A 72,089-nucleotide genomic window follows, 5' to 3' on the forward strand; every position below is an offset into this window, starting at 1 on the left:
TAAGATAATTTCCAGACAACACTTAAACTTTTTTTTTTAGAAAAATTAGCTTTGCTTGTTTCACTGGAGAGGAGCTCCGTGCAGCAACTCATGCTTTCAGCCTGGAAAGTGGAACCAAACTGTTTTTAAACATATAAAGAGTTCCTATGAAATTATTAGGAAAAAAATGAACATTCCCCACACACAAAAAAATGTGCGAAGAGCTATAGGAAATTTACTTTAGAAAAAAATACAAATGACCAATCAACAGAAAAATATTGAGCCTCCCTAGTAGTCAAAGATATTCAACTAAAAAAAAAAATACATTATACAGTGTGTACCTCTGGATGGGAACATGGGTGACTTTAATTTCTTAATTTTTGTGTTTCTGTGAGTATGTATGTTAAAATGTATCCCCAATGGACATGTATTATTTGTATCATAAAGAAAACACCCAAGTTGGGTTTATACTGATGGCAGAGGGAGGAGTCAAGGGCCATGGGTAGGCAGAGACCAGCAGGTCAGGAGAGTGTCAAGGTGGTGTGGGCTCTGCAGGGTCTGTAGGAGCTCTACTGCCTCGCTCTTCCAAACCATCCATTTAACAAGTGACAAAGTTGGGTGTATGAGACACTGCAGAGGGACAATCCACCTGACCCGCCAGCAGTTGGACAGGCCTGAATCATGGCATCTGTGATCACAGCTATCAGAAAGTAAATTGGTCAATGGAAAAGCTTCAGCGTGGGGTGCAGCATTTTCAGCCTTTGGAGTGTGAGGTCCAGGCTAGCTGGTAGCCAGGGAGGAGGTAATACCATAAAGAAAGTGGACATACTGGCCTGGGGCTCTGGAGGCTTGATAGGGAGGAGACCTGGGAATGGAATAAAAAGAGGTTGCATCAAAGCAGGTGGTTCGACCAAGGGAGTGGATGATCTCACAGGAAGAGATCACAGTGAGAAAGGGAGAGAGGATGGCGGGCAGAATCGTGGGAGGACGAAGGGGAGCCGGAGACGTGGTCAGAGACAGCACGAAGAGGGGAAGTGCCCGCAACTGACGGGGCATTCTAGCCAGCAGGCCTGAACACCTCAGAGCAATAGGTTCCACCCGTGGCCCAGCGCTGAGAGCTGTACGCACACCTCATCGACACTAGGCGGCGCTGTGGCCCACTCTAATGGCCACTCTTTTCTGGGTTGGCAGTTTTCTTTTCATTAAAGAGAAATTAATGTGCTGGGGCCCCGCTGATGTCCTGTTTAACAGATGAGAAGCCCAGAGAGGGACTGTGACTTGCCCCAAGGTATATATGGGTGTCTTAACAGAGGTAGGTTTACCTCCCTGCCTCCTGGTTCCTGTCTCAGGCTCTCTCCAGTCACACCCCAGAGAAGGATCTAGAAAAGTGGCTGGCAGAATCCTGGGTCAGAAGACAACCCCGAGGGTCATGGGGTCTCCCAAGAGGCCCAGACCTCCAGCACCCCCCCACTTTTCAGTCTTGCCAACAGTGAAGTCACCTCCCTTGGTTTTCCCAACCTTTCTGTTTCCAGTCCTCTGTCCCCCACAGCCCCCCCCCCCTTTCCACCTGCAGCCACAATGACGTTTTTCAGTATGAGTTGGATCAGGTCACCCCCGTTAACGCATCTGGTGGCTCCAAAATGCTCTTTACCCAGACGTTCATCTTAGCCTGGCCTCTACAAGCTGCACCCTGAGCCTATACTTGCCTTTTGGGTTTGTTCTGATCAAGTTTCGTGCTAGGCACCTCCACACCTTGACCAATCTGTTCCTCACTTCCCTGACATCCTCTCATCTGCTCCGTGGTGCACTTGCCCTTTGCTTTAATACGTGCCTCTGTCATATTTACTTCTTTCACATCTTTTCTTCTCTAGACTGAACTCCCGAGCTGTAGGACAGGGTCCATTTTGTTTGCAGCCTGTCCCATCAGGGTCCAGCTGTGGTTCTTAGAAGGCTACTGACACTAAGGGGGCCATGCTGGCAGAGTAGGCGAGGAGCTGGTGCCAGGTGCCACGGGGCAGTATCTTTAGGACCCCCTGCTGGGTACTCAGCCCAGAGTGTCTGTCTGGCATCGTGGGCAGAGCGGCAACTGTTTCGGTGTTTGAACAAATGGTGTTCAGAACACAATGTTTTGCCAGAATGGTTAACCGGAGCTGCTGAATTTAAGCATCCTGCACAAAGGCCATTCGGAGGTAGTTTCACTTCCATGTTCCAAGACCTGGTATATTTCAGTATGTGTGAAAGAAAGTAAAGCAATCATTGGATTCTATTTCAGTTGCGAGTTTTGGAAAATGTGGGGGTGTATCTGGAGCAGGTAGGTCTCAGCATGGCCTTTGTCCTGACCTGGTCAGAGCTCTCCCAGAGCTGGGGCCCATAGACCCTTGAGCCAGACAGTGACAGCAACATGGCAGGCCCCACAAAGCTGCCATGTACCCCACCATGCCTCACCTGTGGATACACCAACTTTGGCTGCCTGTTCATAGGATGAACAAGTCAAAATATTTCCCTCTCCCTTCTCTCTTGTAACAAATTTGCATCAGTGGGTGTTAACACAAGTTTTGTATTTCTCCAATGCATAGGCAGGACGGCTGCAGGGCTACTTAAATACAACTTTGTTACATAAAGGAGGTCAAGCATCTATTACAAAAAGACTTCAAAAAGGCTAAAGAATGAAAAATGATCTAAATAAGCTTGTCTTCTAATGCACATTTCAATTTTAAATAATACTTAAAATCTTATTCTGGGAGTATTCGAAATTAGACAATAAAAACTGGACGGTCCTTTGTTTCTGCAGAGTTATGGCATCTGACAAATAGAAACCAGGCGGTCGTCTTTGCCCCCTGGCCCTGGTCAGAATCTCTTTGACGATCAGCTCAATTTTCACTGTCTTCCTGAAAAGGGAAGATTCTTTCTAGTTGGAGGAAATTTAAATCATTTTTCAATTCAGGACATAAGTAGCGGGGAGGGATGGGCAGAGAGAAGGGAGAGAGGAAGAAAATCAGGGCTAGCTCTTTATGGAGAGCAGTGTGGGGAAGATTCTGGAGAGACTTTGATGTAGCTGCAGGCTGAGATGGAAGTGGTCAGAAGCCACCCTTTCTAAAAGTGACTCCAAACATCTTGGGATAAATACTTGAAGAAACACAAAACAGGTCTCTAGGAATAAGTATATAAAACAGTAAATGTGGTGATTATATTGTCCAAAGTAAAAATCAGGGCATGTGACCTGCTAACTAGATGGGAGAGTTGGAACTGAGACTTCCTACCAGACGAGGGGTGCCTGGTCAGTATGCATGAACCCTAAAGGAAATGCTTGTCTGTGAAGCCAGAGGTTGGGCTAGATGTTTCTTCTTCCCCTGTCAGTCTTCTGCGTGACTAGTGGTGGCCATGTGGGGAGAGTAGGTGAGGTTAGCAATTAGATGGGGATCTGTCCCTTATGACCTCTCCTCCACTTACCACCCCCCCACCCTGTACCAGGGTTTGCAGTGCACTCATGTTCTTCAAGTTAGGTCAAGTTTTCAGAGAAAAGTGACATAGGTGAACCACAGGCAAAAGATGGGGAGGGAAAGGCCACTGCTGTGATCAATTCCACTCAAACAAGACTCTTAGTTTAGGCTAGCATCTAATTTTGCTTGTTTGGGGTGTGTGTGTGTGTGTGTATGTGTGTGTGTGTGTGTGTGTGTGTGTGTTTTGAATCTCATTCTTCATACTGAACATCACACTGGAAGACAAGCCACTCCAGAACAAAGCCTCAGTCAGAAGGCCTTTGGTCCACCATTATTTTAAAGATAGGGCTGAATAACTCAAAATGATCAGATCTTTAGTAATTATGTCTTTTAAAAGTCATCTTCATAGAGTAAATGATGTATAGCAAAAAAAAAAAAAAAAAGGGGGGGGCAGACAAATATGTACCTGCACACATACATAGAGGTACATTATTTTGTTTTCCAAATTCCATATAATAAACTCACTATGACTCCCTTGATTACAAAACATAGAACCTTTGACCCAGGAACTTCCCTGTTATAGTCTGAAACAGCAACCTGTACAAACACACTTTGATACACTTCGGTAGGTCTTTTGTGTTCTGAGCACCCAATTTCAGTGTGTGTGTGTGTGTGTGTGTGTGTGTGTGTGTGTGTGGCAGGGCATTCCCCACACCTCTAACAAGCAATGCCTGGACACGGGCAGGGTGTGTGAGAATTTAACTCAATTCTGACACTATCCACCCGACGCTAAAGATAGCATCCGATTCCACAGGTTGAAGGTTCTGTCCTATCAGCACCCTCCCCACTTCTGACGCCAATCCCAAGCTCAGATTGTTACCTGGCCTTCTGACTCACTGGCTACAACTTGGAGGTTCCAGTGAACCTCTCCAACTCCGGATGCAAGTCACCAGACCCTGGTTGTTATCCGTACTTCTGATGGACCAGCCAATAAATCAGAGGTTCCCAAGGGCCTCTCCTGAGGTTGACTGATTTGCTTAGAGTGCCTCAGAGAACTCAGAGAAACATTTTACTTACTAGCAGACCAGTTTATTATAAAAGGATATAACTCAGGAAGAGCCAGACGGAAAAGATGCATAGGGCAGGGGATGGGGACGGGGCTTGGAGCTTCCATGCCCTCCCTCTCTGGGTGCACCACTCTCCCCAATCTCCATGTGTTTTCCAGCTCAGAAGCTCTCTGAACCCCATCCTTTTGGGGTTTTGTGGAGGCTTCATTACACAGGCATGATTAATTAAACCATTGGCCATTGGTGAATGACTCAATCTTCAGCCCCTCTACCCTCCCCAGAGGTCAGCGGGTGGGACTGAAATCACTTGGTTGGTTCCTCTGGTGACCCCATCCTCAGGTGCTTTCCAAAAGTCAAGTCATTAACATAACACAAAATATCTTCATTATTCTCAACACTTAGGAAATTCCAAGGGTCTGGGGAACTCTGTGCCAGAAACAGAGGTGAAAATCAAATATATACTTCTTATCGTAAGTCACAATAACATAGTAGGTCTTTGAAACTTGGCTTTCCACAATGTATGGATATGGATATAGCTACTAACAAGTCCTATTCAGCTTCTGGCACATTCTTTTCAGATTCGTTTAAATCGCTAAGACAATTACATATAGAAAAAGTGATTATGTCCATTTACTGCTTTAGTCCATTTAATAGCCACTAACCAGGCCTATTCAGCTTCTGGCACATTCTTTTCAGATTCGTTTAAATCACTAAGACAGTTACATATAGAAAAAGTGATTGTGTCCATTTACTGTATTCTGTAACAGGCAAGGCCTTGTTATAGGTGCTATAGATGGAATAAAGTACAAAATTCTGTCACTAGAGAGTTTATCACTTAATTACAGATGTCTTCTCGAATTCTCATTGCTTTAGGGCTGATAGTTCGTTTCTTTCCACCCCAAATGAGCCAGCCTGATAGGATATCTTGATATGTTATAGAGAAGAGTCCATTCAAAACCACTTTTCCATCTGACTACTGTCCTTAATCACCCTCAGCGGGCCCTCACTGTGCCCGCTCTGTCCCCAGTCATCTGTACATTCATGTTACTGCCTGGTAATTTAGCGTGGTCTTTCATATCAAGGACCCAACCAACATTTTAAATGAACTCATTTCAAATATCAGTTTTTTTTGGAGCCGATTTTCTTCGATTAAGTCAAAAAACATTAAGTCAGGTAACAGGAGAGTGAAAATATATCGCTTTTAGAAGTTACAAATTTCTGGTGATAATCTGTCATTAGCATTGCTGCTATGAGCTGAATAGTAAATATTCGGTTTCTTTAATGTTTGCATTTTTTAAATAATTTTTTACATTTTTATTTATTTATTTTTAGAGAGCCAGAGCGTGAGGGGCAGAGAGAGAGAGAGAGAGAGAGAGAGAGAGAGAGAGAGAGAGAATATCCCAACCAGGCTCTATAGGGTCAGCACAGAGCCTGACGTGGGGGCTCATACTCACGAACCGTGAGATCATGAGCTGAGCTGAAATCAAGAGTCAGATGCTTAACCGACTGAGCCACCCAGGTGCCCCAACGTTCGCATTTTCTGAAAATTCACTTCAATACGTCTCCAGCTACACAAAGGCAGTAGCGGCTACACCTGCCACATCTTGGGTGGCAGCTGGACACCAGCTCAGAACCTGACACATCACTTCTTCCCGAAGAAGGCAATTTATAAACTTGTCTCCCCTCCCACATGTTTTATTGACACAGTTCGCTGGAGGAATCTGCTTTTAAAAAGTTCGAGCTAAATTTCATAGCATGTTATTTACTTGTGTTCTACCATAGCCCAAAGATGGATGTTTTCTTTCCCTGATAAATGGGTTGAAATTTAATACTGAGAATTAGTCAAATCTAATCATTTCAATAGTGAAAGAAACTACCAAGACTGAAGTTTCCTTTTGTTGGGGGTGGGGAGGAGCATTAATTTCTACTCGATAAAATGTGAGTGTGTATATTTAATGAATAGTTCCCCTTCCCAATTTACTTCAGTCTTATATTGAGTGTTGGATGTAGGTAAATACAGACAAATGCCATGTTTTGAGAATACAAGTCCATGTTGTCTAAAGTGACTTGGGAAGTGGACAAAGACAGAATGAAGGCTGAGGTTGGGCCAGGGTGTCTTGACCCTCAGGGAAAAGGGCAGAGACAGATGGGTGTTCGGGTGTGCTCTGTGTCCTGAGATCTGCTTCCCTTTGTTCTTTGTGCTACAGTCTGAGAGCTGAGTGTGTGGTCATCTGGGCACGCCCTCGTGGAGGGTAAAGGTCTGGGGAGAGGGCACTGGTCCCATGGCAGCAAACACAGGGTCCTTTGTTCAAGAGAAGCATTTTGTTACCATGTGTGTGAATGGAAGGAAGGCCAGGTGTCACACAGTTCTTGCTGGCTATCCAAGCTTACTTAAAGCTCACTGCATTCTGTTTTTTTTTTTTAATTTTTTAATGTTTATTTATATTTGACAGAGAGACAGAGACAGAGAGAGCTTGAGTGGGGTGGAGGGGGTGGGCAGAGAGAGAGGGAGACACAGAATCCAAAGCAGGCTCCAAGCTCTGAGCTGTCAACACAGAGCCCGACCCAGGGCTTGAACCCACGAGCAGTGAGATCCTGTCCTGAGCCGAAGTCGGATGCCCAATGGACTGAGCCACCCAGGCGCCCGCCCTCACTGCATTCCAAAGGGACTTGTGCTAATTCACAGGAACTAGTCCTTTCCTTCCTTCTCAATGAACTTGACTGAAGTGTCCCCAAGAAAAGGTACCCCACACTTGGATACTGTAAACCTGCCAAGGAGGAGAATAAGTCACCATTTCTTAATCTTCCTACAACGCTGGACTGTAGCAAGGCCAAGTCAACAATTCCTTTGTTATCAAGTCCCAAAGCGCTGGGGTTGGAATACACCTAAAACAAAGTGGTCCTTGGTTTTAGAAATCTTTAATAACCTGAGGATATTAGGGTGTGGCCACTTTTTTTTTTTTTTTACAACTAAGCCTCTGTCTGCCACACAAACCAGACTGACCATTGATGACCAAGAAGTCATCACCGTTCAACGCAGTCAAGTAAAAAAAGCTGGTTTAACAACTTAACTAATGGGCCCAACAAAAAGTGACACACCCCAAATTTGTGAAAACAGACATTGCCAATGCCTTATTAATACATTCTTGGGAAATGAGAAAACCAGCGTGACACAAAAGGAGCAATGAGGGAAAGGGACACCTAGAATACATGAAGTTGTCTAAAAGATCCCAATTGAGCTTTGCCTAAAAACATGAGACACGTCATTGGGAGATACTCATCCAGTCCCCAAGCATTTTCCTAAGGCCAGCTTAGGTTTCTGGAGACAATCTGCTCTTTGTAGGAGATGAAACACACACACACACACCCCATACAACTCACTGAAATTTTCTGTGGCCCAAAGTTCCAGTAAGATGTATGTTAACATACAGAACATGTAGAAGTCATTATCAGTTGCCTCAAAAGCCAGGACTACAGCCATGTAAGAGGGATGTGGGTGCACATACATGGTGAAGCCCGTTATTGGAGATCCACCTTCCAACATCTTGAAGTGCCCAGAAGTGTAAAGAGCAAGTGTGCGTGGGGTTGCGTAAGGGAGGAGTAACTCCAAAGCCAAGAAGCAACTTCTAGCGAATAACGAAATGCCAAAGTGCTAAAAGTTCTTGAAGATGGCCTCTGATCAACTCCAATTGGCTGATGGACTCCATAAAAGGTCTTTGAAAAAATTATGCCTTTTTATTCACTCAGGGCACTTACTCCCTGCCAGTAATTAAAATGCAGGAGGCACAGGTAAAGCAATGTAAGGATACAAAAAAGGACATCCAGGGGAGGGGTGGGGAGGGGGCCAGGCCTGACAGTGGTCGAACGCTGGCCAAGTGCTGGGCGTGGAACTACACACCTCCCAGCAGCCTTGCAGGGCCGTGGGACACGAATCCACAGGGGCCCGTGCGCAAGTGCTCACAACACTGGGAAAGGTGTCTAAGGAGGTTCCAAACTCTGGCTTTTGCTAAATTGTTAAAAAAAAAAAAAAAATTCAGGCTTCAAGTAGCCCTTGGAGGATGAGGGGCTGGAGATGGGTGGTATAGGCCTGGCCTTATCTGGGTCACACAGGACAGCCGTGGGCCATCTTCCCGAGTCTCAATTCTCAAAGCTAAGCCATTTAGCTGGTGAAAATTTCAAAGCAGTTACTCTTAAACAGTATTTGATAAAATAGAAAGCAAAACCCATAGAAAATTTCCAGTCTCCCACCCAGAGAGTTACTATTTTGCTATGTTGGCGGCTCCAAGCTTGACCCCAGGGCCCTGGAAATCCAAGGGTGCCTGTCTGTTAGGACTGGCCCCTCCCCCTGCGCGCGGTCGGGACGTGGCAGATGCAAAGATACAGAGGGGCTGGGCGTCACAACTGCGGCCCGGGCTGCGGGAGCACAAGGAGAAATGAGAACCCATATGTGGCAGGGAGGGAGCACACTAGATGCAGATCTTCTGATGACAAGGACAGGACCAATTAACAGACAGAAGCTGGAATGAGCCTGTTCTCTGGGAGGAAGCCACCGCCCCTCGCCACTCAACATCTCTCCAGCAGTCTCTGTGCTGTCTGGAATGCAGTCCCTCTGTCACTCACTGCCGGCATCCCACACTGAGGTCCCCACCTGGCAGCCACCAAGGACATTTCAGGCAGATTACAGACATTTTTTTTTTTTTTGAGACTCAAATTAAGTAGACTGTGGGAGCTCCCCAAAAGCTTCTTTTTAAATTCTTTTTTAAAATTTTTAGCACACTACCTGGAACACACTGCCAGGTAGGCATGACAAAAATTTTTTTTAAGTCGATTTTTTCTTTGAGACAGAGAGTGGGAGTGTGAGCAGGGGAGGGCCGGCGGGGGGTGGGGGGTGGGGAGAGAGAGAATCCCAAGTGGGGCTTGATCTCACGAACCTGTGGGCATCAAGAGTCGGACACTTAACTGAGCCGTGCAGGCGCCCCCCCCCAAATTTTTTTTAAATAGGCAATTTATTTTAGTGTTTCAGAAGACATGATTATTCTTGGAAAGGGTTTATTCTTCTATAACTCTGGATAACAAAGATTATACCCTAATTTTGATAAGCCACCTCAGGCAGACAGTGGAACACCTCAGGTTAACGCTGAAGTGCTTGGGAAGGGCAGTAAAAAAAAAAAACTCAAGAAATTCAAGAGTTGTCATCATTTCAGGGAAGACGGTGGCTTCTGTAGCCTAAGGTGGCTTCAGAGAATGCAGGAGACCTGGAAAATGTCTTCTGTGTCCCTCCCCGACCACGGACGTTGTTTTCCCTGGTTGTTTCCTGCAAGTCTTCTGACAGAAGGCAGACCCGACAACAGAAAGGGACCGTGAACTTCTCCAACTGGCCCAGGCCTCACACAGCAGCATGGCCAAACCAGGACTAGTGGTTTAGCTACTGAGCACATCATCCTGGAAGTGCCCCCGACATCTGTCCTACCAAACGGTAACAAGGAACCAGAATCAGGCATTCAGGACTCTCATCAAAGGAGTGACCTCTATTGTCCTTTCACTTAATTACCTGGTATTCTGTGTGCAGTAGACATGGACAGAGTTTTTACAAATTAAATAACGTTCTTAAAATTCAATAAAACATCATTACATACAAGTCTCTTTGAAAAGTCTTTCCCATTCAATTCTCAAAATTAACTTACAAAAGTTTGTGCAAAAACACTGACCTCAAATAAATAGGTGGGGGGGGGGGGCAAAGTGGGAAGAGCTAAACTTTTTTTTTTTTTAAATTAAAAGTTAAAAACACCAGCTGCACTTCAAAGTATTTGCAGGATGAAATGGATCAAGAAGGCTAGGAAAAACAGCCTTCAGAGTCAGAGCTGCATTTTCAAGTGAGGTTTCTCTGTGTTCAGAATTCACAATGGATGCCTCCACTGAGGTCCTTCACCACGCCCTCTTTGACCAGCTTTAGGAGGAACCTGGTCTCTGTTGTCACATTATGCATGGTCTGAAAGTTCATGGCAGCCATGCAGAGATTGTCAAAGTAGTGCAAAGGTGTTTTGGGTTGATTGAGGTCATATCCGAAGCCTGCCAAACTGACTTCATCACACAGATGTGTGGCTAAGACAACAGCAATTACACCAATGGTGGGGACGTTCTGAAAAAAAAGGAAAAGACAAAACAAGGCTTAGGAGCACAATTCATTGATTTCCAAGGGGTATCCATGCTCTGCAGAGTAACACAGGCTGCTCTGGGGGCCACAAGTTTAGACATGACATGGTTTTACAGATCCCAGAATCCTGAAGTCGGACTTCCTGCCCAAGTCAGGGATTTACACTCTAAAACATGGTCTGTGATGTGGACACTTTTCACACACCACCAAGAGGTGGCTTGGCAGTTACTGTACCAAGCTAAACAGTGTTCCTTCTAAGCCTTCTTCCTACTGGTCCTACATGTACTGACCGGAACTGCAAAAACAAGTTCATTTCTTTTCTTACACGACACGCATCTAGAAGGTCTAGGTATCTAGAAGGTCTGTCCGTTCTGGAATCAGTGGTCACAGGACCTTCCACAGTCTTTCTTGGGACCTGTTTCTGGAGTTGGGCCCTTCCCTGCGGGCTCCTGTGGACAGTCTCTGCCAGAGAACACAGCAGCCTCAGTTCTTGCCAGTGAAGACTGAGTTCATGGCTTATCTGAAGCTACCTCCCACCCAAGGCCAACACTCCTGGCAAATAAAACATTTCCAGGTCATTTTTCACATGTATAGCTGCTAAGCCAGGTTCTGCCCACCCTCGATTTGGGCAATTTTTAGGCCCCAGTTAAGGGTCTCCACATTTGTTCCTCCCAAAACATTATCCTATGGACTTTGGCCTAGTGCGCCAAATGTCTGAACCATTCTGGATTCTGACTGAATCGCCACTCTGCCACCCTCCTGTCCACCATCTTTCCACTTGCAAATCAGGAATCGTGCTTTCTGTATCTCTGTCCCAGTTTTGGGTGAAGACAGTACACAGGGCAGAGAGAAATACAGAAAGCCTTAAGCTGTCTAAGCACCAGCCAAAGGCCACTGCTGACCTGCAAATGACATTCTGTTGTATGGTTTTTCATGTAAATAAATATACCTACTTTGTTCATCCTACTTGGGTCTGTGGCTTCCAGAAACAACTCTCCTTTTCCGTAAACTGGAACAACAGCGAACCCTTCAAAGTTCATAGTTTAATCAGGATTAAGGAGCTTCTACTAAGCTCATCATTTGTCAAAAGCCACCTCTTGCTCCTTGGTGTGTTGCATCTACGTCACTCATTAAAAAGAAACTCAACAGTCACTGAATTCAAGAGAAATTAACCCAAAGGAAGACTTTCTGCTGTTTAGCCATAAGACCCTACGGCAGTGTCCTGTCTTACCCTGTGGCCAGCGTGGCACCTAGCAGGTCGGGAAAACTCAATCAGGGTTTACAGAAGGAGTGTATGAAGTCAACTGCTCATAGGGGCAAGTATATGGAGAGAAACTCAGAAACTATCAAAAACCACTCAGAGGGGTAGAGCGTTTGACTGCAAAAACCACTCAGAGCATGTTACCTACAGAACATATCCCCTAAGATCATACCTCTTAATCCAGCAGACTTCCCTGTCTGCTGGAAGGGCCTATGCGTGAGGAAGTTCCTGACAATGCAGTTTGTTGTCCATTTTCAAGCTTTTCCCTATGTATCTCTGTACACACATTGTTATTTTTATTTTTTAAAGTTTTTATTTATTTATTTTGAGAGTGAGAGTGCATGCATGATCGAGCAGAGGGACAGAGAGAGAGAGGGAGAGAGAGAATCCTAAGCAAGCTCCATGCTGCCAGTGCAGAACCCCATGCAGGGCTCAATCCCACAAACCATGAGATCATGACCTGAGCCAAAATCAAGAGTCAGATGCTCAACTGACAGAGCCAGCCACGTAACCCTCTAATTTTCTTATAATAAAATTTTTTAGAGTAAAATTGCTGGGTCAAGACTATTCACATTTAAAGCTGATATCTACTGCCAAAATACCATCCAGAAAAAGTACCAACTTATAATTCTATCTGTATTCCTGCCAAACAAGGACATTATCAAGCTTTTAAATCTTTGCTAAGAAAATAGGAAAAAAATGTCATTGTGGCTCTAATGTACTTTTATTTGATTACTGGTGAAATTGAACATTTTATCATGTACTCCTTGGCAGTATAAATTTCTTCCTTTGTGAAATGTCTGTTCATATCTTTCCCTCATTTTTTAAATTGGCCCATCTTTTCTTTTTGCTGTAATAAGATCATTCTGTACTTTGAGAGTATTTACTATCATACATATGATAAAATTTCCCCCACTTATTCTATGTTCTAACTTTGTTTCTGATACCATTTGCTGTTCAGTAATTTCATATTTTATTGAAAGTAAATCTGCTCATTTTTGAAAGGTTACTTCTTCAATAAAAATCTACACAAACCGCAAATGAGCATTTGCCTATTTCTAAAAAATATGATGGAATTTAATAAAGAAACAGGGCAGTTGAGAAGATAGAGAAATCGAAAGGTATTGAAAGATACTTGAATATATTTATAGTAAAACCTCTTCATAACTTAAGAATCTCGCCAAAGTCTATGTAAGTCTTTTTTTTTTTTAACTGCTTTGTTAAAATTGATGCTAACGGGGCACCTGGGTGGCTCAGTCGGTTGAGCATCCGACTCCAGCTCAGGTCATGATCTCTCGGTCTGTGAGTTTGAGCCCCGCGTCAGGCTCTGTGCTGACAGCTCAGAGCCTGGAGCCTGCTTCGGATTCTGTGTCTCCCTCTCTCTCTGCCCCTCCCCCACTCATGTTCTGTCTCTGTCAAAAAATAAATAAACGTTAAAAAAATTAAAAAAAAATTGATGCTAACAGGCTAAAAGTTTTAAGTCCACGTTCTGGGGGAACCAATGTGCTCCCAGGTGGGCAAGAGCAGCTAAAGCAACCTATTCTATAGTGAACCGGATCATGGACCCTGATAGCTGCTGCCAGGGGGCAGGGCCACTATCCTCTGCGAGGGAAAAAGGAACCATTTTCTGACCAGAAAGACTGGTCCTGGCCATGCTCCTGCAGTGGGCAGAAACTACGTGGCCCTCCCCAGGGATGGGAGAGCAGGAAAGCACCCGAGAGGGCAGACGCCTGAGAAAAACGGCAGCCTGCCAAGGGAAGAGCTTCAGCTGTGTTCATGGCTCAAGCCTGGGGCTGGAGCCAGAGTTGGGGTTAGCGGTTACCGATCACAGTAAAGAACTGGGTTTTTGTTTGAAGGAGCCTATTTAGGTATTTGTTTTTCCTATGAAACACAGAATTCTTCCTTTAGAGTTTACATAGGTGTTTTAAAGAACATTTTTAATTAGAATTTGATTCATAGGGCAAACAGAAGAGTCTGCTCATCTGCCTATGGGTTGACCACATCTAAGAGCCTAGCTCAATGTTTGCAAACTGTGACCCTGACCAGCCCCAGGTATCTCCTGGGCAATATCTCAGGCTCTCAGTGTGAGCAGCAGCACTGGCCCCCATTTCCAAATTCCTTGCTTTCCTTCATATGGGGAGATTTTGCTTGGAAGTTTGTTTAAGGAAGGGGTGCCTGGGTGGCTCAGTCGGATGAGTGTCTGACTCTTGATTTTTGGCTCCGGTCATGGTCCCAGGGTCGTGGGATCAAGCCCTGATTCAGGCTCTGTGCTGAATGTGGAGCCTGCTTGAGATTCTCTCTCTCTCTCTCTCTCTCTCTCTCTCTCTCTGCCCCTCTCCCCTACTTGCACTCTTTCTCACTCTCAAAAAAACAATTTTTTTAATTTTTTAAAATTAAAAAAAAAATTTTTTTTAATTAAAACGATTTTTAAAGCTGTGATTTCCAGCTTTTAAAAAAGTGTTTTAAAGACACAGGCTTAGCTATTCGGATCATAAAGAAATAGGTGATAAAGCCATTGCCACCTCCCTGGTGGCAGCACAGGCTAAATGCAGGTAAAGAATCCCTACTGCAGTGAACAGCCAATATAGTGCAAAGGTTCTCAAATTAGGCTGCAAAATAATATCACCCAGGGGGCTTTGACAGTCCCAATGTACAGACCACCACACAGAATAATTAAGCAGAAAGTGTGGGATGAGACCCAAGCATCAACTGAAAAGCACTGCTCTGGGGGGCGAACTTTATTTACCATCACCTATAAAGTGAAGATAAATGTCAATTTTCGCTTAAGCAGCACACAGAGTTAAAAATGTAAAGAACTTTTCAGACCACCAAAGTGTCTTTCAGTGTCCTCCAGCAGTTAGTTATATGGAGTCACCGACTAGGAATACCTTAAATAACATCTCAGGGACCTAAGTGTTAACGTGTTGACTGTACTGAAGACAGGAGTCACCAGGGGAAAGGCCAGGTAAACAATGAGGAGCCCTGAAGTCAAGATGCAGAATAGTAAACACACACGGAGCATCTATCTGCTCAGTGACTACATTTCTACACTGGATGACTCTTCTGGGTATACAGCTGAGCCCAAGTGAAAGTTGTACAGCTGTCTCCCTTCCAACACAGAGAAGAACAGTTAACTTTCAGTTGCAACAATACCTTATCTCGGCCCCAGAACCTTGACTGGGGCTCTGAGTACTGAAGAATGTCAAAGGCAGTCTCTTTGATAATAACTGGATTCAAAATCCTGAAATGTTTTGGCTGTAGTGGGATTTTTTCCGCCACCTGCTTCCAAAAGAAGAGTCGCACCCAAAATGGCTAAGGAAAGAAGGCAGGCAATCATTAGGGGTATTTAATAAGGTTATCCCACCAGCAGCAGGTGAGAACACACCCCTGCTAATCAGCCCAGAGTTATGGCGTGACCCCATGTGGGCTTGTCTGCTGCATTTGACAGCAAAGTCACCGGGATCTATGCAAATCCAAGAACTCAACTCAAAGTAGCCACCCCGAAGGACCCGATTTACGAACGTGGTGTTGGACAAGAGGACGAAGGGCAGCGTCGGCTCTGGTTTCCATGGGGAGGAAATTCCCCAGGGAATGACCTGAGATGGTAAGCCTTTTTAGGATTGAAAGGCATCGTTTGTACCTGGGGAGACCAGGTGAACAGATCCTATTTAAGGGTATTAAGTGTACGAGTGACCCACTCCGACCAGGCCCTCACCCTGCGTCCTCTCCATGGCTTTGCTCTATCTGTCTAGTCCTGTGAAGTCTTCTGGAAACTGAAAGTTATTTCATAGGTGCTTCATCTTCCAACTAGGTCGACTTCTACACAACAGAAAGTCCACATCATAACCTATGCAAAATCAGGCTTTGCAGATACAAATTCTCCATCACATGGAGCTTATGTGAAAAGTGTAATATATCCTATTAATTTTGCAGACGGCTAGTTTGTGTGTATATAGATAGTTGGCTCCTGGAATCTATTTCAGCATCATGGGTAGGACCATAAAGTAATGTGATCAATTATTACAACAAACAAAAGGGCATATGACCAAGTGAGGGCCATTTCCTCAACATCTGCCCCTTTGGAATTCTGTGAATTTCCTCCAACAAGGGGACCACCTATCAGAGCATTTTTAGAGAATCTCTTTGGGAATATTCCTCAAACGTTTTGTATATATTCTTTTGAAAATCCTCCACAGTGGTTTATACTCATCCAAGTAAGTCTAATTTCTCGATTAGCCAAAAGGCATGTAAACTCAAGTCTGGTGAGTAAGGTAGGTGATCACTAGTAACAATTTTGGTTCAAAACTTGATTTTCCCATTTAAGTAATGATCACAGTTTCGACATGTGACATAACCTTAAATTCTGAAAGTAATTCTCAACAAGGAGTACTGCTGCGCTTCTACAAAGGGAGTAGTTATTTTAGAGACACCACAAAAGTACAGTTGATCCTTGAATGATGTGGGGGTTAGGGCACCACCACCCTATCCCCGCATAGTTGAAATCCACATATAACTTTTTTTTTTAAGTAGGCTCCATGCCCAGCGTGGAGCCCAATGGGGGCCTTGAACTCACAACCCTGAGATCAAGACCTGAGCTGAGATCAAGAGTCGGACGCTTAACCAACTGAGCCACCCAGGTGCCCCCACAGATAACTTTGGACTCTCCAAAAGCTTAACTGAGAGCTTACTGTTGACCAGAAGCTTTACTGATAATATAAACAGTCGATTAACACATCTTTTGTATGTTATATGTATTATATATTATATTATTACAGTAAAGTAAGCTAGAGAAAAGGAAATGTTATTAAGAAAATCTTAAGGAAGACAAAGTATATTTACAATACTATACTGTATTTACTGAAAACAATCTGTGCATAAGTGCACCCACGCAGTTCGAACCCACACTGTTCAGGGGTCAACTGTATGTATGCCACTGTGTTTGCTTAAAAAATAAAAGTCTGTAATTACACTTAGAGACCCCTCCACTTCTTATGAAAGAATACTAGATGGCTGAGTTTCTAGTGCTTACCAGGGTTTCATTTTTCACCATTGCTTGAAGCCAGTTGAAGTCAACACTCTTAAATAAAACAGCAACAAACAAGTCATGGGAATAATAGTCAAGGTCAGACAGTGGCGCACCCTCTGGGTAAGTCATCCTTATGGTAGTTTTATTACCAACATGCTCTGAATATCCCTCAACTGGTGCACTGTTTAACCTATTTAAATAAAAAGGAAAAGATAAATTGACAAAGCAAGCCATCAACCCTCTTATCATATCATACAAAGTCCCTGCACTGCGTCCCCAGCATTTTTAGGACTGGGAGTGGCTGTGGGTCCGGAGGAAGGCATCCCTCCCAGCAGCCTTGCGTCCCTGAGGGACACCCATACCTCAACTCTGAATGTCAAGCAATCCCATGTAGTCCTGCCATTTCAAGCTAATCCAACATATTATATTTTAGGCTTTCTCTGGGCACCAGTGATGTTGCCTTGAAGGCTTCCCACTGTGTTCAGATATGAGGGGTTCTTGCCAGGAATTCAAAAAGATAAGCAGAAAGGAAACCTAGAAACCAGGGCAAGGCAGACACAAACCACACTTAGACCGACAGGGTCAGGACCAAGGAGGGCAATAGGCCCAGGTGTATCCTTAAAGCAAGGATTTGGGACACTTACAACTGTCAGATCAACAAAGGCTCTTACCAGGCTCGTTGTTTGGGGGAAAATTGTAAGAATTCTTCTGAAAGCAAACTGACCCAGTTAAAGAGTTTCGTAATCTCAAAAAATGTCTGTCTGGTTCTTCCCCTGTATTATCACACCTGTATCCCAACTTCCTTCCCTATTCCGCTGCCACTTCTTCTAGATCTGATACCTACCTCTGGATTATCATATTATTAGACACGATGACTAAATGCAAGGCATGCCCCTGAGGTGGTTATTTTTTCCCATTTCTTATTTTAAAATAAAGGACATTATCAGTGTGGCTGGTGAAATCTGATAAGGATGTAGACAGCGTCTAAATTTTATCGATGTTAATTTCCTGATTCTCAACATTGTTCCATGGTTCTGCAGTTCTATAATAGAATGAATGCCCTTGTTCTTGGGAAATGCACACTGACTTGTTTAGGGGTAAAGGGGCTTGATATTTGCAACTATCAAAGGGTTCGGAAGAGTAACGGGAGAGAGAGAGAGAGAGAGAGAGAGAATATTATAAAGCAATGTGATAAAGCATTACAGGTTGGAGAATCTGGGGGGAAGGGTGAATGCGAGTTCTCTGTACTATTTCTGCAACTTTTCTGTTAAATTTGAAATTGTTTCAAACCGAAAAGTTAACCTGCAAAGGCTTCTTCACTGATATTCTCCCTCATCATCAGGCTAAGCAACCCTTTCTCTATCCCCAGCACTCAGTGGCCTCCCAATGCCCACACATGAAGTCCCTGTTCCCCAGTCTGGTGATGTGTGGGCCACCACTGGACATTGGGCCACCTTCCAGCCCCTTTCCCACTCTCCCAGCCTCTCCCTCCTCCTGCCAGGGTGGGGGGCTCCACACCTAAGATCTCCCCACCTACCTCCTCCCTGAAGAGCCAAATCCCACTGCTCTGCAAGGCCAGCCCAGGGCCACCCTTCACTCCCGCCACACTTCTCCTCTGGCCCAGAGTGTGCACTGCCTGCAACTCCTGGCTTCTCTCTTTTTCTCTTCCTGTATCCCAGTCACGGACCAGTAGATGGGCATGGGGTCCCGTCTGCCTCCCCAGTGCTGCCTGTGCACGCATCTTTCAGCTGATCACGCAGGACCAGGGATTAGGTTCTGGAAGCCTCATACCCTGCATGTGGACTGTTTGTGTCCGGCCCGGACCCTGGGCCCTGCAGTGCCTCAAGGTGCTCATCTATGATGCCCACAGTGATGGCTCCACTGAGGAACAAGAACATCTAAAGCAGACAAGGTAGTGTCTGGCACACAGAAGCATTCAATGAAAGGCAGGGGCTATATCCTTCTTCACCCCAACATTTATAACCCTGGAGGCCCCACTCCTACCCCCCCACCTCACATCATTCCTGCTCTCTGGCCGCTGGGGCCCATGGCACCTCTTCTGCCTTAAAACTATGTTCTTGAGGGGCGCCTGGGTGGCCCAGTTGGTTAAGCGTCCGACTTCAGCTCAGGTCATGATCTCGCGGTTCATGAGTTCAAGCCCCGCGACAGGCATCTGTGCTGATGGCTCAGAGCCTGGAGCCTGTTTCAGATTCTGTGTCTCCCTCTCTCTCTGACCCTCCCCGGTTCATACTCTGTCTCTCTCTGTCTCAAAAATAAATAAACCTTAAAAAAAAAAAAATTAAAAAAACAACAACAACAACAACTATGTTCTTGGGGCTCCTGGGTGGCTCAGTCGGTTAAGCGTCCAACTTCAGCTCAGGTCATAATCTCACGGCTCATGAGTTCAAGTCCGTGTCCAGCTCTGTGCTGACAGCTCAGAGCCTGGAGCCTGCTTCGGATTCTGTGTCTTCCTCTCTCTATGCCCCTCCCCTGCTTGTGCTCAGTCTCTCAAAAATAAATAAAACATTAAGAAAAAAAAAATCTAGATTCTTAACTATTTCTTCTATCTTGGCTCTTACAAAAGTCTGATTCATTCCCACAAACACTTTACACCCCCTGTCCTCTCCTCCAGAGCCCCCGTCTATCCTACAAATTCTCCAAACAGAGCTGCTAACATCCATTGAGCCTTTACCCCAAGCCCGACACTAAATGCTTTACCCTAAGTTCTAAGTGCTTTACATCTGTGAACTCATTTTGTCTTTATGTAAGCCTATGAGGTACATACTATTATTTCCTCCATCTATAGATGAGGAAACAGAGGCACAGGACAGTTAGGAAACTTGCCTGAGATCACAGCTACTGGGGACAAAGGCATTATGTGAACATACCACTTTTAGACTCAGAATATCTGAAATGGATCTTGTTATACTCCCTCACTAACCAGAGATTTTTTCCTCCAACTACTCCGCTTCTGACAGCAGTTCTGCTAACACCTGAGACCCCAGACTAGAAATCCTGGCATCCCTTACCATTAACTGTCAAGCTGTCAGGAAGTCCCCCAATTTACTTTCTCAATATATCTCCCGGATTTGACCCTTCAGTCTCCATTTCCACTTTTTCTGCCTCACACCAGGCCCGCACACCGCGTGCACGGACTACAAACTCGACACCCAGTCCCCAGCCCTCGCCTGCCCTGCCTTTGGTCAAATCCACACGCTCCTGCTGAGCAAATCTGATGAAGGCCCAGCATGCCTTCATCATGCTCCTGGTTCTACACATCCTTCAGATGGGGAGAATTTATTAAAATGTATCAAGAGCCTTAAAAATATTCGAGTATCTTTAAGCCAACAATTCTGAGAATTCTTGGAAAGGAAATAATCAGAGATAAAGACTTAAGTATGAGAATGTGCAAGGCATTTTCACAATAACAAAGAAACTGAAAAATTCTACATGTCCACAACAGAACAGCTAAATAACTTCTGATACTCTCATTTAGAGGAACGGTAAGTACTTGGAAGAGTTAATTTTCTAAGAAATATTTAATGACCTCAGAAACTGTTCATAATATTAGATTAAAAAAGCAAAATACTTTATAAGAATATAAATGCACTCATTAGTATGTGTATAGAACAAAAGTGGAAAAAACACAGCAAATTAATAGTGGTTGGTTATTTGTGCTATGAGTGGTTATTTTCTTTCTTACATTTTCCTGTATTTTTTTTTTTTAATCTTCAAGAATGAGCACATTTTACTTTTACGATCAGGAAAACAATTTTCAGCTGGCTAAACCAGAGAGAATCTAGGATGAACGGAGTTCAGACTGTGTGCTCCCCACGATCCCTCCAGCACTGCTCGTGGGGTGCACCTACACCGAGCCCTGCTCCCCGAAGCCAGGCATCTCACTAGCTCACCCCCCAACACCACATCCACTTCCTGGCTCTGCCTCACCCAGGCTTCCTCCTGAATCTACCCAGTCTTCCAAACCTCACCTCCTCTGTAAAGGTTCTGCCATATTAGGGTCGATACGGCGCAGTTTGGGGGCATCCAATCATTTCACGTTTGTGTCTCAACTCCTCAAGCAGTAAATCCCCTGCAGGCAGGGGCCTGCAGCACTTCCTGCACCCCTCACTGTCGCTGGCACTACACCAACAGCAGTGAACTGAACTTTAGAGGTGAACCCATGTACCTTATCACAACATCAAACTGGTTCAGGGCATGGCCCAGTGCTAGTCCGTGCAGTATCCCGCCGCTTCCGATAACCACACAACGCCTACAGCTCTTTGCTTTTAAGTGTTCAGGCATGTCGTGCTCAGGCAATATCTCCAAGAGGCTCTGGACTTGGCTGGAGAACCTCCGGAATCCAAAAGGAGGATCGTACTTGTACTCGGCTTCATTCACTTTGGGGGCCTCCTTCACGAAAGGCGGTAAGTCCATGCTGTACCTGTGCTCAAACAACTGCGCCATGGACTTCTTCGCAAACTTTGGTCGGCATTCCTTTTGCAAGACTTGCTGAGCATATTTCTGAGCTCTCTGGAATGAAATCACACCAGGCTGAGTTTAAAAAAATAACCTCTCAGGCATCAGAAATACCCTCTTACAGATGACACTGTGTCCTGGGATGTCTGATAAAGCTCCCTGTAGATTACTGTCTTTCAGCACAAAACATCTCCCTTTTAGAGTTAATTTGTGGTCAGAAACTTAAAGAAAAAAACCTGAGAGAATCACATAACAAGGAGATAAACTCAACAATATCTACTTCATTATACAAGGAAAGCATGTCCTCATACCCCCACCTCCTATCTCTAGCCTGCCCTTGTTCCTAAAATAAATGTGGGGTGAAATACATACTCTGATGTATTTCATGTTTTATAAAAGCCCGACACAGGCTACAACATGGATGAACCTTGAGAACATTATACAAAGTGAAATAAGCCAGTCACAAAAGGACAAATACTGTTTGATTCCACTTCCATAAGATCTCTATAGTACTAAAATTCATAGAAACAGGAAGTAGAATGCTGGTTATTGGAGGCTGAGAGAGGGGCAGGTGGGAAGCTATTGTTTAATGGGTACAGAGTTTAGGTTTTGCAAGATGTAAAAGTTCTAGAAATCTGTTTCATAGCAGTGTGAATATAACATATCACACTTAACAGCACCATATTGCACATTTAAAAATGGCTGAGATGGTAAATTTTATGTGATTTTTACCACATTTTTAAAAAATCTCATGTATTTTAGGTTCCTGTCTAGCGGGATGAGAAACAGGCTTATTTACCTACCAGTTGGGGCAATGAGCTTCATACAGTCTGAAATGCAAGTTATTCTACATGTAACCAGGGAATAATGTCACGTCAACATAGAAGTAGCTGGCCTTGGTTTTGTATACAATTTTCCTTGCACATTAATGCTTTGCCTCAATAAGGAACGACTGTTGGGGCACCTGGGTGGCTCAGTTGGTTGAGCGTCCGACTTCGGCTCAGGTCATGATCTCGCGGTTTGTGAGTTAGAGCCTGGCGTCGGGCTCTGTGCTGACAGGTCAGAGCCTGGAGCCTGCTTCGGATTCTGTGTCCCCCTCTCTGTCTGCCCCTCCCCTACTCATGCTCTGTCTCTGTCTCAGAAATAAACATTAAAAAATTTTTTTAAAATAATGAACGACTGTTGAATGCCAAATACTCTAGCCCAGATGAATGCAGCAACCCACGGAAGGACATGGGACAAAGGGCCATTCGTCCCAGTCTTTCCTCTTGGCTCAGTCTGGCCAAATTCTGCCTCCAAACTGTTTGGCAGGAAGTTCTCCCTCATCGCTGTACTTTTTGTCCTTATCTCCACATTCAGCAGCCTTGGCTCTGCCTTACCCCTCCTCCCACCAAGCTATCTTCTCACTCACACGCACATACAAACGCCTATGTGCATGAATGTATGGTGTCCTAGATTTGCTGGGATATTTATTTTTAGGACTGAACATGTCTTTTGAACTGCGTCCATACTATTATGAGGATCATTGTTGTATATAATTTTATTTTTTAAACTTTTTAATGTTTATTTATTTTTGAGAGAGTGAGCGAGCAAGAGAGAGCATGAGAGGAGGAGGGGCAGAATCTGAATCAGGCTCCAGGCTCTGAGCTGTCAGCACAGAGCCCAACATGGGGCTCGAACTCAGAGAGTACAAGATCATGACCTGAGCCAAAGTCAGAGACCCAGCTGACTGAGCCACCCAGGCGCCCCTGTTGTATATAACTTTAAATGTTTGCCTCAACTATGTTCTTCCTCAGAGGCTTGTTATTTTTATTGTCTAATTTTTGTATAATAATTTTTTGTAGGAAAACTTCTATCTTACTACAGCAAAAGCCCCCACCCTCCCTTTTTAAATTACAGCTTCAAAAAGTTATTAGCATCTGGGAAGAGTACACTGTCTACATCTTGAGGATGCGGCCCTGTTTCTGAAAAGGTGAACTGACACTCTCTGAGCACAGATGCTGCTGCATACATTATGCCAGCCACTGCCTCGGCCTGTCGCTAGATCTCCAACACCTCACAAAATGGCCGTCAGTACCTTCACTGTGTGGGCTCAAGGAGGCATGGCCGGTAAGAGGGCTGGGCTGGTGTGCTAACCTGGTCCGATTACTTCCCAAATTCCTAAAACCACAGCCTCTGTCCACACAGAGCAGCACACAAACACCACCACTGAGAACAAGAGTTTAAAGACAAATTGGCACCTTCGTGAGGAATCGGCAGGAAAGCCAGGCAAGGACCAGTCGTGACCCCCAGTAGCACCGGAAGGAAGGCCTGCCAAGCCCATGTCACTGTGCACCCAGCAGGGACTTAACACCCCACCAGCAGGGGCAGGGCAAACAGAGAAGCCACACAGACCACACACATCTGACTCTAGACCCCAGGCCTGAGGGTTGTGAACAGCAAGTTTTAGAGGACAAAAGGCCAAAATGACATGTCAAGCATCTGGTTTTGCAGATCTCCTAGGATAGAAATGAACCTCTGAGAAGTGCCCAAAGAAACCCCGAGCAGACGAGTGATGGGCTCATGACTGGAAAGAGAAGTAGGTGATCAAGCCAGAAACCTGGGCTCGGCTCTCCTGAGCTGCCAAATTTTCTCTTTAAAAGTTTCATTTGGAAGGAGTGAAACTTCATTCCATTTCCATTCTGGCAAAGAGCTCCACTTGAGGCTTCAGACTTAATTGTCTAGACTGGGGGCAGAGGACAAGGCCTAGTCATCACCTTGTGACGGGGACTGCGCCTGCCCTCACTCACCGCGGGTGTGATTACATCCGTCCTGGGTGAGCACATGCTCTGAACGCCACCAGAAATGTCTACAGCGACAGCAGTTCCTCTGCTCCTTTCATTTCACCTCATTTAGAGGTGTGGACAGGCCCCGAGAAAGCCCCTGGGACCATTTCTTCTAACCAGAAGTTGTTCCAGCCTCTCCCCCACCTCCTCCACAGCTCGAATGAGAAAAGCCCGGGGAGGAGAACCTCACCTCCCAGAGCCGTGATGAAAGAAGGGGCTGTGACCCTCCCCTGCCCTGCTGCAGAAAGCTCCAGAGCTGGAAGCCAGAGCAGGCAAGGACAGACGGACACAGAGGGGTCTGGCTGGCATTCATCCACTGGGAAGGATCACTGGGAGGACCACTGGGAAGCAGAGAACTGGCGACTGTTGAAAATATACAGAAACTCCCGCTTCTCTCAAATCAAGGCGTGGAAATGAGGGCTTCGGTGTTTTAACCGTCTTCCAGGCTGAGCTTGCCGGCTGCCCACAGCTAAGAATAAACAGACATCTGGTAGTTCCGACTGTCAGGGAGGTGGCGACTTGCCATGGAAAACCACAATGTGAAAATTCACTGAAGGGTATTTAAAAAATCAAAGTGATTTTCCTCGGCAGTCTCTGCTTTCATTTCTACTGCAGAATTTTTAGGATAATGGTCCTCCAAATAGAAGTAAATGGCATAATTCTTAGTAAAAGGCAATGTTCTCTTTTAGTCCTTTACGTCGAGGACAGGGCACGGCACTGAGGTTGGAGGAGGGTTTCGGGGCTAGAGCTCACCAAACCTGGGTAGGAGCCCAATGCAGCCACAGACCACGTGAGCTGAGGGCATGGGCTACCTTATGACGCTTTCAATGCCAGATGTGTACCAGGCTGGTGCTGGCCTCTTCCTCCCAGGGGCTGCTCTGACGCCCACAGCATTACGCACTCTGCCTGAAACATGTGAGAACAGCCGTAGGAGAACCGTGAGCAAAGCTACTGCCACATGTAACTCACACTGAAGTCAACCATCTGTAACTCCTACCCAGCTAAAAAAGTAGGGCAAAATCTGAGTAACTGAGTCACAGAAAGAGTACCACAGTAAAAACTCAGACAGTCAGTGGCAGCCTGGGACTGGTGGCTGAGGGTGGGGACAGACTACAACAGGTGAGGTAACTTACCCGTTGGGTGAATGGAAGGAATGTTCTAAAATTGGACTGGTGTGATGGTGGTGTAACTGTGTAAGTGCACGGACACTACAAAATTGCATGCTTGAAAGGAGTAAATTTTATGGTGTGTGTATTTTGGCACAGTAAACCATTAAGAAAAACCAATCAGAAGATCTGGATGCTGGACCCGGTTCTAGATCTGTCAACCAGCAGTGTAACCTTGACTAAAGATCTAACCCTCGGTCAAGGCTTCAGTTTCCTCATCTCTGATATCTGAGGATGATCTGGGGCAAGGAGGCAGCGCTAAGAGGGGAAAAGAATCGGTCTAGAGGTGCAGACACCTGGACTAATACCTTGGCCCAGGTTATACTGCTTACCTTAGCTATGTGAGCGCAGGTCTGCAGAGTCAGAGAGAAGCACATTTGGCCATAATGAACTACACAGCACAAAATGCAGTCCTCAGGGTGATATGTGGTTTTTAGCTGAGAAGAGAGAGGGCCAAGTTCAAACTGCTGCTACCACGCAGCCCAAACCTGATTGTGACCTGACATGAATGTGCCCTTGTCTCTCCTTAAACATTTTTAAGTGCAATTTCACATCTGAAATGCACTTTCAAAGTGTCCGGGTCCCACAGAGACCACTGTGAATCTTTTTAAAGAAACTGTACGTTAAGGGGCATCCTTAAATAGAAAGGACAAAAGCCACAGGCACACTTCTGCAGCTGTGTTAACACAGGCCAGGCCCAGCACAACTAGGCAATGCTCAGAGTCCAACAGGGTCAGCAGGGTCCCACTAACGTTGCTAGCTGCTGAATATCATCAACAGAGCTAACAGGGCCTCATGGCTTTGAGACCACCTTCTGCTAACATACATCTACAACAATTCAAATTTGCCCCAGTGCTCTTGGTGGTAAGGACCAATGTCCAGCAACAGTCTGGAGACAGGGTTCTCTTTGCAGAGAGCTCATACTGCACACCGCCTCACAGCCATTGAGAACACCAGGACCACACCGGCCAGCTTCCCTGGCCATTTCCTGCATTCCGGGGACTTGAGAAAGGATTTCTGGTTTTGCCTTAATGAAACGTGACCAGCTATCAAATTGGGGACCTGCTCAGTGTGGCATTCAAGGGCTTTCCCTCTTTGGTCCCGGCTCATTTTCAGTCTTCTCTCCTGCTATTCCCCACCCAAATCCTCACTGATCTCCAACTCTTGCTGTCTAATGTGGCAAGCTCTCAGAGGCACATGCAGAGGACAAGCTGTCAGGACCACTGTGAAAAGTGGGGCATTCTGACAGCGTCGACAATGTTAAAAAGCTATTAAAAAGTCTCAAGTAATGAAATAAAAAATATCCCTAATTCCACCATGGTTGTAGCAAGCTTTCACTTTCTACTTTATTAATTTCTGAATTGACCGAGATTTTCACAAACAAGTTTGACTTATAAAACCATCAGCTGATTCCCCCCTCTTTCACCACAAACTGCAAGGGACTTTCTACTTTATTCATTTCTGTATTATTTGAATTTTTGGTGTTATTTTTATCATTGGAAAAAATAATGATCTTTTAGAATCTTTTAGAACTGGTTCGATGTGGTGGTCACTGTGGACTGCTACTGGGTCTCCATTTCCTGTTCCTTCTTCTTAGGGAGACGTAATTCTGTTCAGGCAGTTATCACCCCTTCTCTAGGCAGGCAGTGGGGCTTGGGAAGCTGACCTCGCCCATTAGATACTCCCATCCCCTTTGCCAGGGATTGGTCAGGAATCCTCATTGGAGCCAATCAGGGCAGGGCACTGGCAGCCCTGAGAGGCTGTTATTGGTCCTGCAGTGAACTTAGATTTTAAAACTTGGCCCCATCAGCCTAAATGGAGAACTCATATTCCATGGTTTAGAGGGAAGGGGATGGCAAGATGGTTTTTGTTTGTTTGTTTGTTTGTTTTCTGTCTACTGTCTACTGGTGGATATGAGGAGGTATCTCACCTATTCCTTAAAGGGACATTAAACTTAATGGATGTTACTGAAAAATACTTGAAGAGTTGCCTGTTACTTAACTGTGGATGTTCTATACAATCTGGAGTTTAGAGATGAGACACCACACCATGGTTCGGTAATATCTCCCCTCTCCCTGGACTTTAATATACCTAAGGATATATTCATTAATAGAAAATGTTAGCACACAATCCCCATTTCCCAAGGGCTTGCTTAAAGGACAAGTGGAAAGACAGTTAAAATACTACAGTGTAAATGTTAGGATTAAGGTATGAAGAGGCTTCTAGAAGACAGAGAGAAGGATGATCAGAGAAGGCATCTGAGAAAACCTAACCCCTGAGCTGAGATTTGATGTAAAAGATGAGTAGCAGAGGGGCAAAGGGAGGGAGGGGCTCCAGCCAGAGAAGTTAGAAAGATTGTAGCAAACATAGGGAAAAATCGTTTCAACAAATGGTGCCGGGAAAACTGGATATCCGCATGCAAAAGAAAAAGGTTGGCCCCCAGCCTCACATCATATACAAAAACTAACTCAAAACAGATTAAAGATCTACATTTAAGAGCTAAAACTATAAAACTCTTAGAAGAAAACACAGGATTAGGCAGTGATTTCAGAGGTCTGGCATCAAAAGCACAAAGAACAAAAGAAAAAATAGATTAACTGGACTTAATCAAAATTAGAAACTTTTCGTGCTGAAAATGACACCATGAAGAAAGTGGAAAGACAATCCACAAGATGGGAGAAAATACTTGTAAACCATGTATCTGATAAGGGACTGGTCTCCAGAATATATAGAAAACTCTTACAACTCAATAATAGACAAATAGAAAGACAAATAACCCAATGAAAAATTGGGCAAAGAATTTGAACAGATATTTCTCCTTAGAAGATATATAAATGGCCAATGAACATGCAAGGAGATGTTCGTCATTAGTTACCAGGGAAGTGCACAACAAAACCAAAATGAGGAAGAAAGAAAGCAGCTCAGCCAAGGAGTAGTGAAAACATTTAAGATTTAGGCCCCGGTTCAGGCAGTGCTGGAACATGGGGTGGCTAAAGGAGGCTGAAGGGATTGGCAGGAACCAAGCCACCAAGAGCCCTACAGGCCAGACTAAGGAGTCTGGACATTCTAAAGGTAATGGGAACAAATCACAGTTTGCAACAGGGAAACAATATATCAGATTCAATTTTCAGAAATACTACTCCAGCCACAGTGGGGCATGCCTGGCTATAGAAAGGCAGGTAAGGAGGGGCACCTGGGTGGCCCTGGCTGTGCTTAAAGAGTTTTAGAGATTTGCCACAAAGGCACCCATTTATCCCAACTGTAGATGCCTCCGACCATCAAACGCTTCTCCTCTCAGCCTGGCCGCCATCCCCTGATCTGCACCTCTGCCATTAAGGCCACCTGGGCAGAGCGGACCCTTCCATAGGCCAGGCCTCTGGCTTGCTGACAGTAGCTGCCACATGCCCTCCACCAGTCCTCTCCTTCGGGCCACACAAATGTTCCCATTGCTTCAAAGGTTCCTCAGGGACATGGTCTCGAGTCTCTTCTCTGGTCATCCTCCGGAGTCACTAGGACTCCTTGGGGAACTTTACAGAGTAATAGCCATAATGATCAGAGCACTTGTCTGAGCTCTGCAGGGACAAGCAGAGCATCCCTGGTCTATTAATGTAGCTAAGGACAAGCTGTACGCAGCCACGGCACAGGCCAACACCGATGGCGCTGGCCAGGCACGAAAACTGCCAAGTTAATTTTACCCCAGGTATACTAAAGCACATCTTCCCCACCTTGTACTTGTGAAATGGTGTGCTGGACCCTTGTATGCGAGAGCTCCCATCTCTCCTCAATTAAATGAGACTCGAGAGTGATTATCTTTGCAGTTGGTCAGACGGTTAACGGCATGATTGACGAAATGGACAGGAGAAAGAGAATGTGGATAAGCATGGCAGAGAAGCAAAGGGAAGAGCGCACAGATACCGGGGCGACCGCAAGGCCAGCCAGACGGGGAGGCGGAAAGCCTGAGCAGAGGCGCTAGACACATCCTGCTCCACCACGGCAGACGTGCTGATGCTGGAAAAATCAGCAGAGTCAGCGAACCTCTGGGGACAAAAGGCACAAAAAGGCAGGCTCTGTGAGACACAATGGTTCTGCATCGGCCAAGCTGTGCCGTTTATTTTTTTATTTATTTTAGAATATTTCATAAAAATAATATTTTATAATAAAGTGTAATTATTAAGTATTAATTTTCATTTCCTTGTTTATACCCACCTGTCCCACATAGTGTGTGAGGCACTTCGAAGGACATACAGATTGAGGTAAAAACACGTGAACAAATACCCTGACTAGAAAAGGAGTTCTGCGTATATTATCTTATTCAACCTTGAGGACTACCCTATTATACAGATATTGTTGTCTACACTTCACAGCTGAGAAAACTGGGACTCAAAACAATTAAGTAACTTGCCCAAGGTCTCATTTTTGACTAAGTGGCATTTAGACTTGAATCTAGGTCAGAAATGTAAGCTCCCTCCTACTCTCTGCATCACCCTCCCTATAACTTCTGGCTCCTTTCTGGGGACATCCCCTACCCAGGTAGACAGCAGTCACGTGGAGCTAGGACCACACGGCCGAGTCCAAGCCCCAACTCCACCACTTACTAGTGAAGGTAACCTTAAACTGGTTACTTACTCTCCGCGCCCCTCCTCTCAGCTGTGAGACGGAGGTAATGACAGTTCCTACTATGAGGGTAAAATGAGTTTATATTGCTGAAGCACTTTGAGAATAGTTACACAGTATACACTAAACCAGATTAACTAAACTGGTTAACTAAACTACATGTAAACTTGGGCAAGCAGCTTAACCTCCCAGCCATCGTCTTTAAGAGGGAGAGAACACTGGAGTAGCTCCCAGCCGTGATGGTAATTAAATAATGTATGTAAAGCACCTATACATGTTGGTTATCATTACTGCCATGCTACCTTACTTAAAATCATCTCTTCTTTCGTCCAGGACAGAACATTACTGGATCATTTAACTACTCAACTAAGCAGTGAAATTAGCATTTAATAGGTCAATTGATTTAGAAAAATGAATATAAACTGAAGGGAAAAAATCTTGAAATACAGTGTGAAATCATTAAAATGAAAAATAAAACACAGCAATGACAGGTGATACCCAAAGAACTTCCCCCTGTTCTAAGAACATGTATACTGGCAACATCACAGCAAAGTAACTCCACGACAGGTGCCCTGGGGTGTGTCAAATGCAACCGACCTCCTGCCACGACTTCGGTAAACGAAGGAACAATACTGTGGGGTAGGTGTGGGGGTAGGTGGGGGAGTAGGTGGGTGGGTTGGTTTTTTGTTTTTTTTTTTTTTGGTGGTGGGGGAGAGGGTCATCCCTGATTTTGGAGTGCTAAGATGAAGTATTTTCCCTCCGTTTATAACTTTCATGACCACTTATTTATAACCCTTTAGAGACGACATTTCTGTTTAAGTATAAGCCTGGAACTTTTTTAATTTAAATCACACCAATGGAATATCTAACCTTTACACGGTCCGGGTCTACGTAATGCCTTCTTTTCATGTCACATTCTTCGGTAGTATAATTTAACTTGAGGATATAAAGGATCCACACGCCAAACACAAGCAATATACACCTGGAAAAAAAATCAATTAGGCATCATGACATGGTTATGTGATAATCAAGAGAAATCATGAGAAATAAGTGAAAACCTACCCCACGTTGAGTCTGTCTGCCATGCAGCATGAAAGTAGTCTTTAAGGTGACCTTAGTGGTCAACTTAGGGCACCATTTCTTATTTTCCTGACAAGATAGTCATTTATGACTCTCTGTTATAAGTGAAAGTAGAGAAAACTTGTTTCTGCAAAGATGTCATAATAAAATATGAATCACGATGCAGACCACTGGTCTTAAAAAAACAAGTAACATCTTCTGAGCTATAGAATCTCAGCTTCAATATTTTGCCATTTTAAAATACTGTCAGTCTTCCAAATGCTGTATGATTCCACTTATATAAAGTACACAGAGTAGTCAAAAATCACAGAGAATGAAAGAGTGGTGGCGGCCGGGTCGGGGGAAGGGAGGAAGGGGGGGGCGGTTAGTGTTTAATGGGTAGAGAGTGTCAGTTTTACAAGATGCAAAGGGTTCTGCAGGTGGATGGTGTGATGGCTGCACAACAGTGTGAAGGTATTTACCATCACTGAACTGTATACTTAGAAATGGTTAAGACAGTAAGTTCTATGTTATGTGTATTTTACCACAATAAAAAATGGGCGGAAAATATTGGGAGCCCTTAAAAGAATAAGAAAGCAAAATGAACAATCTCCTCATTATTGCTTCGAAGATTCTACCCCCAGAGATAAGCTGACTGAGGGGAGACAGAACCACCAGCTACCCTTAAGACCATCTACAAAAAACTGCTTTTAAAGATCTGATAAACTTACATTATTGTATAGTTTAAAATACACACATGCACATACATACACACACAGGACTAGGATAAAAGATTTAAGGCTAGTCCTGGTTCTAGAGACCTCTTTTTTTTTTTTTTTTAAGTTTATTTTCTGAGAGAGAGAGAGAGAGAGAGAGAGAGAGAGAGAAGGGCTGAGGGGAGGAGGGGCTGAGACAGAGTAGGGGTGCGAGAGAAGGAGAGAGAGAGAATGAATCCCAAGCAGGCTCTGCACTAACAGTGGGGCTGGATCTCACAAACTGTGAGATCATGACCTGAGCTGAAATCAAGAGTCAGACGCTTAACTGACTAAGCCACACAGGCACCCCCAAAACCTCATTTTTAATAAGCTCCCCAAGTGATACTGATAAACTAACAGTAAAAAAAAAAAGTTTAAACCAAAGTTTAAGAACCACTGTTTTACATAATTTGTGTTACTGAAAAAACAAAGTTAAAGAATAACCTTAAGGGGAAAATGATCTCTTGTCTAAAGAAAGGGGCAGTTTTAAAAAATACAGCATCTAGCACAGTATACTATATACACCAGATGCTAAATATTTCTTAATATTTGACGAGGATAATGCAGGACAGTATTGCTAGGAAGTGTGTTCAAGACTTCTTGATTCTTATTTCAACAGGATCCCCCAAGAAAACCTGGACAAGCATCCTAATTTCTCCCTGGAATCGAGGACAATGTTACATGAATAGGATGTTACCATCTGTGTAAAAATGGGGGGTGGGTCACACACACATACACACACACACACAATATTTCTTATATATACAAAATAATATTGGTTATCTTTAAGTGGGGAGCAGGAATGAGAAGATATTTTACTGAGCACTTTTAATACCTTTTGAATTTTAAATCTTGTGAATGCAGTATTACCTACCTATTCCTCTCCCCAGCCCTCCAAAAAGGAATTACATTCAATGCATGTAGTAATCCCTTTTCTTGATTACCACAAAAAAAAAAAAAAAAAAAAAAAAAAGGAAAAAGGGAAGGGAAAAGAACAGTGCATTAAAAGCAGGCCCATGGGCACCTGGGTGGCTCCAGTTGGTTAAGCGTCCAACTTGGGCTCAGGTCATGATCTCACAGTTCGTGAGTTTGAGTCCTGCGCTGGACTCTGTGCTGACAGCTTGGAGCCTGGAGCCTGCTTCAGATTCTGTGTCTCCCTCTTTCTCTGCCCCTCCCCTGCTTGCACACTCTCTCAATAAATAAACAAATATTAAAAAACAAAAAAGCAGGCCCAATGCCTACAGACCTGAGGACACTGCATGGTACTTCCCCATCGTGACTCTCTCGCCCACACTGTGAACAGCCATTGGCCCAGGTGTACCTCATTCGCAGCCACAGGCCGGCACCCAACACAGTGCCAGGCATGTCAGACCTCAGTAAATATCGGTTGGTGTCAAAAGTAGCTGGAAGATATTAATGTACATTTCCCTTTCCTACCTTCCTCCTTCTACACCTCCTAAATTAGTGGTATTTTCAAAAGGGTGATTTTCAACTTGGTTTGGCTGCTTACCAAATGCAACGGCCAGGTCCCTCCTTTAACAATTATACCATATATTAGGATATAAGGGTGACCTGGCTGAAACACTGGTCATCTTTTTTAGTATTCAATATTTAAGGCTCTTCAGAAGCTTGTAGAGGACTTTAATTAGCCATATTTTTAGATTAACTTAAAATAGCTAAGAGGAAAAGCCCTGTTTGGTCACGTAATGGCAGGGAGAGCTGTGCACTTAAGAGCTGCTCTCTCGGGATGGTGCCTCCCTGGCTGGCACTGTCCTATCATTAAGTAAAGCCTGATGCATAAATCCAGACATCTGTGCACTGAATCCTTACTCAAATGTGCCTTTGTATGATCTTCTGACCAAGTACGAGAGCCATCCTTCAGGGCCTGTTGCATTTTTCTCCCAGCTCCCCACAGCTGACCTAGTCAGGGCAATCGTAAGGTCCGAGGGCTCATACTTACTTGAGGATGTCTTTTAACAACAAGTTGGGTCTTCTCATCTTGTTTTGAGCTCGGGTGTACCATTGCAGAGAGGGTCTTGAGCAATCACTTCTCAGTTTCACACAGTTATACTCACTGGGCATTGCTGTGAAGAGAGAAGCAGCCAGGAGGAGGGAAAAGAGGGAGAGTGAGGCAAATTGTGTTTACAAAGACCTTTAGGGGGTACATCTATAGCATGGAATACACTCAGCAATAAAAAAGAATGAGTTAATGATACACCCAACAACTTGAATGAATCTAGAAGTAACTATGCTGAGCTAATACTAAAAGTTTACATATTGTATGATTCCAGGTATATAACATTCTTGAAAGGTCACAATTACAGAAATGAAGAACAGATTGGTAGTTGTCAGGAGTTATGGAAAAGGGGTTGTGGGTGTGGTTGGATCCTTGTGTTGATGTAAATATTCTGTGTCTTGACTATATCCCTATCAATATCATAGCTGTGATATTATACTATGGTTTTGCGAGAGGCTACTGGTGGGGGAAACTGGGTAAGCGGTACATGGGATCTCTCTGTATTATTATTTTTTTTTTATAATTTTTTTTAACGTTTATTTATTTTTGAGACAGAGAGAGACAGAGTATGAACAGGGGAGGGGCAGAGAGAGAGGGAGACACAGAATCTGAAACAGGCTCCAGGCTCTGAGCTGTCAGCACAGAGCCCGACGTGGGGCTCGAACTCACGGACCGTGAGATCATGACCTGAGCCGAAGTCGGATGCTTAACCGACCAAGCCACCCAGGCGCCCCTCTGTATTATTTTTTTACAACTGCACACGAATCTACAATTATCCCCAAATAAAAAGTCTAATTAGTTTTTAAAGAGCCTTTACCTTTTAAAGGTGCATACAGAACTATTTACAGATGAAACAGGAAAAATGAGATCTGCTTCAAAAAAATCAGGAAGGGGATAGGCGTGGAGGTCGGGGATAGATAAGGCAACTCTAGCTTTAAACTGATTAAGTATTGGGGCGTGTGGATGGCTCAATCGGTTGACAACCGACTCTTGATTTTGGCTCAAGTCACAATTCCAGGGTCATGAGATTCAGCCCTGCTTTGGGGTTAAGCAGGTGTGGAGCCTGCTTAAGATTCTCTCTCCCTCCCTCCCTATCTCTCGATCTCGCTCTCCCTCTCCCTCTCTCTCCCTCTCCCGCTCACTCGTCACACTCTCTTTCTCCCTCAAAAAAAATTTTTTTTAGTTAATTAATTAAACGGATTAAGTGTCAAAGCTGGGCACTAGACACATGGGGCTCATTAAACCATTCTCAATACTCTAATGCTTTTGTACATCTGAAGTTTTCTATAATAAAAGTTCAAAGAGGAAGTGTTTTATATATATATAAATATATATATGTAAAAAGAGGAAATGTTATATTTAAATTTTTTTTTTTAATGTTTATTTATTTTTGGGACAGAGACAGAGCATGAACGGGGGAGGGGCAGAGAGAGAGGGAGACACAGAATCGGAAGCAGGCTCCAGGCTCTGAGCCATCAGCCCAGAGCCTGACGCGGGGCTCGAACTCACGGACCGTGAGATCGTGACCTGAGCTGAAGTCAGATGCTTAACCGACTGAGCCACCCAGGCGCCCCGGGAATGTTATATTTAAAACAACAAAAGCGTTACACTAACAAAAAAAAGAAAATATGGCTATTTTAAAAGACACTTTTCTTAAAAAGTTATATGTTCTTGGGTATGCTTGCCTACTTATTCTTTTGAATTAATTTTATTCTCAAATTTTCAATTTCTAAATAATATTCCAAGGGGTACTATAGTAGAAATCAATACATTCTCCTCCCTCCCCCTCCCATATCAGTTTTCCCCTTCCTGACAACTCGGTAGAACTCTGGATTTTTAGCTAGGGTGCATGGCCTCCCAACACGAAGACTACATTTCCCAGCCTCCCTTGGAATTAGGTATGGCCTTGTGACTAAGTTCTAGCCAACGAGATATGAGCAAAAGTGACCTGTATAACTTCCAGGGTGTATTCCTTGGCATACACCTTTATCTCTTTTCCTGCTGACTGAAATACTGACACAAGATGAGCCACTCTGGACCACACAGAGAGCACGTCACCAAGGGATGGTGAAGCAACAACAGAGAAGGGGCCTGGGTTCCTGGACAGCCCCATGGGCATTCTACCTGGGACTGCCTGCCTCTGGGCTGTTATAAGGTGGAGAACTAAACTTCTGTCTTGCTTAAGATATTGTTAATTAAAAGTGAAGTCATATCTCAACTAATATAGGCACCTATTATATTATGCTATTATGATAAATTTATATATTAATTTAAGAAATAATATCTTTATTATAGTCATTTGGCCAAGAGACAGTTATATCTCATTATACACTTCATTTCCATTCAAGTTGTGTCATTTCCTCTGAACAAAATCTTTTATCAAACTGACATTCAAGTATTTAATCTTTCTGCCACTAGAAACAATCTCTCCATCAGTTCTAATTTTAACTGTGTAGCACTACAGTGCAGGATTTTTGTAGACAAGTATCTTTCTGAAGAGTTTCAAAAAACAGTGCCAAGGACCTCACTAGTAAACCCTTCCTGAAGAACAACTGAGACCCTGGAACATTTTTAAACACCACAACTTGAGGTTACTCAAATGCATGGCCAGCCAAGTGGTGGGAACCAGCAGGCTACCTGGAACCTATATGTATATAAAACAGACATTCTAAGATGTCTCTGTTTTTACAACCAGAATGACACATGATTTGCATCAAGGTGGACCTCCAGCAAACCCAGAGACCGCAGTGTCAGAGAGAAGCGGGTCTCCACCTCTGCCTGTCACTGGTGTGCTGGACAGCACTGCCCCGCAGGCTGTAAGCCTGTGAATTTCCTTCCTCAGACTGTGGCCAGCCGGCTTCCTGCTGAGCTGTGATTGGGGGATGTCCTGGTAGAAGACTGGAAGACAAGAGGAGGAAGCAACCTTTCCGGTCCCCTGACACAGTGCAGGTTCTGACAGGGGTGGTGACAGTCACAGGCAAGGGAGGGCGACTACATGTGACTCCACAGCATCAGTGGGCATCCAGTGTCTGCGGTTTCTATTTGAGAGAAGTGATGGCATCTCCAGAAGCTTTGTGACAAGTACAAGCCTCAGCCCCGGGTGACAGAAGCTTCCTGATCTCTGGCTGACACTTCTCTCGCACTTTGCTATCTCCAGGCCTGCCGATGTCTTTGTGATCAATCCCCTGCATGAAAACCCTCCCTGCCAGAAGCATCAACATCGTTTCTGGCTTCCTGCTGGACAGTGACTAGTATATCAGATGATGCTCTCGTGCCACTTTCAGGAAAGTGGGATTGTTCAAGGAAAGGAGGGACTCTGGGGGTGACAGCAGGTCTAGTCCTGCTCGTATGCTCAAAAAAAAAAAAAAAAAAAAAAGCTGTTTTGTTTTTTTCTAATCATACTGGAGAGGACCTCATGAGAAGGAGTATGAGAACATAATATTTACAGCCTGACACCTGGGCTCAGCTCCTCCACCTACCAGTGGGGAAACTTTGGGCAAATCACTGTAACTCCTGCAGCTCCGTTTCCTCATCTGTAAAATCGGTGTAGCAATATTACCGACTTCATAGAATTCACATGGAGAAAGTGATTGCACATCATAAGCACCATGTACTTGCTGGCTGTTGCTACTATTATCCCACAGAAAGGGAACTTACAGGCACCCAGTCTCATCTGATATGCTTCATCTGTTGGGGCTTTAAGGCTCTTGTGCCTTTTGGTCACCCTCACTTCCAGCCACAGTTTTGGCTCCAGCCCTATCATGGAGTCGATTCCATTCCCCTTCCTGGTATCTCTGGAGAAACAACATCCTCTTGAAGCCCCTCACATACTCCTCCAAACCCTTTCTCAACCTGCAGAACCTCTCAATGCTCAGTGCTCACTGGTCACTGGCCCCTCGCTGTCACTGCTCCCTGCGACGGCCAAGCTGTTTCCAGCCCGTCTACCTCCCTTCAACCAGTCTACACACCATGCCTCGGATACCTTGGAAACACACCTCCTTTAACACTTCTTAAATCTTCCCTTCAACTCCCACATGCACATCTTATGGCTCCAGGGTCCTGGTCTCCACCCCCAGCACAATCTCCTCTCTGAATACCACCAAATTCCACCACCAGCCTTTAACCCATGTCCTCAAGGGAGTAACCCCTAGACCCAACTCCCTGTGCAGACCTGTCACCCAAGCTCAGACTATGTGTCCAACAACCTGCCTACGGTCTTCATCTCAGACAACAGTACAGAGCAGAACCTGGCATTGCCTCTATTCTTCACATTATTTTGAAGATGCACCATCCACTCAACCACCCAAGCTGCAAACCTTCCCCTTAGGCTTCTCTCTTTCATTCCCAGCCCCGATCGATCTCCAGGGCTTCTCGATCATAATCAACAATTGTGGATAAGTTTATTTTTCATTTTGCATTCTGTGCATTACCGTTTTAATCTCTGCAAACTTAAAGACATTTTCATGGCGGGAGGAAGGGTCCTTCCCCTAGGATGAAAAGAAATTTGAAAACCACTCAAATGAAAAATATTTTTAGGAACCCTGAAGCATCTCTTAGTGTGTTGGAGACACTATATCATAAATGAAGCACTTAAAGGCAAAAAAAAAAAAAAAAGTAGTAGGAACTGTAAGTTTCTAAGTTACTATATTTTGTGGGGGGGGGGTCTGCTGAGTTGGGAAAAATATATATTTATGCAGAAGCAAAATGAAGAACATTGACACTCAGCAAGTCCTGGTGGTCTGAGCTCCCCCTGCCACCGTGTGGAAGCCGCATGCCTGGCTCTACTTGAGCATCAAGGGTCTTCAAAAAACTGGTGAGTGAAATCAACAGATGAATGAAGGATGACTGCAGTATTCCTAGAGCTTCTGAGGGCTCGCACTCGCCAGCATCAGCTGGAGAAGCAGAGTGTCACGAACACTGCCCCACACGAAAGCCACCCCTGCTAACCTGTGCACGTGCACACACAGACTGAACTCACTTTGGTGATCGGAACCCTCCGCTCGAGTCAATTCATTTACGTAACATGAAGACTGCTTAGTCTAGAATAATGAAACTACTACAGATATGCCCTACTTACCAAAACTGCCTATGTTGATTCCTATGTGCATGCTTTATTTGGTCTTTGGAACACTTACTATCAGGAGACATGTTATTTATACATTTTTTTCCCTTTTAATATACATTTGTCTCCTGTCTCCCCCACCAGAGTACAGACTGCAAGGAAGCAGGGGTCTTCACTTTGCTCACCACTGAATTCACAGTGCCTAGAATGGTAAGAGGCACACAATAGGCACCTAATACGTACTTATTGAACAAATACTTGGTTTCTTATGAGAGTTTCAGAGGTGATGGTGGTTTCAGGCACTCGCCCAAGGACTTCTGTTGGCAGGCCACCACCAACGGATTGCCTGTCTTCTGTCCCTCCTGTTCTCCTTCCCCGCCCCCTTCGTGGGCAGCTCTTCCCCTACTGCCTCCTCCTAAGTGCTAGGGTCCAGGGCTCATAAGTCTGGCCCTCTTCCCACCCAAACTGCTGGGATAAGAGCCTCCATATCATGGCTTTGCTAAGCATCTTTATGCAGAAAAGTCTTGGCTTTCAAAATTATGTATTTCTACTCACACATAAAAACATAACATATCCTTCTCAAATGTTTACATGCCTGGTGAAGAAATAATTCTTATTAAGGCCCTGATGGATAAAGGGCCAGGCCCAGATGGATAAAGGGCCAGGCCCAGGTTTTCGGTCTATTTGTAGAAATGGCACTAACATTTTCAGAATGAAAAATTAACCATTCAAGACAAGATTAGAACAGACACCACAAAGCAGGACACGAGGAACTGCCAAATTACCAATATAGACAACTACTGGTACAAGAGTGGACAGGGCATTCATATTTATTGGGAGGTAAAGGCTACACACAATATCACCAAATCCTAAAAACACCCCCTTCATTGGACTGCGATGCATTTAACCTGCCAAAGGTCATACGTGGATAAGGGGCCAAGAATTCCAACCTACATCTATCCACCTCCAAGTCCATGCCCTTCCACCTGGGGTGCTTTAGGAAGGGAACATATGTGAATATGTGAAGTGTTTTTCATTTTAATAATGAAGGCATGCCAAGGCACAGACTGTTATAAACAAAAATGTGAATTTGAGGTGAGTAAGCCAACATGGCTGGAGTGCACTGCCTGGAAAGGAGAACAGGTACAGCTTAGATGTTAATATGGCAGCAGCTGAAAGAACATGCCTTTTAAGGTGGGAGGATTCTGGGAGCAGAGGACTTCACAGCTGCATGCTAGGTTGCCCACCGAGGGACAGCGAGGCAGGATACTGAGTGCTCGCTGCTGTCCAGATGAAAGGGGAGCCCGAGGCCTGCCCTGGTGAGGAGCAGGAAGAAGGGACAGGACAGAGATCTACTGAGAAATGATAAAAGGAAGGCAATCAGCCGTGATAAGTGAGCAAGCTGCATCCCAGTTATGGAAAGACAGGGATGGGAGTCAATTTTTGTAGTTTTGTGATGATGTGGTGAATTTGAGATGATAAACAACTAGACAAAGATGACCTGGAGACAGGTGGAAATTTGGCTGGAGGCTCAACACAACATCCACCCTGGCAGCCAGCCCTCCCCACTGGGTCCGAGACGGTTAAACCCTCAGGCATCCACAGTATGGAATAAATTAACTTCTCTCCTTTAACAAGACTGGTATAAGGTATGTACCATCCAGGGAAAGTTGAGAAAATAGTCACTTAGATCGTGTTTGGGTTTTGTGTTTGAGATGAAGGCTTCTACTTGATAAAGGAGAACAGAAGACGAGGCAGGAAGCCTGTCCTTGGGGAAAAGACAGCTTTGGGGTGCCCAGGAGAATGCACAGCACGAGCAGGGGGCGCAGCAGAGGGGCTGGGCAGGGAGGGAAGAGGCACTCTATGGGCAGAAGGATTGGAATGAGCAAAGGGCAGAGGCCTGGTTAGTTTGGGGAACAGCAAATGACTGGCATGGGGTGGGGGTGGGGTGCAGGCAGGAGTTAAGGCAATATTGTGGTCCTGTTGGACACCCAAGGGCTGGGGCCACAGATCAGCTGTGAATGCCCACTGCCAACAGCACGCATCTGCCCCTACTTAGCAGATGTGTCCTACAGCCCCACCCAATTGATTGAGGAGGTACAAAAGACCAGCCCTCGTGCCTCCGGGAGAACGCCTGGAATCAGCTGGGACCACAGCTGTGCTCAGCTCCTTTCCCTGTCTCTCCCCCCACCCCAACCTCACCCCTTTCTCCTGGCAGCCCCCTCAATGAACCAGGGGCCCCTGAGTCCTGTTTCAGGCTCTGCTTCTATGGAACCCAACCTAAGACACGCCATGAGGTCATATGGAAGACTGCAGAAGGTCATGGACAATCACAAGAAGCCCTTGAGGACTTTATTCAAGAAGCATCATGAAACGTGGAGGAAAATCAATGGGGAAGCAGCAAGGATAGCAGGGGAAGGGGTGGAGAGCCTGAGACCAGAGGCTGGTGGGGAGCCAGCCCAGCATTCCCAGCCGCAGATCCTGGGTGCCTCAGCAAAGATGGCAGCAGCAATGGGGAGAAGAAGGGCTTCGGCTGCAGCACCGACAAGGCTTGGGATAGACCAGATGTGCTTAGCAGGCAGGAGGGAAGACAGCTCAAGTGATGGGGAGGATGGTGGAGCTCTCTGTAGAGAAAGGTCACAAGGATGGAAGCTATGGGGACACAAAGGTCAGTTTGGCCCTGCTGAGTCTCAGACGCCTGTGGGCCACCAGGCTGATATGTCTTGTTACAACTGAGAACCCAGGCTTGGGGCCCTGGAATATCAGTCAGGAGGTGCCCTTGGCTGCATGTAACAGAATCCTGGGTATCATGGCTTTTAGCCAAGTCAGGTTTCGTTCTCTCACAGAACCAGAAATCTAGGGGCAAGCAGGCCAGGCTGATGCAATGCCACACACCCACCCCACCCCCCTCCCCCCCCAAGCTTCTGTTCCTCTAGCATTCATACGTGGCCAACCTCCATTCCACAGTCCAGGCAGGAAGGAGAAGAGGGACGAGATGCAAAGGAAGGGGAAGCACCTATATCAGGCGAGGGAAACCTTCCCCGGAAACTAGAAACCGACAGGCTTCCATTTACATCTGTTTGTCTCTCATTTATATCTCTTTGGCCAGAACGGGAAGGGCATCACGTGGCTACCCCCGGCTGCGAAGTTAGCCAGGAACTTTACAAGCTGGGCCAGAGGCTTCCCCAAACAAAATTAGGGTTCTGTCAGTAAGGAAGGAAACAGGGGATCTGTAACCATCAATAGTAGGATGTGCCACAACAGATAAGATCCAGGGACATTTCGATAAAGGTAGCAGTTAAGACTGCTCTAAAGAGATAAGATCCCGGAGGGGAAGAACACAGTGCAGAGCCTTCTTAACCTTGGTAAGCCCACCTTCAAGGGGTCAGGGAGGAAGGGAAGGAACACAGGAAATACTGCTGGAAATCACAAAAGGAAATATTGAGCAAAATCAGTAACCCTGACATGACAATTCCAAGCCTGGGTTCAAAGCACTCTGAAGTCCAATTATTTAAGAAAGCAGCCTGAGAGGTCCTGAACAAAATGCACTTTATATTGCTTTATCCTAAACAAGTAATAATGGGTGCCCACACACAAAAGGGGTGATTTCTAAACGTTCATTTCATCGATTCTGTGGGCATGCAGAGACGACATGACAGATGGAGTCTGGAATGAGTCCCCACTTTCTAGAAACCCAAGGTGGAGGGAAGTGATGACAAGACTGTATCCATAGTGGTGTGGGGAGGGCCGTGGGAGCAAGGAGGCTGTTTAGAAGCACGGCACCTGCCACTCAGCACACACACAGACAGGGTCGAGTCACAGAGCTGACTCCTGGGCTGTCTCGCCAAAGCCCAAACGTGGGCACAGGGCAAAAGCGGCAGGGCTGGGGGCCCAGGGCAGCAACAGGGACCAGTGAAGTTCTACACTAAACTCGCTCCTACCCCCACCCCACAGGGAGAGGCAGCTGCAGGTAGGGGAACGGCGGTTTTGTCAGAAAAGCTCAAGAGTACTCTAGTCCAGGGCCTTATCTATGGCTTCCAGAGCGCTGCGTGACATGTTACTTTTCTCCTACTGATTCCAGAAGTCAACCTGTCCTCCTGTCCACCCAGGCAGACAATCTACGTAATTCCAAACCAGTTTTAGCTGTGGAACTTTCTGTTTGTATGAAAGCTCACTTGGAATCCTAAGACATGGGGTGCATGGGTGGCACAGTCGGTTAAGCATCTGTCTCTTGGTCTTGGCTCAGGTATGAGCTCATGGTTACTGAGTTCAAGCCCCACATCAGGCTCTGTGCTGATGTCCCAGAGCTTACTTGGGATTCTGTCTCTCCCTCTCTCTGCCCGCCCCCTCCCGCCCCACTTGTTGAGTGTTCTCTCTCTCTCTCTCTCTCTCTCTCTCTCTCTCTCTCACACACACACACACACACACACACACACACACACACACACACTAAATAAACTTAAAAAAAAAAAGTATCCTAAGACACAACACAGATAAGAGGCATGCAACTGATCTTTTGCGGGGTTTCTTCAGCTCAGCACTACTGACATTTGGGGCTGGGTGATTCTTTGTTGTGGGAGGCTGTCTTGTGTAGGATGTGTAGCAGCGTCCCTGGCCTCTGCTCCCCAGATGCCACTAGCATCTCTGGTCCTGCTCATCTCTCCCAGCTGTGACAATCAAAACTGTCTCCAGACATTGCCAAATGTCCCCTGGGGGGCAAAACTCTATCCATTGGGATAAAATCACTGTCTGTATGAACATTCCAACACTGCCATATTCCTAAAGTATTGAGGGTAACTAAACTCACCGCAAAAACGGAAAACCAAAGACTGTGGACTAAAAGTCGAAGATACTTGAGTTTCAGGATCTAATATTTTTAATATTTGGTTCGCATTGCATGGTCTCAAGAAACTGGATTCATCAAGATAAGTGATCGTGTTCTCACCTGTGCAATGTGTAAGCCAACAGACAGGCACAGGCCTGCATTCACGCAGCAGCCAGGGCAGAGCACCAGCCTGCAGGGTATGCGAGTTCCAGGTGTACATGGGGATGGAAGGGCCACACTCATTCCTGGATCCATACGATCAAAGCAAAGCACCTTTATCCCATTCCACTCCCTCCACCCAAGGGGGAAAACTCCCTCTACACCGTCCTGCCCTGTTTCTACTGAGTAGGTAGTGTCTTACTTGTCTTTTAGGAATGTGAAATTTCACCCACAATATCAAGACCACAAAGGAAGTGCTGGAAGAGCTCTGGTGCTGAGACCACACCCAATCATCTCCTGTCTTCTACGATTCATTCAACTGAAATGACCAGTGCCTTCCACCAGGTGAGGATATGGAAAGATGGTTATCTGTGAACCAGGAAAGGGCTCTCACCAGACACAGGATCTGTCAGTGTTTTGATCTTGGGTTTCCAGCCTCCAGAACTGTTAGTAATGAACATCTATTGTGTAAGTAAATAAGAAGAAGAAGAAATAAATAATCAATGCCTCCACCACTGTCTTGGCCAATGGTTCTCCAACCTGAGCATGCACAAGAACCACTGGAAAAGGCTGTAAAGTATGGAGATTCCCAGACCTCATCTCCAGAATTTCCCACCTGCTAGGAACAGGCAAGGACACCAAATGTGCATTTTAAGCAAGTTCCCCTGAGTTATGTGGGTGTGGTACTTTGAGAAACTCTGCTCTCTGGTAAGCTGTAATTAACAACAGATTTCAGCCTAAAGATTTTCAGGTCCTCCTACAAACCGTGCAGTTACGAGGACCTGTCTACTGAAATGAAAAATAAAAGTGTTGCTCCATGAATGCATCCGCACTCTACTAGTTTTGCCCACCAACCAAAATGCAAGCACTTCAGGGGTGCCTGGGTGGCTCAGTTAAGCATCCGACTTCGGCTCAGGTCATGATCTCGCAGTCTGTGAGTTTGAGCCCTGCATCGGGCTCTGTGATGACAGCTCAGAGCCTGGAGCCTGTTTCAGATTCTGTGTCTCCCTGTCTCTCTGACCCTCCCCCGTTCATGCTCTCTGTCTCAAAAATAAACGTTAAAAAAAAATTTTTTTTTAAATGCAAGCACAAAGATTCCGAGGTGTGCTTTTTAATCTGCTAATCAACCAGCATTCCTCTAAGGCTGAGAATACACCATTACTTTCACTTAGTTGCTGGCTTTTTACATGTTTAAAGGTGCTAAGGCAATTAATTGAGTCCTTGGAATACATAAACATTCTCCAAAACTCGAACATGCCCAGAAACTACACATGGTGTTTCTCCAAGATTTTACTAACATGACAAAGATGTCAAGAGAGCAGCACCTCTTGCAGGGTCAAATCCAGAACCTTCTTCCCCTCCCTACCTCTCTCTTATACTCCCCTCCCTCCTCACTCCCCTTCAGCCTAGAGGTCTCTTGTTTCCACCCCCACCCCACCTCAGGGTCTTCATTTGTCTCTGCCAGGCCTCCAGATGGCTCTCTCCCTCACCATCTTTATTCTGTTCTTTATTCAAAAGTCACCTTCCTTGTAAAAGAGCATCCCCACCCCTAAGCCCTGTTATTCACCCCTGCTTTACTTTACAGTACTCTTTAGGACTCAGACATATTTGCCTGTTGTCTGCTCTCCCCACTAAAACATAAGCTTCCTAGAAAAGAGGTTCTGGTAATTGTGTTCTCTGCTATAACCTCAGAACCTAAAACAGTGCCTAGCATGTAAGAAGTACTTAACTACTTGCTGAAGGAATGAACCAACAAATGAATGAACGCACTCATCAGAGGTCCGTACCCAGATTCCTGCAGAATAGCTAACCCAGAGTTAGCATGGTCCTAACGTGCAGACGTGAGGACCAGATCCTTCCCTGTGTCCAGATGTCACAACTACTGGGCATTTGTGAACTGTCCAGAGCATGCCTACAACATGGAGAACAGGGATGGGATTTTTCAAATGAGAATCAGTGTGTGTGTGTGTGTGTGTGTGTGTGTGTGTGTGTGTGTGTGTGCATGCGCACGTGCGCGCGCACGTGCAGGTCTCTGGGGAAAGGCGACAAACAAAGTCAAATGATTGCCCCCCCCCCACCACCACCATGGGAAATAGAAGAGAAGCTGGTTATGTTTTGTTTTGTTTCTTAAGAGGAAAAGAGATAAAACAGTCTCACTGTTTGGCTGTTTGATAATGGCCAAGTCATTCTTTAGGATGTTTGCTAAGATGTAAAAAGCAGAATTGGATGAGAACATTTCCACTGCCTCTTCTTCCACTAAAATTTATGAGTCTCACCTACTTTTCAAAGTAAGAACAGGAAACATAAATCTTAGCTGATTCAATGGACACTCATACATTATGGCCATTTAGGAGAGAGAAATAGGAAGCTGGAATAAGTGGAGGGAGATGGGTTTAAAAAAATTAAAGTGGGGGGCGCCTGGGTGGCTCAGTCGGTTAAGCGTCCGACTTCGGCTCAGGTCATGATCTCACGGTCTGTGAGTTCGAGCCCCGCGTCAGGCTCTGTGCCGACAGCTCAGAGCCTGGAGCCTGTTTCAGATTCTGTGTCTCCCTCTCTCTCTGCCCCTCCCCTGTTCACGCTCTGTCTCTCTCTGTCTTGAAAATAAATAAACGTTAAAAAAAAATTAAAAAAAAAATAAAAAAATTAAAGGGGAAATAGAGGAGTGGGGGACACAGAGTGGAGAAAATGGAGTGGAGGCTGAGGGTTAGGAAATTCTGTGAAAGGAGAGCTGGAAGGGAAAGACAGGAAGGAGGTATAGAGGCTTCACTGTTCTTATCATATTCTGTTCCCTACGGCTGAACAGTTTCAGAGGAACTCCTCTCTGCAAATTCTGATAAGCAGATCCACCCACACACCCACCTCAGGCCCTAGCGTAGAGCTCCCCTTCTGAATCCAAGAACAGCCCCTGTCACCCCACCCCACAGGAGAGGCTCCAGCCAAAACACAGAACGTTGTCCTAAACTGTATGAAATGCAGTGGGGGCTGGACAAGACCCCACCCCTGCTTATGCGGAACGCAAAAGACTCAGGATTTCTGCCAAAACATACAATCTGAGGTTCCATCAAGCAGGAGGGCGGACCATCTTTAACTGACTGATGCCAAAGCTTTAAGCAAAGCATACCCTCTGTGGGCCCTGTGCCTTACTTATTGGCAAGCGCTCAACCAAAGCATCTTGGTGAAGTGCACTGATCTCATGCATCAACACTCTCAACTGTGTTTAAATATATTTCCAAAGTTACATTCTGCCTGGGAAGCCTCTGTTACAGGACAGTGGTAGGTCTAGTCTAAACCAGGTACATGTGTGGATCAGAGCTGGCTGACCAGGCTACCTGAAGACAGCCAGTAGGAGTCAAGTCTCTGGAAAGGGAGCAGCACACAGCGGAAGAAAGAAACCTTCCTGTCAGGTGAAGCTGCACTTTTGGTGATCTTGCACCCTGTCTTCTGCTGACGCCCGGGGGAACAGAGCCAATGCTGAAGAGAGCTCAGTGTTGTGGGTAATGACTTCATTAATGACCACGGAAAGGGGAGACCCTGAAAAGCCCCATGTGGCTTCTGATGCTAGACTGGCCACAGCACCATGACCTGCAGACTTCCGAGTTTTTAAACTCTATTAACTCTATTTTTTGACATAATCCCAAACTTACGGAAAGATTGCATGAACAGTACAAAAAAAATTCCTGGATACCTTTCACCCAGACTCCCCAACTGGCAACATTCTACCACATTTGCTCTGTCTTGCTACATAATACAATATAATATGCATATTACTTTTTTACCCGTTTGAAAGTAGTTGAAAACATGATGATATTCCCCCCGTAAATATTTTAACATTTTAGTATTTCCTAAAGATAAAGATATTCCCTTACACAACCACAACATAATGATAAAAATCAAGCAGCTTTTGTTGTTTCAATACCATCTAATCTAAAGAACTTATACGAATTTCTCTAGTAGTTCCAATAATGGCCCTAGAGCAAAAAGGAGCACATGTGGCATTCAGCTGTCATATCTTTTCAACCTCCTTCAAGCTGAAACAGTTCCTTTATCTTTAATGACCTTGGCATTTTTTGACGAGCACAGGCCAGTTATTTTATAGAATGTCCCTCATTTGCGGTTTGTCAATTTCTTCATGATTATATTCAAGTTATACATTTTTGGCAGAAACATCACAGACTGATGCTGTGTTCTTCTCGATGCATTTTGTCAGGAGCCACACGATGCTGACTGTCCCACTCCTGGTGATGTTCAATTTGATCAACTGGTTAAAGTAGCGTGAGGTAGGTTTCCCTGCTGTCAAGTTACTATTTTTCCTTTGTAATTAATAAGTAACTTGATGGAAGATACTTAGGCACTAAATAAATACCCTGTTCTCATTAAATACTTATTTCAGCAGCCACTGGTGGATTCTTGCCGGAATAAGAATGAAATCCTGTATGAGGACAAACAAGGTCAAACTTCAGGGGAAAAAATAGGGCTGGTTGAAGCAGTAAGTCATGAGCAAGAATTAGCATGTGAGACTTAATTCAAATAACACTGGGTTACATTCACTCTGAGCAATCAAGGGGGAAAAATACCTCTATATTTACCTTTTTTTAAAATGTTTATTTTTGAGAGAGAGAAAGAGACAGAGAGTTAGTAGGGGAGGGGCAGAGAAAGAGGGAGACACAGAATCCAAAGCAGGCTCCAGGCTCTGAGCTGCCAGCACAGAGCCCGATGTGGGGCTCGAACTCACAAACTGTGAGATCAGGACCTGAGCCAAAGTGGGATGCTTAACCAACTGAGCCTCCCAGGCGCCCCTAGATTTACTTTTGAGAGTATATGTGAGTATCCATGTGCATGCTAGTTCCTCTCATGGTGAGCATGCCTGCTAGAAACTCATCTCTTCAATTTGAAGGTGTCCAGTGCCAGCAAAAAGAGACACCCACGTCCAGAGAGCTGACAGCCAGAGTCATCCTCACACCTGAGGCCCGATTCTCCAGCAGCAATGCTGAGGGGCTCAGCTCCACGATTCCTGGTCTTGGTGCGGCATGTTGTTACATTTAAAAACAAAAACCCCAACTCACTACTGCCTTAGATGAGGTGGTCAGCTTTAAGAACTCTGGCTTGGCTTATTCAAAAAGTATTTTTTACAAGTCTATTATCAAAAAGTTAGAAACTTCAGAAATTATACAAGAGTGGAAAGAACATTTTGAAATCACATACTGCTCGTCATACTACGACCCAGTAATAGCCACTGTTAACATTCTGGTCTACAATTCCATCAGTCTTTACTCTTTGTATATGTATATTTTATCAGGATTGGGATCAAAGAGTCTATACTAGGCTTCTTCAAGCTGGGTTTGGCTAGAGAATTGAGCCCAAAAGGATCTGAATACCTATTTTCCCAATTCTCCCAAGGATGGTCTATAACTAGAATCATTCCGGAAGCATGGGAGAGAAATTTAGTCATAACTTACAATGGTTGCCCTAGAGTAGCAGGGCTTAATTCTCTTGTAAACCCCCAGTTGCAGAGGGCTGGTCCATATTGTTGTATAATTTGCTTTGTTCCCCCTAACAATCCTTTAAATAAACATTTTTTTCTTCCAAATTTTCATTTAAGTTCTAGTTAGTTAGCATATAGTGTAATATTGGTTTCAGTAGAATTTAGTGACCGTAACTTACATATAACACCCAATGCTCATCATAATAAGTGCCCTCCTTAACACCCATCACCCATTCAGCCCATCCCCCACCCACCTCCCTCCATCAACCCTCAGTTTGTTCTTTATCGTTAAGAGTTTCTTATAGTTTGCTTCCCTCTCTTTTTCTGCCCCCCTTCCCAAATGTTTGTTGGTTTTGTTTCCTAAACTCCACATATGAATGAAATCATATGGTACTTGTCTTTCTCTGGCTGACTTATTTTGCTTAGCATAATACACTCTAGCTCCATCCACGTCGCTGCAAATGGCAAGGTTTCATTGTTTCTGACGGCTGAGTAATATTCCATTGTATATAGATACCACATCTTCTTTATGCATTCATAGTTGATGGATATTTGGGCTCTTTCCATAGTTTGGCTATTGTTGATAATGCTGCTATAAACATCAAAGGAAACAATCAACAAAATTAAAAGGCAGCCTATGGAATGGGAGAAGATATTTGCAAATGACATATCTGATAAAGGGTTAGTATCTAAAATCTACAAAGAACTTATCAAACTCAACACCCAAAAAATAAATAATCCAGTGAAGAAATGCGAGGAAGACATGAATAGACATTTTTAAAAGGAAGACATCCAGATGGCTAACAGACACATGAAAAGATGCTCAACATCACTCATCATCATGGAAATACAAATCAAAAAAACCATGATGGGGGCACCTGGGTGGCTCAGTCAGTTAAGCGTCCGACTTTGGCTCAGGTCCTGATCTCATGGTTTGTGAGTTTGAGCCCCACATTGGGCTCTGTGCTGACAGCTTGGAGCCTGGAGCCTGCTTCGGATTCTGTGTTCCCCACCCGACCTCTGCCCCTCCCCTGTTCATGCTCTGTCTCTCTCTGTCTCAAAAATAAATAAACATTTAAAAAAAAATTTTTGGGGGCGCCTGGGTGGCTCAGTCGGTAAAGCGGCCGACTTCGGCTCAGGTCATGATCTCGCGGTCCGTGAGTTGGAGCCCCGCGTCGGGCTCTGTGCTGACAGCTCAGAGCCTGGAGCCTGTTTCAGATGCTGTGTCTCCCTCTCTCTGACCCTCCCCCGTTCATGCTCTGTCTCTCTCTGTCTCAAAAATAAATAAACGTTAAAAAAAAAATTAAAATTTTTTTTTGTAATAAAAAAATAATAAAAAAAAGCAAAACCATGATGAGATACCATCTCACACCTGTCAGAATGGCTAACATTAACAACTCAGGGAACAACAGAAGTTGGCAAGGATGCACAGAAAGGGACTCTCCTGCACTGTTGGTGGGAATGCAAACTGGTGCAGCCACTCTGGAAAACAGTACGGAGATTCCTCAAAAAGTTAAAAATAGAACAACCCTGCGACCCAGCAACTGCACTACTAGGTCTTTATCCAAAGGACACACAAATACAGATTCAAAGGGGTACATGCACCCTGATGTTTACAGCAGCACTATCAACAACAACCAAACTAAGGAAAGAGCCTAAATAAACATTTAATAAGCACTTTCCATATACCAGGCGCTGGGAATATAAAGATAAAAAGACACAGCCCTGTTCTTCTTTAAATGAATAATCCAGCCAGGGAAGGCCAAAATACCTTCATACCCAAAATACCAAATAACGCCACGGTAGAGGGGAAGCAATACACCTGGAGCACCCCGAGCAAGGAACCGTCATCTCCGTCACAGGACATCAGGGAGGCTTCCCTGAGGAGATAATGTGTAAATGAGTCCCTAAAGGATGGGCAAGACTTCAGAGACAGAAGACAGGAACAGGCATCCAGATAGAAGAAATACCATGTGAAAATACCCACAGAGGCATGCTCTGGCCTGATCACAGGGGACCTGGCGAGAGCGGCAGATGTGCCTAAGACAGAACCACAACCTCCACACTGGCCTCAAAGGAGGGGGTGCCAGGCAGCCCTACTTGGCTCTGGAGCAGGCTGGCCAGCTCACGATGGGAAGTGGGCTGAAGGCAGCTAAGGAGAGGTCACGGAGGTCACTGCAACCGAGCCAGAGCAGACCCCGTGAGGAGGGGGACGATCAAGAGACGTGAAGAAAGATGCCACACGGAATGTGGTGACTGAGCTGGCAGGGGCTGTTATTCTAGCACCCTGCCAGCTGAGGTCTGGCCTGCATAACAAATCCAGGCCAGTAATAGGAAGGAAAAAGAGCACGCAAGAGGGCTCTACGCAGTGCCACCACTCCACCATTCTCTGAGGGGACTTAATGGCAGAGGTGGGGGTACCCCTCAGAGAAGGAGACCAGAGGGAATAAGACAGACACTGGAATAAATGGGGGAAAACTGCTTAGAGAACTGCCCCTCCTCTTTGGGTCCGTCTAAGCTCTAAGAAAACACCTTACATAAGAGCTCTCCAGTGGGGGACCCTGTGATTGCAAATTAGATGTGCAGAATATGTAAAGGAGAACAAGTCAGTGGCAATCCCATGAATACTACAAATAGCGCAAAATCTAGAAGGTACCTTTAAAAAAATTTTTTAATTTTTATTTATTTTTAAGAGAGAGAGACAGAGCATGAGCAGGGGATGGGCAGAGAGAGAGGGAAACAGAATCTGAAGCAGGCTCCAGGCTCTGAGCTGTCAGCACAGAGCTCATAGAAGGTACCTTTTTAATGGAAGATTTCCCTCTTGATCTAAAGGATATAAGTAGTAGGGATGAAGAAATAATATTTAACAGAACGGGAAAGTCAGTAGAAATAACAGTTAACAAAATCAACTCTGGGACCCAATGTAAATAGGCGCCAACATGAGGACCTTCCCTCAAGCCCTAGTGAAATGGGAAACGTAGGGGATGAGACGATGTGAAAGTGTGTGTGCAAATTCTGAAATTACCAAGATCCCACCCCCAAAAAGAAAGGGTTGGGATATGGGTTCCTAAGTCTTGAAATTATGAAGTGACATCATCAAACAAGACCTCAGCAATATTTCTCAGGGAGCAGCTGTCCAGGTGGATAGGGAAACAGAGGTCAAGGATTTGCTAGGTAGTTTATGTCATAATCCAGTATTCAGTAAGCCACGTCGTCCTAGAAGCAGCAAACTAGTCACATAAAACTCAAATCAGAAAGTGACCCCAGGGGCGCCTGTGTGACTCAGTAGGTTAAGCATCTGATGCTTGATTTCAGCTCAGGTCATGATCTCACAGTTCATAAAATCAAGCCCAGCTTCAGGGCTGTCAGTGCAGAGCCTGCTTGGGATTCTCTTTCTCCCTCTCTCTCTGCCCCTCCCTCACGAGCATGCAAGTTCTCTCTCTGTTTTTTTCTCCCCCTCTCAAAATAAATAAATAAACATATGAAAGAAAAGAAAAGAAAAGAAAAGAAAAGAAAAGAAAAGAAAAGAAAAGAAAAGCCTAAAATGGCCCTAGAAAAGGAACTGGAGGGACCACAATTGGGACCTGAAGTTTGACAGGCCCTGGCTGTTTTGAGACTGAAGGAGTGGGAACAGTCTTAGAGAAGAAAAAAGGAAAGTTTTGTTTGGGGCACTTTAAGCTCAGAGAAAGTTACATATGTTTGAACTCTTAAAACCAACAACAGGTATTTAGGTCTATAAGAGGCATGGCAAAAACACAGAATTTCCTTTTATAACCCAATCACATATCCCTTTTCCTCTTTGCTCCAAATATTTGGGAAATCATTATTTGGGCAAGCCCCAAAGAAGCATGCTGCCAATCATATAAGCAGCGTTTTTTTTTTTTTTTTTAATGTTTATTCATTTTTTTGAGAGAGGGAGAGAGACAGGGCATGAATGGGGAAGAGGCAGAGAGATAGGGAGACACAGAATCCAAAGCAGGCTCCAGGCTCCAAGCTGTCAGCACAGCGCCCGACGTGGGGCTCAAACCATGAGATCATGACCTGAGCCGAAGCTGGATACTTAACTGACTGAGCCACCCAGGCAATCCTCATATAAGCAGGTTTTTAGGTTTTTTTTAATGTTTTATTTATTTTTTAGAGAGAGAAAGCATGAGTGGGGGAGGAGCAGAAAGAGAAGGGGACAGAGGATCCTAAGCAGGCTCCGTGCTGACAGCAGCAGCAGGCCGATATGGGGCTCGAACTCACATTTGATCATGTGAGATCATGACTTGAGCCAAAGTCAGAGGCTCAACCGACTGAGCCACCAGGCGCCCCTCATATAAGCAGTTTTAATCAAGCATGGAGTACGCGCCTGGGGCTACAGCAATGGCCAGACGGACACGGTCTCTTTTTCAAAAGGCTCTCGTGATCTTATTTTAAAAATCAGACAAGTAGATCTATCACAAATGTAATTATTTTCATAGTATTTCTTTTAAATTTATTCTACATTGGACATGAGGGCTGTGTTACAAGATGTCTTAGATTTGAAAGTGTGCGAGTGTGCGTGTGTGCGTGTGTGTGTGTGTGTGTGTGTGTGTGTGTCTGGGAAGGGGTTAGGAAAGGTCCTCCCAGGAAGGAATGAGTAGAACTCGGTGGGCAGGCAGGTGTCACCTGAGCAGCAACAGCAGGCACGGAGGGGAAAATTTCGCATGGAGTGCCTGAAGGTCCAGCCCAGGAGGGAATAAGGTACCAAAAGAAGCTAGAGAAAAGAAGCAGACCATGCCATGGCCTGCTGGAAATGGGAAATTTTTTATCCTGAGATAAAAGGAGCAACTGGGTGGGAAGCTAATTGGAACTGGATTTTGGAGAGACCTCTCTTGAGCCACACTGGAGATGGGGAAGTCCTCTTGTGCCCTGAGACCAGTTAGGAGCCTGCTCTGAAGACCCAGGGGAGTGACGATGGCCTGCAGGGGAACACGCCAACCTGGACAGGGAACACGGCCATCTCAGCCACCTCGGATGACCTTTCCAAGAATTTCCACAGGAGTTGTTCTCAAGCATGCGGCAGGAACACACTATGTGCTGCAAAGGGAGGGATGCATTTGCCTCCTTGCCACCTCCAGGTCAGACTGCCTGAGTCAGAATGTCCCCTAGACACTTTCCCCAGACTCTGTCCCCTACACTTTATTAGTTTCTTAACCCCCCTGAGCCTCAACATCCTCATTTGTAAAATGGGGACAATAACAATACCAAACTCACGTGGCTTTTGTGAAAATTAAATGAGCTGTACATATAATGACATATACATAAAAAAATGACTATATATATATATATATATATATATATATGCATGCTATACTGACTCACTTTACTGTCACCTGCTCTAGTCCAGTCTAGTCTAGAGCAGGTGACAATAAAGTGAGTCAGTATAGCATTTATCTTTTCTTCTGACCTATCTATGTGTTGTAGCATGTGGGTTTGTTAGGAGGGGAGTGGGTTTACCAAGCTTTTCACAAAAAGCCCACTCCTCCTTTGCCAGCCACTGAACACTGCCAGATTCCTACAATCCTAGATTTCCTTGGCAGAAAACTGAACCCCACCACCACAGTTAGCCCTGACTGTCCCCTTTATCAAGACAAATCAGCTCAATGTTTAAAACAGGCTAAGATCCAGAGCTGTGCTGTCCAGTACAGTTGCCACTAGCCACATGTGGCTGTTAAGTACTTCAAATGTGGCCAAACCAAATTGAGATGTGCTCTATATAAGTAAGATACACACCAGGCTTTAAAGACCGAGTATGAACACAAAAATTTAAATTGCTCATTAACAATTTTTAGATTAATTTCAGAATATACTGGACATACTGGGTTAACTAAAATATATTATTAAAATTAATTTCACCTTTTTTTTAAAGTTTCCTTCCTTCTAATTTGTTGGATTCATTTTAATTGCTATGTTCCTAATGTCTTAATTTAGCTAATTAAATCATTAATTTTTGCTATTTTTCTTGTCAATATGAGCAATTAAGACTGTACCTAATAGTTAAAGTGTATAAGTCATCCTACAACTTTTGACATATATGTTTATTATTATCACTTATCTCTCAAGCCTAAATATTTTTAAATTCAAATTTTCACTTTTTTTCCAAAATAGCATTTAAAACTGATATAATTTAGTTGCACTGTGGCCAGAGAACTTGTTCTGTATGACACTGGTTATTTTAAACATGTTAGAACTTATTTCATGACCAGGTGTATACTCAATTTTTGTAAAAGTACAATCTTCATTTGTGGGACCATGTTTTCTATATAAACAGTTGGATCAAGCTTATTGTTTGCTGGAATAACCCTTTAGTGGTTTTCAGTCAGCTTGTTCTATCAGTTACTGAAAGATGTATGCTAAAATCTCTCTCACTTTGGTGGCAGATTTGTCAACTTTTTTTTTTTTATTCTTCTGTCACTTTTTACTTTACATTGTTTGAAGCTGTGTTATTAGGTGCATAACAGTTTAGAAGTTCTTATATTCCTCAGAAATTGCAACTTTGATACAACTGTTTCTTTTCAACTTTTTAAATGTAGCTACTATAAAATTTTAAATTATGTGTGGCTTGAGTTACAGTTCCACTAGACTAGAGAAAGGATAAGCAAGAAGCCTACACCAACCACCAAGTCCTGGAAAACTAAGGACTTGACTGCAGAAAATAACAAGCGAAGGGAGGAGAGTATTGGGAGCCCTGTTAAAGGACCATACTCTCTTCCTCTCTTGCCACTAGAGTCTAAATAGGAAATGAGACCAAGATGTTTGTCAGAAGCAGAAAGGAGGTGAAGAACAAGATAGAAGAGGATAAAAAAGCAGAAGCTGAGGGGCACCTGGGTGGCTCAGTCAGTTTAATGTCCAACTCTTGATTTCTTCAGCTCAGGTCATGATCTCATGATTCGTGAGACTGAGCCCTGCGGCAGGCCCTGTGTTGCCACGATGAATGGAGCCTGCTTGGGACTCTCTGCCCCTCCCCAGCTCATGCTCTCTTTCTCACTCTCAAAAACAAACAAATAAATACACATAAAAAAAAAAAAAAAAGGCAGAAGCTGAGAAAACTTCTCAGGCCAGGGAAGAAGGAACTCTATACATATCATAGAACAACGACTTCTGTGAACTCAATATATTTAAGCCTTTAATCATGAAAATGACACTTGGTATTAAAAATAGCCTTAATGTCCAAAAGATAGAACCACTATTCCATTAAAGCAGACCTTTTTTATTTATTTTTATCAATTTTCCCTCTTTGAATTAATCAAATCATACCATATGATACTTAACTATTATGATTTTAGATACTTAACTTAATCCTGGATGTTTTTTCCATGCCAGAGGAAGAGAACAAAAATATCTTGTACGGCCTTAGAGGACTAACCTAGACTTGTGCTTTTCCTCAATGACATGAGAGAATTCTTAACAGAAATGCAGAAGCACAGAGAAGGTAGATCAGAGAAGTAGAAACAAGTATAGAAAGTACAAGGCACCTGGGTGGCTCAGTCAGTTAAGCATATGACCTCAGCTCAGGTCATTATCTCACGGTTGGTGGGTTCAAGCCCCGTGTCTGGCTCTGTGCTGACAGCTCAGAGCCTGAAGCTGGCTTCAGATTCTGTCTCCCTCTCTCTCTCTGCCCCTCCCATGCTCACTCTCTTTCTCTCTCTCTCTCAAAAACAAATGAACATTAAAAAAAAAGAGGAGCTAAAAAAATATAGAAAGTATAATGTTTAGAAAGCAAAAGGGAGGAGAGGTTCCCAGAAGTGCTTGCAGGGAACTAGGAGCTGAGATAAGTTAAAGCAGTTTGGCCAGAGAAACTCTTCCCTGACAACAGAACTCTTGGGTTGCCCACAGCTCGGCCTGTGCTGCTCCGTGACTTGGGAGACCGGGGCATGGAGCTGACTGCACTTGCCAAGAGAATATGGGGCATGGGGCACAGCCAGATAGAAACTGATCATGACTCCTGGTAAGACTCCTGCCTGTCTCCTTGGTGAAAACTTGGTGTTGCCCTCATCAGCTAGTAGTAAGGAGGTACTATTATAAAACTAATACTACACTAATAAAAATTAACTACTAATTACCATATAATAACCATATGATGACCACACTAATAACAACGTAGTTATTAAAAAATTGGAATAACATGGCTTTGCCTGCAGCTCCCAAAGCTGAGTATACACATGCCCATTACCCAGCAATCACACACCTACCATACCACCATCAGAAATGCATACGTACGTATACCAAAGACGGGTACGAGCACAGTCACAGCAACATTATGTGCAATAGCCAAATGCTGGAAACTGCCCAAATGTCCATCAACAGTGCACAAATATGTGATATATTAATCACCCAAAGGCCAAATCAGCACTGAGAGGAAGCACACTACAGCAAGAGGCAGCGTCACGAGTGAATCTCAGAAACCTAACTCATTAGGAAAGATGTCGGATACTGCAGGATCCATTTATACACGCATGGAACTGTCAGGTGTGGTGGGTTGCCCCCAGGGAGGTAGGGACTGGAAGGGAGCACATGGGGAGCTCCTGCTTCTTGATCTGAGTGCGTGGGTGTGTTCAGTTTGGAAAACTTGTGAACAGTACACTTACAGCGTGTCTACTTTTCTAGTATATGTGCTATACTTTAAAAAGAAAGAAGAAAAAGCTGTCCAGGTAAGACAAGCCTGGAGGTGTCTTTGTACCCTCTAACCTCATTGTTCCCCCACTCCCTTACACTTCTTCCTTGCTCCCCCTCTGCAGGTGTGCTTAAGCTGGTTCTCTCTCCCTGAGGAGCCCCACACGTCGCTATCCACTATCCATATTTACGGCTTCTTCTCACACCAGGCTGGTGATTTGCAACCCCTCCCCATTTTGGATGCCTTTGCTAATTTAGGCCTTTCACACTGATTCAGCCCTTGCTTCTCCTTTCTCTGCAGTTAGGAAGTTTGTACCATCACTGTATATCTTCCCAGCTGTTTCATTTCTGCCAAGGCTGCCCAGCTAGACTTAAAATCATGGAGCATGCCCTCTGGGAATGATCTCAACCCTCCACAGGCAGTTCAGATTAATTTGTTCCTCATGAACCAGAAGGGTGTGGAAGGTGAGTTTTAATCCTCCCAGGAACTCCTGGCTCCCAGACATGCCCCTTCGGCCCCCAGCACCTGGATGGACTCCCACAGAGAGCTCTAAACCTTTTTTATTATAGTCTGTTCACCTCCCAAGAGCCAACTTGCTAGATAAACTCCCCTCACTGCTGCCAAACAGCATGGGACTAACTTGGCCATCTGGGCCAAAATTATAAACATTTTCAAAATAGGTAACCATAAAATGACTTTTTAGAATATACGCCTGTTGGCCCTCTCACACTTCCATTAACTCCCTCATACCTTCCCATCTCACTCATTTCTTTTCTGGCTTAGGGGAAGAAATGGCTGCTAATCACAAATAAGGTCCATTTCATCTTACAGAAACAGCAGCACTCACATAATGGACAGACATGGAACAAGAACCATGACATCTTGGTTATAGTGCTCTGGCAGTTCACAGCACTCTCTCCTGTCTAAGCATGTGTTGGAATTTAGGTGATCCTGGCTCTAAGACTAGAAATGTAAGACATTCTTCTAAACTGTCCAGCTTTCCGGATTACACAAGTGAAACCACAACCCATCATGTTTTTGAGTCTGTGCCCCTTCACTCAACAGACATGAATTCCTCTTCCTCACAGTTTCAGGACACGCATCCCTCTATGGAAGAGGATTAGCAGTTATAAAACAAGAGGAGACTGAGGCTAAACACCAGAGGGCAGGAGATGAGTCTTCTTCCTCTTTGTAACCCCAGTACTGAGCTGGGTGCTTGGCACCACAAGCAGGCAAGTCAAGGATGAGAAACGCAGCACATAAAACTATTTTCTCTTTTAAAAGAGCGATCCATAATTAAGCAAAGGCCACCTACACGAATTAAGACATGAGAACATAAAATTCATCTTTCAAGTCAGCTGATTTGTAGGACCCCTTTAACGGGTAAACACATTATTCGGTCGGAACCACTGAACCAGAGGCCTGAAAGGGACCACAGCCATCAGCAGCAGCTCAAGCCTCCCAGTAGCGACCAGGAAACAGAGCCCCACAAGGGGATATGTATTGGCCAAGGTCACCCAGCTGGTGTGGGGTGGGGACAAGACCCCGCCTCTCCCTATTAGCCCGGCACCTCTGAGAGATGCTCTCCAAAATCCTTGAGTTATTTACACACTAAAGGCGTATAATGAATGCATGCCTATGTCAAGTCACTGCTTACAATTCAGAGGAAAGCAAACGGTCACCAAAACGTGTCTCTTTCGTAGGGCTGGCTGCAGAGGGGGGCAAGGAAGGTCACTGGCGAATTTCTACGTACAGACGCCACACATCCCGCCTTATGGAAGGATGCAAAGGGCAGTTTTGGGAGCTGCTAGTTACACTGCAGAGGGTCCCCCAATCCCGTCCCAGGGAAATGAGTTAACTCGGCTCTGCTGGCTCGGAAGCTTCCAGCAATGAATTAAACCCCGAGCCGCTGCGGAACACCGGGGGAGAAAGGGCCACTGCGGCTGGACTCGACAACCTGGCGGTTCACCCCTGAGCCTCCACACTTGCGTGGGCCGCGGCGCCCCCTGCCCGGTCGACGCGGCCCGGAGCCACGACTCCCAGCCCGCGCCCCCGCGAGGCGCGTCCAGGGGCGCCGTGCCCTGGGAGCCGCCCGCGGGGCCGGGGAGGAGCCGCCAAGCCCCAGCCAGGCAGGGTTAGGGACTGATGGCCACCGCCGCCCCCAGCCCGCGGGCCCCGCTACGCCGAGAAGGGGGCTGCGCCACTTACCTCGGCCGGCAGGTGCCGCCGCCGCCGCCGCCTCCGTTCGCAGCTGCAGGGGACGCCGCTCCGCGCCGCCGGCCGCCTTCGTCCGCATGCTAGGGAGGGGGCGCCGGCCGGCCTCCAGTCCAGGGCCCCGCGCCCCCGCCCGCCCCCGGCGCAGCGCTCGCGCCCATTCAGCACCAGACTGTCCGCTCCCCCGCGCGGATGCGGAGGAGGGACGCGGGCGGGGCCGAGCATCACGAGGACAAGAGAGACCAATCGGAGCTCGCGGGGGGGGGGGGTCCCGCGGCGGCCCCGCCCCCGGGACGCGCAACGCCTCCACCCACTGTGGTTCGGGGAGCCGGGCGCCTTCGGCAGGACGTACCGGGGACAGTGGGCCCCCACAGCCCTCTTGAACTCTACGTGCAGTTAGGCGGTGGAGGGAACAAAAGGTGCATTTGGACTTGTTACAGGCTTTTACTGCGCAGAGGACTGGTAGATGCGGAGTCGGTGAATGAAGGGGCTTTTCGTAGTCACGTGCTTTACTTGCCTGCACAACCCCCCGCAGGGCGACCACTGTTCAGAGTTCCTTGGGTCGTGAGACCTTGAGAGCTGCAGGAGGGCAGCCTGGGCGTGGGGGAGCGGGGAGGACTTGCAGAACATCTTTATTTTTGTTACACGTGTCCGAGAAAAGGTTAGTAGTGCTGATTACCTATTGGTATCAATGGGTAATTGAGGCCCGGAAAGCATAAGTGAGGTACCTAATTCATTGGGACATCTGGTGGCAGAGCAGGGATCAGAACCTGCGCTTGGAGTCCCCCTTTCCATATCTCAGGAGTCTTCCTTGAATCTGGAAAAGAAATGTCATACAGACTTTTAAAGCATAAATATTCGTGAATCCCCAAATTCAAGAATTAAAAGGAGTTTAAAGCGCTGATATGTAATTTCTTTAGAACACCCAAGGGTGTATAATGCGTCTGCAACATTTCTGTGCCTTGGGACTTGTTGACTCCTCAGTGAACTCATTGGTCTGCTTTCAGAATTTCCTTTTAGGTTACAGATACAGTGCATTGCAGTCATGTGCCTGTGATACCGGTTCTGGTTTAAAACGGAAGATCCTAGAAACTAAGCCAAATATATTTGTGAAAACTTAGAATTTTGTCGATCTTTTTTGCAACAGTTTGTACAGGGGTTGCGAAGCACCAGAGTTTGGCAGTGTCTGTGTTCTTTCCCCAGTGGGGGCAGGGGGTGCTGGAAAAAAATGTTGTATCTGGGTAACAAAGGTCAGGAGGGGAATCTTGGAAAGGAAGGGGGGGGGGGGGACTCTGTTGTCATACTTTCCAAAGGGATTTTGCCATAAAAATGTTCCCAAGTTATTCTAAGGTGAGAATACTGGAGCATTTTGAAAATATTAGAGGAAAAGCTGTCACTGGGAGATCTAAATCCAGTGGAGTGGCCAAGGCTGGCCAGGCAGAGCAGCTGATGGGGTCAGGGACAGCTGCAGGGAGAATGCTGAGCACCTCACCACTTCTCTCTTGGAGACCTGCCCAAGGCCAGCCTGCTTGGTCAGACACTTTACCTCTCTTTGCCTTAACTGCTCTTTCCCTTTCTCCCAGATACTCCTTGTCTGAAAAATGCTGTGAGAGCATTAAGGTTGGACATAAGGATCAGCCTTCCGGCTTGGAGGACTGGGTGCAAGGTGGGTGTGACAAAGAAAAGGAGCTCAAAACTGCCTCCTGTTCCAGCCTAACCGGACCACTGGTAAGCTTACCCTGCACCCGCTGCCTCATTCACCCCATTCACATTTGGTGGGAAGAGAAGCTGACTTGTGGGACAAGACAAGCCCTGACCTAAAACACCCTTTTTACTAGCTGCAGAGCCTCCGCTACTGTTCTGGATAGAGACAGAGATCCTCAAACCGTAAATTAGGATCAGCCCCTCGACCTCAAAGCCTTACCTGGAATCTCTTCAAGTCAGAGGCTGGTCTCAGAAAAGCTCAGGACCCTGACTAGCACAGTGGCCAAACTGTTGGTAAATCTGGGACAGCTACCACGATTTTACAATTCTTTAGTTCCTTATGTTCATTACTTAGGTCATTCTAATAGCAGGCATTGTGGTTACCCCAACATTCATTCCACCCTTCCCTTCTGTGATGCAACATGTGGTTTAGGTAAGATTGCCCCACTCTTAGCTCTGTGAGCGGGCTCTGATTGGTCTAGGTGAGCAGTTCTCAAACTATTAAAAAATAATTATGTTTTAAAAAGTACTAATAGCCCCCAGAGACCCTCAAACTTAGGTCTCAAACTATGGACCCCCTAGGGGTCCCTGAGGACCTTTCAGGGAATCTCTGAAGTCAAAGTTATTTCATAATTATCTAATACATAGTTTGCCTTTCGCATTGATGGTGCAAAGGCAAAGGTGTGCAAAACTACTGGTGCCTTCACAAATCAGGGTAGTGGCACCGAACTGTACTAATAGCCTTCATTACCGCACTAATGGTAAAAAAACAAAAACAAAAACACAAAAACTTTTAATTAAAAAAAATGCAGTGTCATTTAAGAATGGTCTTGATGGAGCAATACATATTACTAAATTTATTAAAATCTCAACCCTTGAGCACATATCTTTTTAATATTTTATATAACAAAATGGGAAAGGCAGATAAAACCCTTCCACTGCAAACCAGAGCCTGGTGGTTGTCTAAGGGAGAGCACGTGTGCAGCCACAAGCTGAACTGGCTGGTTTGGGTTTTTTGGGTTTTTTTTTGTTTTTTGGTTTTTTTCATGCAACACTATTTTCACTTGAGAAAGCAACTGACAAATTATGGTTATTTCAACTTGATTATTTGGTAGACATTTCCTTGACAATCAGTTAAGTGAGCCTGTCTCTTCAAGGAAAACAATGGACTATTTGTTGGGCCAATGATGAAAAAATTCCAGCTTTCAAAAGAAATTTAGAATTTTGGAAAACTTATTATTATTATTAGAATTTTGGAAAACCCTGAGACAGGTTCACAATATTTAAGGACTTTTCTGATGTGACGAATGGTGATGTTAACAAATGTGACTTGGGGATATTGGGTCATGTATAATGTGCCAACATTTACAAGACCTGCATTTACTCAGTGAATCAGTGTTTTCCAAATCGCTAATGCATGATGTTACAAAATCACACGTGGGTAAAAAATGAATTCTAAATGCAAGGCAGACAATGGATTTTAATTTGACAGTATGAAAAGTTTATAGATAAGGTTTTCAATTTCACAATGCAACAAACCTTTAAGGAATTACCTCTTGTAGAATTTTGGTATAGTACCAAAAAAGATACCCTTTAAAAGCTATCGGGGCACCTGGGTGGCTCAGTTAAGTGTCCAACCTCAGTTAAGTGTGAAACCTCTTGGTTTCGGCTCAGGTCATGATCTCACAGTTGGTAAGACTGAGCCCTGTGTGGGGCTCTGCACTGACAGCATGGAACCTGCTTGGGATTCTCACTCTTCTTCTCTCTCTGCCCCTCCCCCATGCGTGCTCTCTCTCTCGCTCTCAAAATAAATAAAATAAACTTCAAAAAAGATCTATCAAAATACTCCTCCCTTTTCTAATTACATATTGATGTGAAGCAGATTTTCTTCATGTACTTTAACCAGAACAATTTGCAACAGATTGAATACAGAAGCAGATATGAAAATCCAGCTGTCTTCTATTAAACCAGACGTAAAGGGACTTGCAAATTAAAAATAAAGGGGGAAAAAAGCCATTTTTCTCACCATCTTTTTGTTTTGGAAAACATAGTTGTGTTGTTTTGTTTTTTTGGGGGGGGCTATTAGTACTTTTTAAAACATAATTATTTTTTAACTTGTTAAAACATGTAATTTATTTTTATGATTTATTTTATTAATTTAAATTAAATTACATTTAATTTCTAATTTGTCAAATATCAATAGATTAAAACTCCATTAAAAAGATTCTTTAGGATCCTCAGTAATTTTTAGGAGTGTAAAGGGTCCTAAGACCAGAGTTTGAGACCTGCTGGTCCAAACCACCCAGAGAGATCCCATCCTCCTTGCCCCTAAGATTGATTCATGGGCGGCCATCAGAACAGACTGATCCAGTCAGAGAAAACCTTAGGTATTTGTTGGATGGTGGGAGAGAGATGCTCTCATCTCCTGCTAGACAGGAGTCAGGCAATAAGTAGCCTTAGTAGCCACTGATAAGGCAGCCATTTTAGGCAACAAGAAGAATTTACCTTAGAAGAGAATCATGCTGAGGGAAGCAAAGACAGAGGTTAGAAAGAAACCATTGCCTTTATGACATTTTTGAGCTACTAGATCAAACCAGCCCTGCAGCCCATCCTACCTGTATATACTCCAGTTTAATGAGCCAGTGAAGTCTCCGGTGGGTTAAACTAGCCAGCCTCAGGTGCCCCCTTGATGCATTGTATATCTGTTTATGAATATTTTTACCTAAATAGGTGCCCAGGGCCTCAAGGTAGCATACTTTCTAGGGTTTATTCATTCATGAATAAACTTTTTCATGATGTCATCAGTACAGGTTAGTGAAGGCAGAGCAGGGTCTGGGGGAAAAGGGACCTGACACAGACAAGTGGGGTCAAAAGTGCCAACAATACTTTGGAGAGCAATGAGGAACAGAGGCATCTGATCTTGAACAGCAAAGTGGTAGCAGATTTTAACTTTCTTTTGCTTTTATGCATTTCTCAAATTGGACAACACAAGCATGTATTGCTCTTCTTTGAGGAAAAAATAGAACGATATTATTTTTAATAGCCCTTGAATAGGGGCACAGGCTCAGAGAGCAGGTTGGCACCAGGATATGGCAAGAGAAGTCTTGGGCTAAAATTGGGCTAGCAGGGAAGGAAGATCAGGGAGGCAGACGGGCCCGGAAAACAAACTTCCTTTCATTTACAGTTTTGCCAACAGCCAACCTCAAAGATTCAAGGGGATGAGCAAGAATCTCCAAGGGTTAAGGAATCATTAATTATGCCTCCGTCAAAGCCGTTGGAATATATGCAGCTCAGAGAGAGAGATTGAGAGAGACCAACACTAGATTTAGGTCAATACTAGAAAAGGCTTGAGAGATATCACATTAAGTGAAAACAAAAAAGGGGACACAGATTGCATGCAAACTTCTATTATGTGGCCAAAAAAAAAAAAAAAAAAGGTGAGAAGAGCGCTTGGAAAAAGAAAACAGTTGTGGCATTAGAGTAGCAGGATCATGAGTAATCTTTTTTTCCTTTGTAAGAGATGTCCTTTCATGTTGTTATAATGTTGTTTTTTACAATAAATAAAACTGAAGGGAGTCATTGGTTCAAATTACTGAGGTCTCCGAGGCTTTTCCAGATGGCCTGTTTCTTTTCGCCTGCCAAATGGCTCTCATCTGACACCAAGACAGGAGCTGTGCCTTCCCTAGGGCCTGGCATCTTCGAAGCTGTTAGGGGTGATGCCGATGTGACTATTTTGTAGGTGGCCAGAAGGAAAGGAGAGAGGGCAGTTGTAGCAGCCAAGACTGAGGCTGTGTGTGAGGCAGGGGCCGGGGGGGTGGGGGTCAGGGATCCCTACTCCTCTACCATCAGCTGGTTTGGGGGGGTTCCCTCCCAAGTATTGTCTTTGTATTTTTCTCTTGGTGAACTTCACCTGCTGTTTGGCTCCCATCCTCATCCTTCTGAGACGTTGTCCCTCCCTCAGTCCCCAGGGGCTGGAGCGCAGCTGCGGCCAACAGAATGCAGACCGGCTGCTGCCCTAAAGCACAAAGGAAGTCAATCCCTTGAGGTTTTTCTAGGAATGTTTCCTGTGAGCAATCACGGGAAAAGCAGGAGTAAAACAAACAAGGGAAACATCAGGGGAAGGCTGTCTGTTGACAGGGTGGCTTAGGTTGAGAAAACAGTTCCACACGGACACATATTCAGGCACATGTGCAGGCTCTCATTCCATCCTTCCTTCACCCATATATTCATTGCACAAACATGTGCCAAGGGCCTATTATGTGCCAGGTATTGTGTGAAGTGCTGTACAAAAATGATTTCATTTTATCTTCATAACAGCCCTTTGAAGTAGGGTCTTCTTACCCCCATATCTTACATAAGGAAGTTGAGGCTTGTAGAAACTTAGGGAAATGAAAAAGTCAAAGTTCACATGGCTAAGAAGTAGCAAAGCTGGGATTGAACCCTGGCCATCAGACGCTGGAGTTGACCTAAGAAACGGTCCTTTCTCTGAAGGTCAAATGGTCTAACTGGAGAGAAAGACACTTTAAAACAGATGAACAAGCAAAACCAGTAACACAAGGAGATATAACAGAAGGACTATTAAGAGTCCTGAGAGCATGGTGGGCGGGGGTGAGGAGGAGGGCCACTGGCTGGACCGGCCTCAGAGCTCAAGGACACATCTTGGAGGGGTGAAAATTGAATTTGGCTTTGAAGTATAAGGTGGGTATATTAGTTTAGGGCTGTGTTCATTTTCTACTGCTGTGTAAAAACTTGCCACAAATTTAGCAGATTAAAACAACTCAAACTGTCTCACAGTTTAAGTCCAGTTACTGTGTAACTGAATTCTCTGCTCAGGGTCTCACGTGATGGAAATCAAGGTGTGGGCCAGGGCTGTGGTTCTCAAGTGGGCTCAGAGTGTTCACTCAAGCTCACCGGTTTGTGGCAGAATTTCTTCCCTTGCAGTTACCGGATTGAGGTCCTTGGGGTTTTTTACAAGCTGTTGGCCCCAAATCACCACCCTCAGCTCCTTGGGGCTGCCCATGGTTTCTTGCCATGTGGCCCCATAGAAAGTTCTTAACACAGATATTTGCTTTCTTCCAGGCCAGCCAGAGCACAGCTGTATGACTTTCTCTTCTACTACCAATAGACGAAACTTTCTGCTTTCCAAAACCTCATGTGATTAAGTCAGACCCACTCACCCAGATAATTTCCTTATTTTAAGATCAACTGGCTTAGGACATTAATTACATCTGAAAAATGTCTTCACAGCAACATTAGCTTAGTGTTCAATTGAATATAGTGTTCAAGTAGCATCCATCAGAGGCTAGTGATTTGGGGAACCATCTTGGTATTCTGCCTACCATAATAAGATTTAGCAAATGGGGAAAGTGAGGAAGATCAGTCTAGAAAGAGGTAACAGGATGAGCGAGGATTCTGAGAGACTGTTGGAAAATGATAGGAAAGTGAGCGCCATGTTTGCAACAACATGGAAGGGTGGATTCTGGCAAAATCTGCCAAGTCAAAAATCCCTGAGACGCTGGGGAAACTATTAAAAGCATGTTTTACATCAAGGCTGAGATGGCAGGAATGGGAGGACATCCCTCAGAGGCAGAAGCAATGAGAGAGTGGGAATCCAGAGAAGTGAGTCAGAGCCAGACTTTACCTTGGAGTCCCCATTAATTCTGGCCAAATGGACCACAGAGATAGTAGACAAAGTTAGACTGAAGCAAAACGTCAGAGTACATGGAAATCCTTATGAATATCCAGAACCTTCAAGTGATGGAAACTTTAGTGGATGTTGTCAGATCTTGCTCCCCAAGGGAAAGAGTGGCATATGTGCCATAGACTATTACTTGCCTGAAGATATCTGATTTTAGTTCAGGGTGAAGCCGAAAAAAAAACAAAAGTTCCCCCTGAGAATTTCTGACCAAAAGCCTGTCCTTATGCCAATTTGGGGCTAGAATTCATACCACCTTTGTGACCAAAATCCTTTTAAAAGGGTCTTGGGTTGGTAGTTCTCTTAGGCACCTATAAGCAGCAGATCACTTCCAGCTTAGACCTGAATCTAAGCCTAAGACAGTTCCCACAAAGTTCCAAGGAGTTTGAGTTTGTAACTTTTTTTTTTTTTTTTTTTTTGAGAGAGCGAGCAAGCAAGTGCCCGAGCGGGGGAGAGGGGCACAAAGAGAGAGAGAATCTTAAGCAGGCTCCATGCTCAGCACGGAGCCCAACATAAGGCTCGATCCCACAACACTGGGGTCCTCGTGACCTGAGCTGAAATCAAGAGTCAGATGCTCAACCGACTGAGCCGCTCAGGCACCCCTGAGTTTGCAATTTACATCTGCTTTCTAAGGCCTTCTTCATCTCTTTTGTTGAGTTCTTCAGCTCTAGAACTTCTGCGTAGTTCTTTTTTTTTTTTATATATAATCTCAAACTATTTGGTAAAGAATTCCTTCTGTTTATTCATTGTATCTCTGAGTTCCCTGAAATACCTTTCTGAGTTTTCTTGTATTCATCGATTTTCTTCATAATAGATGTTTTGAGTTCTTTCTCAGTTTGCAATATCCCATGCCGTTGAGTTCAGTTGCTGGAGAATTATCATTTTCTTTGCATGATGCCATATTATTGTGATTTTTCAGCATTTGATGAAATGAGTTTGCAACTTAAAATACCACATATGGAAACAAGCCACTATTCATAAGTCAGCAGAAAAAAATGAAATAAGGACTCAGACCCATCACACTGGCAAAGTAGAATTTGAAGATTCAAAATGCCAAATAAGTTTGTTCAGTGTTTACAGAAATAAAAGGAGGTATTGAAAGTGAAAGTACTAGGAGCTAAAAGAAGTAGATTATTGATAATAATAACTCAGAAACAGGTAACACAATAAGAGAGAAGTAAAGATATAATGAGCATCAATTGAAAGATCGATACGAAGAAATTAGTCAAAATATAGCACCAAGATAAAAAAGTTCTATCTAGAAAAACTAAATAAGATTAAGAGACTGGTGGACAGAATGGTAAATCAAAGGTCTGGCACATGCCTAGTCAGATTTCCAGAAAGAAAGAAAAAATCGGGGAGATGATATAGGGGCAATCACTGAAGAGATAATGGCTAAAAAAATGTTCAGAATTGATGAAAAACATAGTCCCACAATTCAGGAACCCCAACATACGATAAGCAGGAACATTAACAGAAATCCGAGATGCATTACAGTGAAGCTGCAGAATGCTAGAGACAAAAAGAAAATCTCCTAAGCAGTCAGAGAGAAAAGACAGATTCTTTATAGAGAGACAGCAATGACACTGAAAGTCGCCAGAAGACAGGGGAAGCATATCTGCAAAGTTCTGGGGGAAAATAACTGTTCACCTAGAAGTGTATAATCTTACAAGAACAGAGGCACAATAAAAGCATTTTCTGACAACAGAAATTGATGGATATCCCCTACATAATGGAATTCCTGAGGGATGTACATTGAAGAGAAGGCAAATGATCTTGGAAGATCTCAGATGCCGGAAGGAGAGTAGGAATCAAAGACACGAGTGAAAGAGTTAAAAGTGAAACTTGATTCTGAGAAAACAACCACCTGAATGCATAAAACCATGAGAATCATTCATGTGTACCCTACGATTGGGAGAAAAATGTGTGTAGAGGAGCAATGGGAGATTAGATTGGGACCAGAGTTTGCAAGATTTGCCAGCCAAAAGTGTTTGGACTTTATTCTTCTAGCAGGAGGAAGATATGAAGGGTTTTGTTTTTTTTTTAAATTAAAAAAAGGATAAGATGGGATGCCTGGGGGCAGGACCAAGCAGGTGAGACAGATGTGTGAGGGAGGCTGGGTGTGAGACATAAGAAGTCTATGGGGACTATGCAGCTGGAAAGTCCTATCTAAAGGGGACAGTCACTGCTCCGCTCTTTCCCACTGCTGCCATGTGGGAATCGAGCAGCCTGTGTTGCTAGATCGTTAGAGTCTTCCAGAGCAGCTAGAAATCTGGGGGTTGGGTTAGTTTTGTATTTCTAAGTTTTTAAAATTTAGCTACAAATTCATTTTTTTTTTCTTTAGAAAATTGCATCACAAAATGTATGGTGACACAAAACTTCCACATGGAGGGCCTGAGGGTTTGTGACGTCTGGACTGATAAAAGTGATGATGTGGAAACACTAATACCGAAGCATGTGCAAGGTCAACTTGAGAAGTTGGTCCCAGCTCTGCTGCCTCTTCAAAAGTTATCCTGTCCTGTCAGGTTTGGTTTTGTTTCTTTACTCAGGGATGCTCTCATATTACCAATGAGGCTGTGAAGTTTTTACAGGTGGGGACCTTATCTTCTCTGAACATGCCACAAGATAGAGCACATGGCCTGGCTTTCAGAGGGTAGGATAAACAACGTGGTAAGAAATTAGCGTCCTTCTTCCCGCTCCCCCAAATCTCATTCTCAAAAGAATCGGAAGTATCATTCCTCCCTGCACGCCCTCAGGATTGCTGTACCCTAGGGATTTGGGTTTCCCTTGCCCAACCTGGAGTGGATGGCCTCCTAGAGAAGCTGAGACCTTTACCCAGTTCCCCTAAAATGCCCTAGGAGGTAAAGAACCTTCTAAAGAAATGCCTGAAGATGGCCATGTACTGACCACTAAATGCCGCAGCTGGGCAGGAAACTAGAGGTCCTGTGGTCAAGCCCATGGCTGGCCTGTATGTGATGAGGGCATCTCTGTGAGCCCTGGAGTCTAGAACCAGACATAAAGGTAAATGGTAACAACAGCACCAACATGGGCAGAGGAGGAGGCCCTTGACCTATTTTCCTGTACCATATAAGGTCTAGAGTTCTACTATCACCTGGAAGGAGGAGGGAAATTCCAACAGTGGCTAATGTCAACCATAGCCAATCATAGAGCAATCATGCTCTAAATGAACATACCACGTCAAAAACGGGTCAAGAAATGGAACATTGCTGACCTTCCCGAAGCCTGCCTTGTGGTTCCTTCTGGTCACTACCCTCACCTTCCTTCTGTGATGGTAGCCACTCTTCTGACCTCCACCCCTTAGATTTGTTTAGCTAGTCTTGGAACTTTACATAAAAGAAATCTACAGTACGGATTCTTTGTATCTGGTTTCCTTCACTCACGTTGGGTTTGGGAACTTCATCTATCTTGCTGCATGAGACTTAGATGTGTTCATTTTCATTGCTGCATAGTATGGAAATATCACAGTTTTTAAAATCCCCTTGATGGAGGGGTGCCTGGGTGGCTCAGTGGGTTGAGCATCTGACCCATGGTTTCAGCTCAGGTCATGATCCCAGAGTGGTGAGAATCAGAATTTCCTGAAGTTCAGTTTCACGAATGCCATCTTTGTGATTTTTGCCATATTCCTGCACCACCCGTACTACCACTTAATATTTTTCTTTCAACTGTCTAACTTTTAACATTTAAAGATCCGCTTTAGCCTTACCCTAAAAAAATGACAGCTGTGAACTCACAGCTTTGATGTGTGGCTACCTTGCTTTTGTTACGCATTAAAATATGCATATAACTCTTCAAATAAATTGGTCAGTTGGCTACCTATGTGAGATATTCTCTGTTGCCTCCTCCTGCTCCTTTCCCAGCCCTGCTCTGTGTGGGAAGCTGACCTCCACAGACTGCCTCAGCCGGCTCTCTTGCCCTCTGCCTTTGCGTGTGTCTGGCTGAGAGGCACTGGAGGGTGGCTAGAGGACAGGGTATTTCTCCCTATCCCAGCTGGCAGTTGGCTCCATTCTCTATCGAAGGCTACAGGTCTGGTCAGGCAGCCCTCTCTCACAGCCAATAGTTTTATCTCCTTGCCTCTCCAGATGTTTCAGATCCCTGGCATTTTACCAATCCTTGGTTCCTTTCCTTGTGCCTATCCCTTTATAAATGATCCCTTACTAAGTCTCCTTCAACTCCCCACCCCCCACCCCCCCCACCCCCCGCCCCCATCATGGGACCATCTGTTTCCTGCTAGGAGAGATGTGGTGTCAAATACCACCAATGGCAAGCATCCACTCCTGTTCTATACAGGTATTAGCTGAGACCCAGGAAGGGACTCACTTATCCAAGGTCCCCCCTACTGTGAGTGCCAGAGCTAGGAATGGTCTCCCTGGTTCAATGCATTTCTCACCGTGGATGCTACTCCTAGGGAAGAAACTAGTCAGGTCTAACAGTGTCCAAGTGTTCAATATTG

The 72,089-nt window shown here is 44.8% G+C and overlaps 1 protein-coding gene across 7 annotated transcripts; it reads right to left on the reverse strand.

The window, feature by feature from the left end:
* Positions 1–9,518: 9,518 nt before the first annotated feature.
* On the reverse strand, positions 9,519–60,324 carry ST3GAL5 (ST3 beta-galactoside alpha-2,3-sialyltransferase 5). 7 transcript variants are annotated; one of them, XM_019443828.2, is made up of 9 exons: positions 60,214–60,324; positions 33,783–33,906; positions 30,879–30,990; positions 25,727–25,831; positions 21,114–21,457; positions 16,931–17,117; positions 15,055–15,213; positions 11,594–11,667; positions 10,512–10,625 (listed from the first exon to the last, which is right to left on the reverse strand). In XM_019443828.2, exons 1-8 carry the CDS (start codon positions 60,299–60,301, stop codon positions 11,599–11,601), a joined length of 1,188 nt encoding a protein of 395 aa, XP_019299373.2. In that variant the 5' UTR covers positions 60,302–60,324; the 3' UTR covers positions 10,512–10,625; positions 11,594–11,598. The 7 variants fall into 7 exon arrangements, with proteins under 7 accessions (XP_019299341.2, XP_019299344.1, XP_019299358.2 ...); XM_019443796.2 differs by lacking the exon at positions 11,594–11,667 and having other exon boundaries at positions 9,519–10,625; XM_019443799.2 differs by lacking the exons at positions 11,594–11,667; positions 60,214–60,324 and adding an exon at positions 44,280–44,394 and having other exon boundaries at positions 9,519–10,625.
* Between the last annotated feature and the right edge of the window lie 11,765 nt (positions 60,325–72,089).

The sequence above is a fragment of the Panthera pardus genome, unplaced genomic scaffold, assembly GCF_024362965.1.
Source record: "Panthera pardus isolate Hobbes unplaced genomic scaffold, ASM2436296v1 HiC_scaffold_26, whole genome shotgun sequence".
Taxonomy (NCBI): domain Eukaryota; kingdom Metazoa; phylum Chordata; class Mammalia; order Carnivora; family Felidae; genus Panthera; species Panthera pardus.

Coding starts and splice junctions, on each gene's coding strand:
- ST3GAL5 (XM_019443796.2), bottom strand. CDS start 60,301: ATGCGGACGAAGGCGGCCGGCGGCGCGGAGCGGCGTCCCCTGCAGCTG. Junction 15,214..16,930: donor TGGTGAAAAATGAAACCCTG/GTAAGCACTAGA, acceptor TTCTTTCCTTAG/CCATTTTGGGTGCGACTCTT. Junction 10,626..15,054: donor GGTTCTGGGGCCGAGATAAG/GTATTGTTGCAA, acceptor CTTTTTTTTCAG/AACGTCCCCACCATTGGTGT.